Here is a 72,089-nt window from a genome sequence, read left to right as displayed (position 1 = left end):
GGCAAAGAGCTAAATGGTTTAGTGTCTGATTGGCATGTGGTTAAGTTTAAGCCATTATCTTCTATTGAATTTCCTCAATTGCCAAAAGAAGTTATGGAAAGTTTGAGTTCCAATTAATTTTATGCATACCAAATTTGTTTGGTTGTCATATCTGGAAAACTTGAGAATGACTTAGCACAGTTTGAAGTAGATGGCTTGTCACATGCAAGATGGTTGACACTTGCATGCAGTGTCGGATTAACTATAGTAGCAGATGTAGCAGCTGCTACGGGCCCCGCGCTTGGTGAGCAAAATATTTTTTTTGCAACAAAAAAAAACTGTCGAACATTGTTGATAAGTAATTTTTGGCTTGCAAACTGGAATGGTATGGAAGAATATTATAGTTGTAGGATTAAATTACTTAGTCCCAACGTCTTATCCCTTCCTGATTATTGTAAACTTAAAAACCGGTACCGGTAATTTCCGCTGGAGGCAACTGCTTGATCGAGTGCCACGAGCCCACGATACTAGTTGTTTGAAAGATTATTCGACTGTACTGTACACCAGTGAGAAGAGTATCAATCTTGCTATTACAACGCGTCCAACATGAGTGGGAAATATAACGGATAGGCCTACAGGCACTTCTCAAAAAAAATATGGTGCTGTTGCAGAATATGTTCCATGCTATGCTCATTCGTTGAATTTAGTTGGTGTATGCGCTGTACAATCGTGTCCAGAAACAGTTCAGTTCTTTGACTTTGTTGAAAATATCTATGTAGGCTATTCTTTGCTGCTTCAACACACCGGTGGTCCGTTCAGGAGTGTTCAGGTGGTGGAGTGCTAAAGAAGCTCTCTGAAACACGATGGTCCGCAAGAGCTGATGCCATTAAGGTTATTAAAGAACGTTTTCCTTTCATAAAGGAGGCACTGGAGAAACTTGCGAATGACCAAAAGCAAAAGGCAGAATGTCGACAGCAGGCAAATGGACTCCTCGAGAAAATGGAGTTGCTCAAAATTGAAATCTTAGTGGTTTTTTGAAATAGCTTACCCGATCGCTTCCAGGCAAGTCAAGCCTCTCTTCAAACAAAGCGGCAAAATCTCGACATTTCTTCAGCGTTGTGTGCCTCTTTGGCAGGATCCCTACAGACTTTTAGACCGGCTTTTAGAGAACAATTCGCTAAGTTTGAGTCAGAGGAGCAGAAGTTGACTCCAGTGCCGGATTACCGACCAACAAACACAAGAAGAATTGTCCAAAATCGAACGCACGATGAGAATGTAGGCAGTGGCCGTTCAGTTTCAGATGCAATGGATATCAACTAAAGACAAATTCCCGGTGGAAGTTTTCCTTGCAGTATTGGACAGCCTACAATCTGTGCTGGAGCAACGTCGCAAGGCATAGGCCTACACCAATCCGTAAAGCACATTGCTATTGATTGCTCCTCCCCAGAACTCAACTATTTCACTTTGATTAAAGAAAACAATATTGACACCATGTTTCCTAACATTGACAATTTGTTACACATTTATCTATGTAGGCTATGATGGTAACTGATTGTAGCCTACTGGAGGGAGAGAGATCATTTTCAAAATTGAAGTTGATTAAAAGCTAGCCTATCTGCGAAACACGATGGGGCAAGAGCGGCTACACTATAATAAAAAAATATCAAATCTATAAAATATTCAATTACTTTTCAGTCATTATCTGTACATCAAATCAATCTGCTACAGGCCCCGCACTTGGTTAATCCGACACTGCTTGCATGTCACATTTTGAGATACAACACTTCCCAAACAAAGCCGAGCAAAATTTTGAGAATTCTTGTAGAATTTTGTTTAAAAGTCTACTTCCTAAGTTGGTTTGATATCAAGCTTAACTCTAAAATAAATAAAGTAGCTGTCAACTATTTTCGCATGCTCAAACGAATCAACCAATTTCCTTAGAAGCGAGCAAGAGACATTGCATCAAAAACTTTGATACGTAATGGCTTTTCAGCTCACCCGGAAAACATTCTTCTTTCGATGATGGCTGACGATGATGATACAATTCGATCGCAAGCTGTCAATATTGTGCTGTCGCTACGCAGAAGCAAAAATGTTGAAATGATCCCAGGTGATGAAAGTGCAAAGGCGAAATCTATTGCAGAGAGGACAGTAACTGTTCGAAAATTTATCATACTGGAAATCAATATCAACGCCGAGTTCTACCACAACATAGTAAATTTTGATGAAATTCATGTCACAGGAACCTCCCGCAACCAAAGTCATGAATGATGATTGATGATGCAATACAAAATTTCAAAACAAACAAGCTTGAACATGATCACCCATGCCACAATCAAGCTGTAGCCTAAGTGTAAAGCGTCATGTGAAGCTCGTAACAGAAGCTTCGATACATGTGGCTGGGTTTGAAAGACGGGATGGTGTGATCTGGAAAAGATCAAGTCACGGAAGTTGATGCCCTCTTTCAACACCAAAAAGCAATTTTACTGCTGAATACGATTGCATAAAAACCACTTGTTTTTTCGTTATAATTACCAGAGGCATAACGGGAACCTAAATATGAGAAAGGCAAAATATTTTGTGACATTTTTTGAAATCTTTAAAAGTGCAATTGGATTTTCATTTACAAGCAATGGGATTTTCATTAGGTGCTGCTTCATTTGAAGACCTGTCGGTGGTCTCTTCGCAGCCTTCCCGTTGTTGCTGGTTAGTTCATGCTCAATTTAAATTTTGATTGTTTGTGTAATAATTATCATTGTACGTAGTGTGACTTGTTGGCAAAAACTGTATCTCTCTCTCAATAATTTCATGCCTTTCAACCTCTCTCTCAATAATTTCATGCCTTTCATTGAAATGTCATCTTAAATGCATCAAAACATTAATTTCATACGGTACTTAGTTCAAACTTCAGTTCCTCATCAATGCTACAGATAAGAATATTTCGATGTTCAATACAATTATTCTCAAACAACAATCCAACCAATTGCTGAAATTTAGTATTTTGGCTGTTGAAGTTCGTTAACTATAATGCAAAAATACCACAAAAACTGTATTTTTGCTGTTTTGTCAAATTCTACTAGCAATAGAAGAAAAAGTTCTCTTAGAATAAATAGAAATATGGGTCTTCTGAATCTTTTAAGCCATTAAACAGGATTGTAGCACCAGTAGAAGTGGAGATAGAGCAATTTTGACCTCAGGTAGGAGGGTCAATTTAGGGGTTGTTCCAGACAATTGTTCACCTAATCAAACGTCATATAAAAACCGTTCAGGTCTACTGAATCTTAGCGTATTACGTCATGGAATTTTTCCTAAAAAATGAGCCAAAATTGCACCATCGTTCGTAAGACTTGTGTCAAACCTGTTTAAACATGAAATATTGCATCATCACCTTTGAACACCTGTTTGAATTGCGTGACAATGTCTTTCACTATTACGTCACAGTACTGCGTACGTGAGTTTGAGATATTGATATCTATTCTGGTCATTCATTTTAAAATTGTTGCTTGAAGAGGTTGGTCGCATGTTTAACTGTTTTGCTTAGTGCTTGTCAGCTGGACGAAAATTTCCGTCTTTTATCCAAGTAATCTGTTCTGTAGTGACAAGTTTTAGTGGTGTACGGCGTTGCATCCAATTTCGACAGCCAGGTGGCTAATTTTACAGAAATACAATTTTGAATAGACGTTTCAAAGGAGTGTTTCTCTTTCGGTCACTACATGCAGACGAACGAATTCGGAAATCTTATGTTACAATTTTCCCACGAAGAGATTATGGTTTACCGCTGAGACCATAAAAAATAAAAGACGTGACTTGTTAGCTGGTTGGCCAAGAAGCACTAGAAGCACATAAAGAATAAAAGACGTTACTCTGTCTAGTGTTTGGTGCAGAAGCAAAAAAAAATTAAAGACATTTCTTCTCAGTTGGTACTGAAGAACTTCAAGTTAAAAATTAAAGGCGTTTCTTTGTTGGTTCTGAAGAAAAAACTACATTGACACTCATTGGCAAGATAAAAGATTAAAGACAATCGATCTGTGCTTGAAGATTCAAGTGAACGAATCCAAGCAAGTTTTGTGAAACTTTAGGACTTCATATACCCGTACAACTACGGTATTGTGCATTTAAATTCTTTTTGTATTTTTTACGGTCATTGCAGTTAAGTTTTTTATAACTACTGTAATAATTTTGTGTGTTTGTGTAACTTAATTTTTTAATTGTTAAATTTAGCTCCAACATTTAATATGTCTACCCTCGGTGGCGACAAGGACTCGACCGCCGTCGACTCGACTGAGTTTAAGTCTGATGATGTTCTTTGCGGTCGGGCAGGCCATTCTGCTGGGGAGGGACCCAGTAACGATGAGGCTAAGTCAGTTCGAGAGGCCCGGCATCTTAGACGGGATATTTTGACTCAAATTGGGGAACTTTCTGTAGCCCTAGGTTCTTTGAGTGATAAGCAGGAACTGTTAATTTTTCGATCTAACTTATCTACTTTGGAAGAGAATTTACGGCATTTCCATGCTCTTTTGACTAAAATTTTTAAATCTGCAATCTTGGCAGAACTTCGTGATAGGGTAGATCTCGAATTTAACTCGTTGAAAAGTAACTTTGAACAAAAAGTAAGTGAGTTCTCAGATATGTTGGATGCTGACATACATCCTGAGGATAGCGCCTCAAATGTAAGCACTAGGATGTCTAGGAGTTCGTCTCGGATAGTTGCACAAATTAACCTACAGCTAAGACGATAGGAGCTCCAGATCCAAGCTGAGGCCGAAGCAAGAGCTGCTGAGGCCATCGCGAGAGCTGAGGCCATAAGAGTTGAGGCCGCACGAGCAGAAGCTGCCGCAAGAGCTGAGGCCATACGAGTTGAGGCTGCCGCGAGAGCTGCTGAGGCCGCCGCGAAAGCCGAAGCGAGAGCTGCTGAGTTCGCACTCAAAGACGCTCAGTTGAGGGCTGAACAACGTAAGGAGGTAGCTTTAGCTGAATATCGATCAGAGGCGGGCTCCCGGCGTAGCTCTAAGAAGGGATCTTCTAGGCATTCCAGAAGTGAACATCAATCGCAGTTCAATTTACATAACCTTTTCCAGACACCTGTTCAATCCGTAAGTGGTCCAGTCCAATCCACACGGTTTCCAGCTGTTTCAGGAGGTCTCGGGGCCGCGGCTAAGGGTCTTCCGAAGGCTGTAGAGCCAAGGCCTGCGAATTACAACAGAACTCCTCCCCCAGAGCGTACAGGTCACGGGGCCGCCATTAGCAGTAATGCTTTGCCCTCTTCACAGTTTTCTGCGCCGCTAGGTTTTGATCGCCCAGCTACACGTAATTTGGGTGGTTGTGAGAGGCGTGTCGCGTCTACTGATTTTAACATGTGTGAGGATCGTGATCGGGCTGGGCATGTGACTGAGCCCCATCAGCCCCTTAAGGGATATAGCTTGTCTTCTCCCGCTAAATCGAGTTCTCAACAACAGGATTGCTTTTTTGAATACCAAAATAGTAGGACGTTTTTCGATAAGGCGGCCTTGATTGGTTACGATGGTAATAATATGCCATTGTCTTCTTTAAAAATCGTATTACGGCCTTGATGGCAGCTTCGCCCTTTAAAGGGAATCGTTTGACTTTGTTACAGGCAGCTTGTGTTAGAACAGCTGCGCAAACGATTGCTAATTTGGTTTCCGACACTCCTGGCTTGTCAGAGGAAGACAGGATAGAAATGTCGTTAGATCGCTTGTCTCAACGTTTTGGAGTTCGTGGAGGTCTTTTCGCCGAACCGGAAATTAGAAAGTATCGCTATGGTAGCAAATTGAATTCAATCTCTTCCAGTGATCTGAAAGAGTTTAAAGATGAATTGTCGCAGTGTCTGCTTTACGCGCAAGCTTATGGTCAGCGTGACAAATTGGAAGGACGTTTTGTTTTGGATTTAGCTAAGCGACTCCCGTTTGACGCTAAGCAGCGTTATCTTGACTTTTTAGGTGATCAGTATGGTGGCACTAATGAGCCTACTTTTCAGAGTTTGTTTGATTTTGTAGTACGGGAGGAAACGCGCAAGTCGACTGATTTTGCTATTATGCTAATGGGCGATTCTGGTGAGTCGCAGCAATTTAAAAAGTTTAGCAAAGGAAAATTGCCTTCTTGTCCGGTTAGGCAGACGTCGGTAAAACCCCATCATAATGTGATTTCAGGGAGTTCGCAGTACTCGACTGCTGTTGGCGCACCGCGCGGTGGTGTGGCCAGACGTAGTGACATACCGGCATGTTTTTATTGTTCGTCACGTGGTCAAGTTGAATATCATTTTTTTGTCTAATTGTAAAGAATTTTTGCGCTTGACACCTAAAGATCGGAGAGATGTCATTGTGAAAGCTGGCAAATGCTTGAATTGTTTGCGCCAGCATATGGTTAGGGATTGCGTTCATGCAAACAACTGTGGTAAGTGTGGGCCTAACAACGATAGGAAACACTATTTTCTTCTGCATGATTTTTATGTGACGTCACGTGATTCTCTGGATTCGGTCAGCAAAGAGAATGCTGGTGCCAGAGTTCCTATGCGTAATGTTAAGATTGGAAATGTTAAAGCAGCCTTTAACCGCGTTACTGCTGCTCGTGTTTTGAATCCAATAACTGGCAAATCGAAGTTGGTGTATTGTCAGCATGATTCTGGTTCGCAGTTGACGTTTGTTTTGAGTGATTTGGTGTGCGAACTTGGTCTTAAACCGTACGATAAAGCGTCGTTTAAAATGGATACCCTGGCTGGTCAGAAACCTGCTTGTGCTGACCTTGTCAAACTCAACATCCAGTCGTTAGAGACAGATGAACTGTTTTGTGATATAACTTCGGTGGTTAACCCAGCTTGGGCTGACGATGTTAAAACTTTATCGCATAAACAGGATTTAAGTGGTTTCCGTCATTTTCATGACGTGAATATGTTTCATTTGAATGATTGTACTACTGCAGATGTAGGCTACTGATTGGCAACGACAACGCTTATTTGATGTGGGCAAAAGAAGAACGTGTTGGTGAAAATCGTAGTGAACCGCATGCTTTACTCACTCCTCTCGGTTGGTTGGCTTGTGGTGGTAAGTCACCCTTAGATGAAAGCGTTGCAAATGTGTGCAGAGTGCAGACGTCTTCAGAGTCGGATGTCATCTCTGGCTTTCAGCCTAAAATTGAGTGTCGTGATATGGAAATAGCAGACCTGAACAAAGTCATTCAGGATTTGACCTTGCAAAATGAAACCTGTGAATTGTCTCGCAATGATATTTTGGCTAGAGAACTTGTCGAACCGAATATTGAGTTGAAAGATGGTCGATTTGAGATACCTGTACCGTTGAAGGAAGATATTGATTTACCTAACAATTTTGTGTTGGCGTCAGACAGAGTTGCTGCTTTAAGGAAGAAGGCTTTAAAACAACCTAAACTTTGTGATTTCCTTACTGACACCATGAAGGATCTTAAATCTAATGGCTATATTGAGCGTGCTGGTGAAGCAGAAAATGTCAAGGGATTTGAATGGTATTTACCATACTTTGTGACGTCACAATTAAAAAGGCGTATTGTTTACGATGGCAAGTCTGAATTTCGAGGAACTTGTGTTAATGATGTAATGTTTTCGGGTCCTGACTTGTTAAACTCTCTGGCAGATCTCTTGGCTAGATTTCGGCTTGAAAGGTTTGGTTTCATGGCCGATGTGATTAAATACTTTTTTCACATTTTGGACTCTTCAATTCGTAAGCCCAATTTTATTGAACTGCTTACGTACACAGGCAGTGCCGTTCGGATCGTGAACGAACGCCCTTTGGTACCTTTGAGTGACGACCCTAGGGATTTTACTGTCATCACTCCTGCCTCACTTTTGATCCCATACTTAGATCCATACTGTGCTGTTGGGCAACCACATGATCGTGACCAACTAAGAAGGGATTATCGGTTCAATTTGTCACTTTCTCAGCAGTTTTGGAGTAAATGGATCGATTTTTTACTTGCCAGGGCTTCAGGGCGGGAAAAAATGGTTAAAAATGGCCGACAATTTGGAGCCTGGTCAACTTGTAGTGGTCGGTTCTCTTCAAGACATTGGTAAACGTGGGAAGTATCAACTTGGGAGGGTGCATGAGGTGGTCCCACAAATTAGGAAAGGGAAGCCTGTGGTTCGTAGAGCTAAAGTTGCCGTCTGCAACTATGATGAGAGTACAGGGAAAGTGAAAGTAGACTACGTGTTGAGGGATATTTCGTGCCTCGCCCCCGTAAAGAACACCTAAGTGTTAGGGTTTGAGCCTGGTTTTGTCTGCGGTGGTCGACACTTGTCTGAGCCCAGAACAGTCGGTTATTATCGCAACTATTGTATATAGCGTCATTTTAGCGTGTATCTATGGTACCAATTTCATGTATCGTCGTGTTTATTCGTATTGCTGTTCATTCGTTGCATGCCTTTGTATTTGCGTATTAACTTAAACGTGAGTGATTCAAACAATTTGTGTATCATGTGTTTTTATTCATTGGCTCACAATTGTCGTCAATTCTTTTTTAGTTATGCCATGTCAGACTGTCATAACTAGGGGCCGCTATGTTCCAGACAATTGTTCACCTAATCAAACGTCATATAAAAACCGTTCAGGTCTACTGAATCTTAACGTATTACGTCATGGAATTTTTCCTAAAACTGAGCCAAAATTGCACCATCGTTCGTAAGACTTGTGTCAAACCTGTTTAAACATGAAACATTGCATCATCACCTTTGAACACCTGTTTGAATTGCGTGACAATGTCTTTCACTATTACGTCACAGTACTGCGTACGTGAGTTTGAGATATTGATCAGTGCTTCCACCTTAAAGGATTTTATCCCGAAATAGGGATTTTTCAACGCTTCGAAGGATAAAAAAAGGAAATGAAGATCAGAAGGATTTTTAACAATTTTGCAAGGAAATTTTGTCTTAAAAAGGGAATTGTTGTTTTTAGCAGTTTCAAAGAAAATTTTGTTAATAGTCGTTTTCAAAAGTTCTAAAAACGACTGGAATAACGATGATCAGCTGGTTTCCGTCGCCATCCGCAACCCCCTCTCACTCTCTTTTCCGTTCTCGCCTTTAGGTAGCTTGATTTCTATTCTCGCCATCTTGTGAATTGGACGTGAGTGCAGTGAGTGAATTAGTTAGTTCTCAATTCTTAGTTAAAATTAGGTAATCCGTTGATTTGCGATTGAACTTGAGTAGCAATGGCAAAGTTTACTGAGCTTCGACGTACAGTTAGGTATGATAAGCTTAGGCTAGTGGTATTCTTCCGGTTTAGAAAAGTTAGTTATAGCCAATGCTAACTGTAGCGGTCAATGGGAATCTCGATGGGAATGTCGAACTGATAACCTATTACCGGTATGGTGTCATAATAATAGAGCTAGCTATGCTGTGTATACAACATGTATAAGTGTACACAGTCAGACTGAGTCAGTATCATGAATTATCCTGAAGTTTTTCATCACTCTCAGATGATTGTGAAGACGTTACTGACAAGGAGAAAAAAGAGATAGGCTAGCCTAGCTTATTGAGTTGAACAAGTTAGCGCATCAAGAAAAATCAAACTAAACACAAAAATAAATTTGTTAATGGATGGATAATTCGTTACTGGACATTTCCCACCTGTACATTTTCGATGTTAGGGATAGGTTAGGAGTCCGGGTGGGAAAGATGAGACTGAGAGTTGTAATTGGTAAATGATGTCCAGGACTCCAGGCTGGTTTTTTTTTTTCGCTGAGACTTTTCGGTCATTTGTCCGAAATGACTTCAAAAAATTCGGTCATTTTTTATTTATTTCGGTCATTTTTTCTGATGAAAATATTTTCTTTCAAGTAGCTGATACAACCAAAATTTGCACTTCCTGACTAGCTACAACATGAAGTTTCGCTGAGAAACGTTGTCGTGTTATATCTGAGAAAAGTTAGAACAGACAAACGTTTCTTCAACGTTCATCAGCGAAATTCAACCTTGCAACACCCGACCGCAGACATCTTTTATTGCACAACGGAAAGGAATAAAAACAAGTAAGAATGACCAAATAAAAAAACACGTTACGCTCTAATGGTTCGTATTTACAAAGTGATTTAACATGTCAACAATTTCACCGCTCACGTTGTAGCGTGCTCGCTTCGATGTCTTGTTAGAGTTCGCAACCGAGAATGCAAACTGAATGCACGTTCTACGGTTGCGTTCACTTCTCTTCATTAAAAGTCAGCAAAGCATTAGCAATTAGCTGCCAAACTTGGCCAATCTGTGCCACGCTTCGCAGCTATTGTTAAAGCTTTCCGCCAATTGTCACCTGGTTCGCAATTACACATTACTTCAAATTTAAAATTTTTAATGGAGTGGAGTACGACGTTGCAAAAACCATCACACAAAATCACTATCTATCGATGTGGAGTCAAACATTTCACAGAGGTTATCACCAGCTCAAAAGTTAACAACATTATGCAACATGCTGGGATAACTTCCCGACTGACAGATCAATCTTTTCCACAACTCGAAGGAAAGATTTGAAAACGCAGTGGCATTTCTAGGAAGTTGAAGTCTTTGAGTGTGTTACTTTCATGTTTGCAATGAGACATTGGATCAACGTTCAAAGGGATACTTCGTTGTTTATCCAGGTCTGGTCAATAACATTTCGAAAGGGTTGACCACTAGCTCAAACATTGATAATGCAACATGCTGAGAAAATGTCCCGATTGACAGAACGGACCTATCAATCTCTACCAAGCGGTTTGACCTTTCCAAGGCAACGCAACATTGCGTCACACTTGAAAGTCACGTTTGGGAAATGTTACTTCTGTATTTGCGTTATCACATATAATAAGACATTGGATCAACGTTCAAACACTAAGTCTACGCCATTTGAAATTTGACTAAGTCTATGTCTTGTATTTCCGATTGACAAAAAATTGTAGAGTGGCGCAAGAAGCTTCTTTGCAATCACTGAAATCGATTTGCACGCGTTGACTACATATTTTTTCGGACATTTTGACCGAATTGACTATATTTTTTTCGGACATTTTGCTAAAAAATCGGTCAATGACCGACAAATGACCGAAAAAAAAAAACAGACTCCAGGTGATAAATGTCCCAGAACCGACTAACTGACAAGCAGTTTTTTGGCTAGACAGCGAACAAAGGAAGGAAACCATGTTATTGTAAAATATGTGCTGCTTTTGTGTAGCCTGCTGTTCTAATAAAACAACGTTGCTTCGACATAACGGTGCTACTGAAAAAAAATCAAGATTAAAATAACTTTAACTGAGATTACAAGAGGCCTAACTTTAAAGTTGTATTGACACCTTTTTTAACTTAAATAACGTCAAAAATAACCTCGCCTATGAAGGAAATTTTGAAGGATTTCCGATTGAGAAAAAAAGGGATTTTTCAGGACAAAAAAGGAAATTGAAAAGGATTTATCAATTGTCAGAAGTGGAAGCACTGATATTGATATCTATTCTGGTCATTCGTGAAATGGTTGCTTGAGAGTTAGTCGCACATTTAACTGTTTTGCTTAGTGCTTGTCAGCTGGACGAAAATTTCCGTCTTTTATCCAAGTAATCTGTTCTGTAGTGACAAGTTTTTAGTGGTGTATCGCGTTGCACCCCATTTTCGACAGCTTTGAGGCTATTTTTACAGAAATACAATTCTCGAATTAACGTTTCCTGAAGAGTGTTTCTTTTCGGTCATTACATACAGACGAACGGATCTGGGAATCTTATCTTACAATTTTCCCACGAAGAGATTATGGTTTACCGCTGTGACCACTATTATTATGACTGCTCATCCACATCAATATTGGAACAGGCAAATTCAATCCAGAACACTTTTCATTAGGCTGTCATTTATTAGGCTAAGGTACTAGGCTACATGTGTGTCTGTCTGTTTTTGTTTTATTTTTTGCTGTTTGTTTTTTTGGGTTTTGTGGCCATGATAACTAGTGATATAGCCTAGGCCAGGGGTGTGCAACCTTTATTACAGGAGAGCCATATATAAATAGCTGGGTGAAACCGCGGGCCACACGTTTATTTAACATTATTATGTTTTCTAGTAGTTGCAGGCACAAAAAAGTAGTTTTTTTGTTATTCATGTTAATCTTATGGCATTATTAGAGGTTATCTCCTTGCAGAAATAATAAGTTAAGACACATAAATTTCTAAAGAAAACTGCTATTCAAATTTATTGTCACACCGACTACGAGTTCAGTGAGAAGTTTGCAGCTGGTTTCTTTTCCGGACGATTTTTTCCAAATTTACTTTAATGGAAGTGCTCGCAATTCGAAGTCCATTTTCCAGGTGTTCGCCTGTCAGAACGGATCGATGGGATATTTTATGACGCTCATTTTAGAAAAAATTTGTTCGCACAAATACGTTTAGCCAAAAAGAGCCATTTTTGAAGTCATGTTTTTTTCAAATGTGGAAAGTCATCTTGGTTGAGATGTTTTCGGTAAAATCAAAAAATTTACGACTTCTTTCCGCAGTTCGTAAAATCGTTGCAACATGCAGCCCTTGCTTAACCAACGCACCTCGGAAAAGTAAAGTAGATCTTTATATGTCGTGTTGAGATTATCCAGAAACTTTTGAAACTGACGATGGTTGAGCCCTCGTGCTCGAATGAAATTACTGCCTTAAGAACCGGACTTAAGACGTGTTTGAACTTCAAGGATTTTGCGCACAGGTTTTGCTGGTGAATGATACAATGAAAAATTGCTATGTCATCATCGATTTTTCTCTTCCTCAAGGTAAACTTCAAGAGGCCTATGAATCCAATGCCAGTTCCGGACATGGATCGAGCACCATCAGTTGCGATTCCGCATAAGCTGGACAAGTCCAGATCGAAGTTGTCAAAAGCATCAATTCAGTAAAAATGTCAGCACCAGTAAGTTGTCGTACCCTTCATTGACTGTAATGACAGAAGCTCTTCCGTTTCGTTCAAGTCTTTGTCCATGTTCCAGACGGTTGTTCGCCTGGTCAAACGTCATGTAGAAACCGTTCGGGTCTACTGAATATTACGTCATGGAAATTCCTAAAACATGAGCCAAAATTGCACCATCGTCCGTAAGACTCGTGTCAAACCTGTTTAAACCTGTTTCAGTTGAAACCTGTTTGGACATGAAATTGCGTCACACGAACTGCTCTCGTGCCTTTGAGTTATCACAAATTTTTCTGATTTATTCTCGAAGTTGTTTGTTGGAAGTCGGTCGCACAGTCCACTCCTTTTCAAATATGGCCAACTGTGCTGTGTCCTTCTGGTCCGTAGCCTACTTTCATCGATCGCAAAGCTCCATGAAACAAAGTTCTTCACCTTATCCTTATTGAGAGTGAGAGTGTCACTAATATCACAAGCAAGATCATCGATAGCCTACGCCTCGCTATCGTCCACCATTTTCTCGAACGCACTCGTCATTTTAGAGCACATTTCTTCTGCGACATCGATAAGACACTGCTTCACAAAATTACCGTCAGAATACAGTTTTATAGTTTGAGCTATTCTCTGTGCAATTCTGTGCCTCTGATCTACTGACGTTCCAAATAATTAAATACAATCGGATGAGCGGTGGCCAGTGGGAGATTTCTAAAATAGTTAACAGAAGGTGCGAAATGTACAATAATCCACTCTATAATGAATTGTTCGCACGTACCAGACTAAACTAAATTATAAACACGTTTCGCGGGCCGCACACAATTCAAAATTGCCACATCTTCGTGGGCCGCACAATTTTTCTTCGCGGGCCACATTTGGCCCGCGGGCCGTACGTTGCACACCCCTGGCCTAGGCTATAGCCTACTAGGCCTACATGACTTTCCATTCATGCACGTTTTAAACCTTTCAAGGTTTTGTCACCTTTTCTCGTTCATTAACGTGCTGGTAGGTCTATAGGCCTAGCGGTTTTTGTACGGTAGTTAGTATCTTTTTCGTCCAGGACGTTAATGACGAAATAGGCTACGTATACGTTAAATGCGTTAATGCGTTAATGACGAAAAATAAAATGATTGATTGATATAAACATTGTTCGCAAATTTTGTGTTTTAAACTTATCATTTCACATTGTGCGTTCTCCAATATGAAATGATACTAGATGACTGTCTAGATGACTGCTTGTGGTCTTTCGCTACCATCCTGATTGCGCCACAATCTAACCAACAGTTGTGCAATGCATTGTTTTGACATTTACATTTAGCCTACTCTGATTGTTTGTTAATATGCGGCCCTGTTAAAACAAAATAAATTGACTTGACTTCTCCTGATGAAATCTTTGTGGATAAGAAGAAGTATTAAGAATAAAAATTCATTTAACACCGGCAGAGCATTTTTTGCAGTTGAACTATGCCCGGTACGATCTCAAATTGTAACTGCTGCAAAACGCTAGTTTTTTAGACCCAGATGCAACATTGATAATGGGCGAAACACGTGTCTATCGCTGTCAATTCTTGCTACAAATCGGCTGCCGAGAAACATATTGATAACTTAGTTAGACCTATACCGCATAATTCGTGGCGAAGGCAATTGCTACAGCAATGTTGTGACTTGTGATTCTAATTAAACTCGCACTTTCGTTGCCCGTCACTTCATGCTCAGCTGAAAGATCGCTTTCAAAACCGAAAAATGTTAAATCGCGACTTAGAACCACCATGATTCAAGATCGCTTAGACAATCGGATAATAATGTCATCAGAAATATGTGAAAAGCTAGATTTGAATGTGTTGATGGAAAAATTTGCCTCGGCTAGTGCAAGGCGAATGATGCTATATTAGAGCAACGTTTACGTTCTATTTATTGTTATTCTTGGAAAGAAGTTCTTTCCCATCGCTAGTATATGCACAATGCAGTGCACTATTAAAAATGCTTCTAAAATTTACCATTAATTTGATTTTCAGTTATTCCACTTTTCTCACGTAACTTTTACCAAAAATGTGAGTAAATATTACAAAAAATTGAGTTATTTACTCAAATTTCAGGTAAAATGTTCCACGAGAAAAGTGAAATATCTGAAAACCAATAGTAGAAAAATTTTACTACAAATTTTAACGATGCAACGTGTTCTCTTTTGTTATTGTGAATCGACTTAAGAAGAAAGTTGTGTAGGCTACAAATATTCTTCCTCAAACGGTGAAGAATGAAGATGTATGTCGAGTTATGACAGATTATCCAGCACAATCCAGTATCCACTGCGTTAGATAGACACAGTAGCGTAGCCAGAAATTTTGAAATGGGGTTTGACGACCCAGCGGCGGGGGGTCTGGGGGGCCTCTCGCAGAAACTTTTGAAAAATTACTTTGAATTTGGTGCATTCTGAGAGCATTTTCAACAAAAATGTGGGTATGAATATTTCTGTAAAATGATGCTGTCCGGTGGCATAGCAAAAGGATAAGATCATGTTTTCTTCGGCATTTTTAGGAAATAAAGCTAAGTCTCTATGTTTTCTTGTTGCTAATTCCTGGCTGAGATGTTTGGTATTGGCAAAACTCGCTCTTTTAATGCAATTTTTTTTTAAATTAGGCTTTTTTTTTTGACTGAAAGCATCATTCTCAATATCGTGACGTGCCAAAGGGAGGGTTGTAACCCCCAAAAACCCCCTTTGGCTACGCCACTGGATAGACACTTAGCAATGTTGAACGGAATGCGATTTTAAAATTATTTTACATTTCTACTTTTGACGGTCAATGTAAATTACGATACTGCCAACCAGTGACGATCGGTGAGGGAAAGCAAGGAAAGCAGTGTTTACCTTAGCAAAAACTATGCAAAATATAATGACTGAATTCTAGGTTTAACTTATTATTTTTACCACGTCTATTTTAACTTGAAAATTACTGTATTCGTGACTAGAATTTCTCGTAACGCTTGTAAGTAGTCTAAGTCCTCACCAAACCGCATGTCTTGCCTATAAATGCCAATTGACGCAAACGCTTCTGTCAGAAACAATCACTGAGGCTCCAGGTAAGCAACTATCAAACTTGCTTTCCCAGATTCAAAAATGTCAAAAAACGCCTTCGTTTTAACCAATCTTCACCCGTTTTGCAAAACGTCACCAGCTGCTTAGCCAATCAGATGTGTTATGGTCATGGTAGGTTAGTTGTGCTTTCCCAGTGGCGTCAATGCGTACATTCGCTAGAGCGACTAGACTAACTCGTCAGAATGGTATCTCGTCACGGTACACGCACAGCATCATAATGCCAAAAAGCTTGTTGCTGTTTTTTGATGTCTCCTCGCCATGTACTTTAGCTACTGTACTAGCTTTCATAGTCATGCCTTTGCCCTTTTTACAGCGTTGATATAACGTTACTTCGCCAATGAACGTTCAGGTGCGGATGCAATATTTAGTTTGTTAAGCTTCTATACGCAGGAGGCAAACTTATCCAGCTTTTTGTACAAATTGCTTGCGGTTGTAATGTTCAGGTCTAAGTGTTAGTTTTTGTAGTGTAGGCTTAACTGAATATCTGAGAATGAACATTTATGACGAATTAAACATTTAGACAACTATTATTCCATGTCTAACACAGCATTTTGGTCCTGCAACGTTAAAATTAAGATTGTTCATGACTTCTAAACATTAAATGGATGTATGATCACGACATAGGCGAAGTACAATTTGACAGATTTTTATTTTTGATTTGTTTTGAAAATGCTCTCAGAGCGCACCAAATTGGAAGTGTTTTTCTAAAATTTCTGGGGAGGTCCCCCAGACCCCCCGCTGGAAGTGTTGCCTTCGGCAACACGCCTTCGGGCTTTGCCCGACGGTTACGCCCTTCGTGTCTACTACCTTGCTGCAGCATATTTCCAAGTTGCTTTCCCAACGGTTTGAGCCACCGAACGTCACTGCTGCCAACTTAGTTTAGTACAAGCGTGGTGATTGAAACTAGGTAGGCCATAATCCATATATGAGAACTTAATTATTACAAGCACCTAGCAACAAGTCAAGTTATTTTGTTTCAACAAATTACACATGCCAAAAATGTGGGCCTTTAGGTAGGGGAAGGTCTTGACCTACGAGCCACTTTTTAGATTTTTTGCGTTAACTTTTTTTTTGCTGAAGATAGAACGCTCAAAATTTTAAAGCATTTAGCATAACTATTGGGGCAGATCATGGGGAAGTTTCAGATCAATACCTTTAATAGCGTATCAGTTATGAACATTTCCTTGAAAGTCTCCAAAGTGGCTCAAGGGTGCTGCTGGTAATGACCCATAAACCACCCCGAATTACCCATGAGCCATGAGGTTATTATTACACTATATAGTGTAAATATAGCCACAGCTTAAAATGTAGGTATAGTAATATTAAGATTACATGACAAAGCTAAGAAACCCAGCTTGTGATGAATTTGTAAGCGCGCAATCCAATCTTTTCATTACCTATTAAGTATTTATACTCTCAACTGTTAAGTGAGAGATATGAAATCACAAAGGTTTAGTGTGTGAAAACATATTAATTTTAAATATGATTTGAACATGCCCTTAACCCTTAACCAAGCTAAATTACACTTAAACCTTACAGCATAATACAGCCTATACAGTCCTACATACTATGACATAATGGCATCACCCATAAACCATGGCTCAAGAGTCATGCTCCTTGGTGGTTCATGGGTCAAGACCAGCCTGATTGGTATGCTTTGCATCAGAACTAAAAAATTAAAGCAAGTTATTAGCCACAGTCTAACTAAGATTCAGCACTAATGCCTACCATTGCATATATGAAATAGAGCTTCCTGCACTGAGCTAAATCTTAGGTACCAGAACAAAAAATCAATGGCACCAAAATTTTACTCTGGAAGGCTCAAAACAGAACTTCCTTAACAACTGGAAAACGCCTTTCAGCTCTAACCCAAAAATTTCCAAGAAACCTTCTGAGGCATTAGCACGTTCAGAAATGGTACAAGTTGACGCTAGAGTGCAACAGAATTTTTTTTGAAGGGGGTGGATTATGGGTAAACCCGGTTCATAGGTCAAGACCTTCCCCTACGGTAGGCTATATTACAGTAGAAAACAAGAAAAATTAAATGATATATCACTGTCTTGCAGTAATATGTTGCCTCCCCCAATGTTGAAGGTCTGGCGGCGCCACTGCCTTTTTAGGTTCACAATGCTTTAACATCGGAATAGACCAGGGCTGATGTGCGTCATTTTATCAAAGCGACTGGTGTCATTAATTTCTGTGAAGTGAACCCAAGTGTTGACAGAACTAAGCAACGCTGGTTGCTTTGCGTAAAAACGACATCAGTTGACTCGGCCGGAGTTCAATAACTAGTTGTCAAGATTGAAAACGCCATAACTAAGCCATTATCATATTAGGCTACGACGTTCTTGGCGTAAACTAAAAAGGTTGAGTAAAGTTCGATTTCATCGTTTTTTATTCTAAATACCGTAGGGTATAGTTATTCTGAGCAGCATACGGTATAACCAGTGGTGGATTTCCAGAAGATTAGCTTCCGAGACGCTAGTTTTTTACTTTCCAAATGCACTAGGTGCCGTAGAAGAAATTCAGAAATATGTCTTTATAAGACTTTGAAACAACACACTTGATGTACCTAAAACGTTGCTAAAGTAAGTATCATGGTCTATAGATGGTATAGCGTTGTTCAATGCAAATATTCATATTTTAGTGAAACAATAATACAAAAGAATACAAATTATACAGCCTAAAAAAAAAAGAAAAAAATTTGTTTTTAGTTTTTTCCACTTTTGATTTTTCAAGTTAGCCTACAGCCTACAATTTTTAAGGCACTTATCGTATTCAAAATCATAAAACCTCTGGCGACTTCGGGTCTCAATTGCCGGGTTACGTCCATGGCGTAATCAGGACCCAACATACTTCGCTGGTTAAAATTTTCTCGGTGGAAGACAGATCATTCGTATAAAGAGTAAACTTGAAACAGTTACAGTGTGTAGAGAAGCACGGTCAGATGTCAGTATGAGGTTCGTTTGTGAAAATCTGCGCTTACACTCGCTCGATGAAATTGGAAGGGATTATAGTGACGTTATCAAATTTTGAAGACTCTGGGATCTTCATTTCGTAGTTATATATTCACGAAGTCCTCTCACAGCAGCTTCGCGTTCATCTAAGCGCAATCTCTTTGCCACTTCAATGATTTCGTTTTCTCCCCGTGTAATTAGGCTACTGTGTCCTCTGGCCAAATAGTTGAATCAAGTATTTTTCAACATGACAAGTCTGTTGAATTCAACAAGCGATCTTGGATGGAATTTTCTAAGTGATTATAGGCTACACCCTTCTCTGTTGGGTGGAAAATATCACCCTTTGGTAGGGTGAAAATGACCATATTTCCCAATAGGCTATGGGGTGGGAATGAAAATTTAGAAGTGGAATTTTTAGACCACCCCTAGAAGTGGTTAAAACTACACTTTTTGATTTACAGTGAGAAGATGCGGGGATTGATTAGCGGGCTATTTCTGCAATTGCTTACATGTAATTCTACACCTTTGAACTTTAAGTTTTCTTCAGCATCCTTAGCAATGCCATAATGTCGTCCGGGTTCGTTCCTTCATGTTTCAAATAATTTTGCAAGATTATTAATTTTGTTATCTGCATCTCAAATAGTAGCCTACATGCTCTGTTTTACAATTCAAGGCTTAGGCTATTTCGAATAATTCTTGCGAGTATTCGTAGGCTACATCAAAGCCAAGTCCAACAAGAAATCCGTCGATGTTCTCTTCGACAAGAAGCCTTGATATTTCGCACGTTTCCGAGAATCTCTTGTGTCGCTAATAGCCCCCTTTTTGAAAAATTCGACAAGTGCTGGGAAATCATTCCAGACGGCACTAACTGTGCGGAAACTCGAGGCTACCCAACGTGTGTCCAGTAGCCTAGTACCTTTCCGATTTTCAACAACTGCACTTCAACAGCCGCTGCACATTCACCCAATTCCCTGCTATTGCTAGTAGGCCTAGAAGCGTGGTAAAGGCTATAGCGTTTGTCCATAAAAAATCGAAATCGATTCAAACTACTGACTGATTTTACAGCATGACAAACGAATAGTTCCAATCTATGGTTGCACAATACCACACCACAATGTCTGGAAATTCATCACGAAGCAATTTTGCTACACCATTTTTGCGACCTATCATCACAGCCGCGCCATCACATAGGGGAAAGGTGTGTATTTTGAACCCCTTAAAGGCATAGGGGAGAACCTCCTACAGTGCCCAGTTTTTTTACATTTTCATAAATTTTGAAAAAAGTTGCAGAGAAACACTGAACTTTTGATTTTTATTCTATAGTTTGAGGTTTTCTCTATTTCTTGGCCTATTTGTCTAAGTTCTGGGATTACTAATTTTTGTTCGGCAGCCATTTAAAAACTTGTTTTCAAAAGTGGGCACTGTAGGGTATCGGTCCCATACAATGCCCATGGGGAGTACCTACAGTGCCCACTTTACAAAGCATCACATTATTGTAATGCTTAAAAGGTCATATCCTACTTATCTTGTGTTGTAATATTCTGGCTGCAGCAATCACCACACAGAAATGTTGAATTCAAGCCATATAACATAAAATGAACGACACTAATCAACAATAAAAGAAGCAGATGAAGAAATAAAAAAACTTTCCAACCATTTTTTTCCAGCCATGTTATTTGCCTTCCACGCTTCCGGTATTTTTTTGTCATATTTTGTACGTAGCAAGTTCGTATGCCAATTTTCTAACATTCTTATTGGAAAACCAAAATGGTGCTTTGCAGACCCTATTAGATAGTCACAAAGTTTCTGTTTTTCTGGTCATTGAAAATTCTGTTTACGGAGTAGTTTTGCTTGAAATTGGTCATGGTAATATTCTCTAGATCTCCTTCACACTTAGCTAAATAACGCCGAATTGTTCTACGAGAAATGCCGCACTCCTTAGATACAAATTGTTTTGATCTCCCTTTTACAATCACCTCCATGTATGCTTTCTTCATTACATTTTCTGGATGTCTAACAAGCTTCTTTGTAGGCTGCTGGACATTTTGAAAATATGATATAGAAGATTTGTAACTTATTGTCTGGACAAGAACAATAAAAGTAAACCTATCTGAAGATTGTTGCTCATTATCAATAAAAAAAACATAGATCCAACAGTGCCCACCCCTGGGCACTGTAGGCTCTGTCACTGATGGGCACTGTTGGGGCCGTCGCCATTTTCGACAAAATGTGCTGCAATATTTATAAACTACATTATTACAAGCATTAAGCAGTATCGAAGCTTGCCTACATTAACTAACTATCCACAGTGTAACTGACAATACTGTAACATGAGCAATGAAGTCACATGCACACTTTCCTTTCTTCCAAAAAAAAGTTTCTATTTTCCTAAAAAAATGATTTCTGTTCTCACTTGCCAAGTACTTCACATTGCATCTTCACGTTACATGCTAGAAATCATTGGGCACGTGGACATCTCAAAATGAATTCGGGCGCGCAATTGATGATGCATTGTGGGTAAAATTTGAATATGGGCACTGTAGGAGCCTGGGCACTGTAGGAGGTTTTCCCCTACTAAATGAAAATTTCAAACGGGAATTAAGCATTAAAATGAGTAAACTGAACATTCAAGAATACATTTCAAAAAAAATTACCGAAAAAAATTTGTTTTCAATGGCGCTGGTAAGGCCCAAAGTCCAATGTTTCATTTATTTTCATTTTTTTTCAAAATGACCAAAAAGTGCAAACACTGCTCGAGAATACGTCACTAAAGACAGCGATAACAAAAGCCACGTTACCACATCTGATGTTTTGAGCAAACTGTCTGATGTTTTGATGTTGAAATGTGTTGTTTTGATGTACATACATACATAGCCTACAGTCAAATCCCCCGCAGTAACAATTGTTGCGCGATTAGCTGATTGCTATAGTCTTTAGTGACGTAACTGTACGGTCGCACGCTTCGCTGCTCAGGCCAAATCTCGTTTTGAAAGCTCTGGCAAAATCACGCGCGCAATGGTGGTCAGACCGCAATGGGGCAACATTTTATTGAAAATCGTTTTATGGTAGCATGTTAAACACAAAGAACGTGGAAAATCGCCAAGTCAGGTTTTTCCTTTAGTAGCCTATCCCTTTAAAGAAAAATAAGCACAACTCAGCCAACTTCCGGTCAATGTGTATTATTTTTCACCCAGATACAGTCTAGGTACTTGCAAACCAGTGTAGAAAATATAAATCACATACAATAAAAAATACAGAATAATTAAGCAATAAAAAATGTTCAAAAATGGTCCAAATTACACATATGGTGTGTATTTTGGACCATTAGAGTATGTAATTTCAACTGAAGTTGCTTGAGGTCTTCGAAATGAAATTTCTGGATGACGGTTCAAGAATCCCTTAAGCCAATCTTTTTCAACCAGACCCTTTTCACTGTTGAAGCGGGTATTGATATTATTGGCAGACGCAATGTCATATGCAAGCTTTCTTAAATCTATGGTCCCTAAACCATAAAATCTTTACTCCATTTCCAAAACATGTTTGACCAGTTGATCTTCAACATTTTCGGGAAGATCTAGTTGTCGACCAATGGTTTTTGACACTTGTGTAGCATATTTATTGGTAGCCTGTTATGGACATGTTTTAACACTACAGCTTTGGGAATTTTGAACTGACGCGGTGCTGCATAGGTGAGATGACTGGTCCAAATTACACACGGTCATGCACTGTTAAAAATTACCAACTATGACTTCCACACTTGGTTACAAGTCTTGTAATTGAGCACAACATCTCCTTATAGGTTAAAGATAATACCAACATCATATCAGACTCAAACGTCATGCCAATAACGTCTCAGCGCTTAGCAATCAACTCCCCAAAATAACATCAGCATACCCAAAACCACAAATTCCAATCTCCCGTCCACGTTTCTAAACCTAACGAGCTAAGTTTTTCACATCAGGGCTATTATTATTTTTTCTTTCAAGCTGTTTAAAAATACTGACAAAACGATTTTTATTTTTTGAGTTAGGGGACTGGTCCACGTTACACCACTTTCCCCTACAACACCAATCAAACAAGAAGATAAAAATGTTGTAGACATGCCATATGATTTTAGGCAGCTCTTCAGGGAATCATAGATGCCATTCGCTGTAAGAATAGCGAGCTCAACAAAACCTACAAAATTAATGCATTCACGGGTTCGCTTCCGTCAAGACTGGTACGAAGATATATTATCAGAGTGAATACTGAATACCCGATTTAACGTGTTCGGCTCATCAAGAATTTTAGCGGGTTTAGCATACTTTATTTCACACAAAATATAACATAATTAAATAAAATAAACTCAAACGTTTTCGACACGTACGTGTGTCCTCATCAGGAATTAAATCTGCAATACATAAAATGAAAAATCGTAAGATAAATTTGTCTATGCACTGTAACTGTAACGACACTCTGGACTGAAAGCACAAACTGAACAAATGATACGAGAAAGATTGCGAGTAAATTATGCGGTGGGAAACAGATCACGTGAGGTGTAGACTACAGGCATTGGACAAAACAATTAGAACACACACAAAAGGAACGATGAGCCACAGGCGAATAACTGCCGGTTGAGAGATGGATTGTTACGTTTGATTCTTGAGGCTTCCATGATCTTAAGTCTGAAAATCAGATCTGCCTCGATAGATGATTTTAAATTGGTCGATCGAGACATTGTCAGTGCACATTTCACAAGAGGCGATGTGCTCTTTAATTGCACTTTTAGTTGTTAGGTTTGGGTTTAAGTGCTCCCCGGCCCTTGTCAACAAATGTCTGGTTGACATACCAATGTATGTCTGGTTTGCGTCACGCAAACAACTAAATTTATACACAACATTTGAAGAAAGAGCAAAGGGGGTAGGCGACTTCAATTGAAAATATTGGTGCACTTTAAATGTTTTATACACAGGATGAATGTCACATGAAAATTTCTTTTTTATAAGTTTAGCTAGGTTTTTCGCAAAAATTGTTGAATCTTTTCCTAGGTAGGGTATATTAATGAAATAACACTACAGCTTTGGGAATTGCAGATTTAATTCCTGATGAGGACACACGTACGTGTCGAAAACGTTTGAGTTTATTTTATTTAATTATGTTATATTTTGTGTGAAATAAAGTATGCTAAACCCGCTAAAGTTACTATGTTTTATTTCTCTATGGTTCAACAAAGTAAACTCTCTACCAAAGCTTTATCATCAAGAATTATGGATATACTGTTACTGAACAGGGCAAAGCATAATAAGAGTATAAAATATTTGAGCTTTCGGAACGCCGTTCCGGAGAAGCCAATTTTTTGATCGAGCTTCCGGAGCGGCGCTCCGGCTGAAATCCAGCCCTGGGTATAACAAGAAACATTGACTGAAAATCGAAAATTACCTGCTAACAATGCCTTTATCCAGTTACAGTACTTGTACATGTGAATTTAAATTCCAAAGTGATCTTAAAGATCAAGCCCTTCTCTGGTAGTAAGCTACGTGCACTGTCAAAGATAATTGCAAATATGAAGGCAAAATACAGGTTCAGACTTACTGTGGACTCTTGACTTTGTCCGTCACGACTTGGTCCAAAAATTGGGCGATGACCCAACCTCATCCGTGATCCGTCCCATTGATGTTAGTTTTGTTGATAAATGCTACTCAACAATGTTTTTTTATTATTTGTAAACCGAAGCTGCAACCCATGTGCGAATGCTTCACTTCAGTATTACTTGTTTTGGATTATTCCTTCCTTCCAGGCTAGTTGGACGAAAAATAGACGCAAAAATATGATTGCGGTCAGCTAAAAAACAAATTCACAATAAGGTCTGTGGCCCAAAAAGTTTGGAAAACCCTGGACTATGTCATAGCTTCGATTAATTGGAAACGATTACAAGAGATTTGTTTGTCTTTGAATGGTTATACCGAAGACACCGGAAAGGCTTAATTAAACGAGGTGTTGCCTACAGAAGCAATTTAAACAGGCAAATGTGTTGCAACAAGAAGTTATATTTATAGCAATGTCAACGCTCCACAAACCACCGTACATCTTCGAAGTAAACTTAGCCTATGTACAGAATGGTGAAATCAATGTATTCATTGTTCTTGTCCAATTAGTTGATTGTCAATGGACCGGCGTTCCAGAAATTACACATTTAAAAACTAAGTACCGGTGGAAGCAGTAGTTTGAACAAAAAAGCAACATACAACTTAGGGTTAACCAATAATCATTAATATTAAGATATATTTTATTTCAGATGCGACCATGCAAGTGAATAACGAAAAAATCATATATACAATTACATACTCTGCATTACAAAACAGCCACGAATATACGACTCTGGTGCAGTAACTAGAGATGTTAAAAAACGTTTTTAATCTACCTTTTTTTACGATTTTTTTGTATTGTTTACATTTTAGATTAGTTCTAATTTAGTTACCGTATGTGAATCATATACCGTAGTGTTAAGTAAATCTAAGTTAATAGGCCTAATTAGATATTATTTTCTGTTGTCGCCGGATACAGGTCAACGTGTAGATAGTTTATTTCAAAACAGAAGATATATTTCAGATTCAGAATTGCAACAGAACAAAAGTATTAGACTAAATTTTTGCAAATTGTTTGTGAAACAAAATCTTTATATTTTCTCATTTTTCAATAAAAAATTGTTTTTTTTTATAAAGTCATGTTTTCTTTTATCAATTTATCAACAAATCAAAAACTCACCACCGTAGAAAAACAACTCGTATCTCCAGCAGTAAAACAGTGCAAGTTCAAAATTCCGGTGTTAGCCCAGCATGGACTAAGATTGAACAAAACACTACTTGAACAGACGGATTGATATCAATCACAAAGTTAAAAAGGTAATCATAAACTCCACAATGCGGCAAACAGCAGTCTCCTAGCCAGCAAAACTGGTCGTTTTTACGTTGATTCATCGTCTGCAAACGTTGAATCAATGTAAAAAGGACCAGCTTTGCTGACTGGTCTACGGTTATCAAAGTCGTTTGGAACCTTGGCAGAAGAGCCACGTGATATGTGGTAGAACTGAGTAAAAACCAAATCATCAGAGCCGAGTAGACTAACAGCATCAGGATTGCAATGGAATCACAAATGTTACAACTGTACCGTGTTAACCAAACGTTTCAGTGTTGAAAAAACTAACACACGATATAGTTCACAACAGATACATTCTGACATAACTTACAATAGAATGAATGCATTTCATTATCGACTCAATTGTTCAGACTCAGTCTGTATTGTTGTGTCTTGCCTGCATTTGGTATAAAAAAGCAAACTCTCTCCCGAAACTACAGTCTCAGGATGAACCGTTCCAAATCAGGCTTATTTCAACCACCGCTTGTCACACTCAAAGACGCTTGGTAAAGAGTTAAATTTGTTAACTGAATGCCATTGTAGTGACATTTTCTTCGCAAAACCCACTCTTAAAAAAGAATTCAAAATAATAAACTGAATAATAAGAGAACAGACAGATACAACTTATGGCGAAACGAAACATGCAAGGTCAAAGTTGAGAGACTTAAAAAAGAAATTGTAAAAAGCAGTAAAATTTATGGTCAAATCCAAGCTAATTCGATTTGAGGGCACGTGTATTCTTGTTTTTCCATAATCCCATACAAACAACTGCAATACTCCGTGTGATAACTTTACAGCACCTTAATGCAGTACTGACACTGTCTGCTTTGTAAAGCGCTGAGGAGCAACGCATATCTGCGATGGATATAACGCTACATAAAAACAAGCATTATTATTATTATTACTTCAACCAATACGGTGTCACCAGTGATCAGTGCTCGGGCATAATTATTGATGTGGTGAGAATAAAACAGGTAGCGTTGTAGAAAAATGTTTATGGCTTTCTTTCCTAGCAATATCCAAAAAATAGAAGAGTATGTGAATAACCCACCAGCATATAACACAGTACATAATATGACATGTTAGGATTACAATGGATCAGAGTATGGGATCAAAATATCTTACGATAGAAAATTGCGACAAAAATATCTTTATCGTTACTTGACGATCAATTTCGTCAGATTGTCACATTTCATAGTTTATTTTCCACAATAGTGAAGTCAAATATGTAACAAAAACAACTACATAAAACTGAAAAAATAAACGGTGAAAAATGTTATGTACAGTATAATGTTAATTCTCATTGAAATGTTACAAAACCTAACTAAGTGCCTCATTGTTTTACCAGTAACCCAACATCTTTCCGAAATTGATAGTACCACAAATGTTGATCAGCAATTATCTAATGAAAATATTGCAGCACCAACAATATCTTTGATGTAAAAGAAAATTTGAAGGGGCGCGTGGAAAAGCTGAGTTGAATGTAAAGGTGCGAAAGATAACACATAGGCCTACCAGGTTGCAATAACAAGTGTGAACATGAGTCAATAAAAAGTGGCTGACAAATATATGGTGAAATTTTGATCACAAACATCTCAATAAAACACCTTCAATGTGTAATTGTAATCAAGAAACAACAAAGGAAAGAGCTTGTTTCAGGGCAAAGGCTTATTTAATATGAACAAGTTTAGCGTCAAAATAACCCTTTGAGAACTTTATCAGTAACACCAGCATAAAGAAACAGTTGAAACCACCAAGAATACGTATTTGACAACAACACATCTAACTACAGTATTTACAATCTATTTACTGCATGAGTTTAATAAATTGTCATACAAATCAGCGGCACTCCGTAACTACAAAAATAACGAAGGTGACTGTTTGTTCAACGTCACGAAAAATCATGACGACGACGTATTGTACGACTCTATAACGGCAAGAAATAACTCATGGGCAGTGTTCCCTCTAAGGTGCGCAACTGAGCAAATGCGCAGTACCACCAGACTATTTGCGCAGTAAAATCTCATTCTTGCGCACTTGCAATTTTCAAATTTAAAAGTAAAATGATCTTCAACATTATTTTTGGAAGAACGCTTCTGCGCTTATCGCATTTATACCGTGTGCTGATGCACATGAGCATACAGTACCCTTTTGTTACATCACAATCCTTTGTCTTTGCTTCCTAAACACTCCACACTCGTACCACGAAAACAAGAAGAAACTATTTGAAGTAAATGTGTAATTTGTTCGCTTTTTATTAAACTTCTAGACTAGTGGTTCCCAAACTCGGTTCCCAAAGTTGGTAATTCATTTTAACTCAGCATTAAAATGCTCATGCTCACTAAATCAAATATTTGCTCAGCGTAAAATTTTCTTAGAAGGAACACTGCTCATGGGTTTAGAGGTTAAGTGAAGAAACGCAGTTAACTTTGAGAGATGTTGTGTGTTAAACAACAGAAACAGCGGGTCCCATGGAAATTCCGGATGGCCCTTTTCGGTTGCTCATCTGCGGTCCACAACGGTTCGTCATCTGCTCAACAAACAATTGAAGTGGTTTGTTAAGCAAAAAAAGTTCAATATACTGTAAACCTACCACCGCTATTTAAGATATTTCAAGACACTTTCCAGATGAATATCGTCACATTTGATTGCAGGGCATGACACAATACGAGGGTGATGTCAATTTCATTGCTTTTGCATGCCCCAAGTCAGAAACAGCAACCCTGACTGCAAAATCGGTCATTTTACATTGAATCAAAGGAAAAATGACCGATTTTGCAGTCTGGGAAGTTTGTGTGAGTTGCGCAGCCAGTAAATTAACCTTTCTATATTGGTCCAACGTCAACAAAGGTTGAAATGAAGTAAACAAAATTATGTGGCGGCTTCATTCCATTGAGTCAAAACAAAACTCAACGTAATGAGCGACTTATCCTTTCCAGAACAAAGCTTCACAATTGATCAATAAAAATATGTCTCCTGACGTACAAGCATCATCTCAAAGCGATTGAATTACCAGCAAAAGACATTAGTATAGCACACTTCGGTTTAAGAGTTCTACTATGCAATACTCAAGTAAAGCTATAGGCGGTACACAAGAAATACGTCAAACTAACCTGTGGACCTTTTCTGTTCATTGCATTCGGACCATGTCTCTCCGCATAACTTTTAAGGAGCAGGCTAGAGTCAGGCCCTCTACACAGGGCGGGGTTTGGCCCCGCTGGTTCAATCCGAATGTTTGACTTATAATCACCAGTACGTTGCCTAAAAAAACATTTGCAAAACTGAAGACATTAAAACATAAGATACCCAATTACTAGTGTAAAATTAAATAAGACTGCTCATCAGACATTTAAGTTATTAACAAGATACGCTCTTCTGGTGTAAAATAAATTGAACTATATTATGGTGTTTCAAGTGACAACCCGCATTCATTCCGACGCTTCGTCATACAGGCACGACTGAATTTAGAGTGTAAAATCAGGTCTTTAGAAGATAGCGAAATTTCGGGTTTACTTTGCAAAGCTTTTTTTGTGATGATTGGAATTTAAATTACACATTTTACAAAAAAAAAAAACGAGATCTTAAATTTTGCATCAACAAACATTTTAAATTTTAGCGCCTTGAAAAATCTGCTCATTGCAAGCACGCCATAACCTCAGGTCGCAGAACAACATGGAGCATAGCTACGACTAGTTTGATTTGAGTTGTGTGACCTCTGAGGAATTGATCATTTTTGTTATTCTTCATCTCAATTGATTCGTCTGCGTCCTTTTAAACTGTTTTTACACAGAATGTTGTGTTGCATGTTGTACGCACGCATGCAGATATCGTTACCCATACGCAACGTAATGAATCAGTTTTGACGTCCAACTGGAACAAATGTTGTCGAATCAGTTTGGAAAAAGTTGCTCTGTCTGACGAGTACGACGTGACGTAGACGATTTCAATGTTCAAATTAAAACGATTGTTTGAACTTCATGATAAAATAAAAAAGGATAAGGTTTCAAAAAGTTTGGAGACAGTTTGTTTTGTTTGTCGTATCCAGGCTTACACCCGGTAGTTGAAGATTTAGATTAAGTGGACGGCAAGGCCAGGAAGCCAATCTTCATGTCCACCTTCAGGCATGCCTTTAAGTGTCCTGCCAAAGACACAGTCGCATGCTCTTGAGCGGTGTCGTACCAGTGCCCTTTCGATTGCCGTTCCAGTGTTCTCACCACTCGGCTATGCAGCCGACGAAGACTTTTGGAGACAGTGAAGAGCACTAAGCCGCAAATAAAGTGAACTGCTTTGTGATGCAAAATTTACCACAAACTATTTGAAAACTACAAAACCAAACGCGATCCATGTGAAAAAAGTACTAATGACAGAACATGGCTTCGTACTTTGACATGAAAGATTTGAACCTGCAAGACATACCACATGCGCAGCGATAGGTGACTGATGCCATGAAGACCTACCAAGCACTTGATCAACCAACAGAGAGGTTATACAACATGTTACAACAATGCTAATGTGATGACTTACACAACAGGTCGAGCGATACGTTTAGTGAATTGTGGCATTTTTTTCTCCACTGGTTGAAGTTTAGTTCTGGATGCTGGTTTACTGGCGATGTCTTCCTCTGTGCTGAAGGAACTTTGCAAACTCTGCTCAGAAGATTGCGGAGCAGAGAGAACTGATGTGGAGGGAGATGATGAAGGTTCATCACTTCCGAATACTTTCGGTCTAAACATTTAGTTTATAAAATGAGTTTAGCTGCAAAAAAAATCTTTTTTTTCCATTTTACAAAAAAACACGCAGAGACACAGGAGGCTGTGTTTCTTTCCGACCGTTTTCTGACCTTCTGTGCAAGATTTCTGTTTAAGCTGAACTTGATAAAAAGAAATTCAACAAAAAGAAGCAAAAAAATATAAAGCTGTTCCAATAAAAAAATGAGCTGCAAATGCAAAAACCATGAATTGAATTTCGATGAACTGCTCAATTTAAATCAATCTAATTCTAAGCAATAGCCTGGTAAAAGATGACTCACGTGAAATCCCGGGGCGGCTCTTCTTCCTGAGGAGGACTGGATCGCCTAAACTCTCTGGTGACTTCCTTCTTTCTATCCTTCTCTTTCTTAGCCTCCAGGATTTCTAAACAGACATTAGTGAAGAGATTTAAAAAAACATCAGTTGAAGAAATAATATGAACAAAATACAGAGATGGAAGCGCTGGTGACATCCGAAGAATCAAACAGATATGGTCATGGTCAATCAACTCACATACGCAAGCAAACTAAGCATCAGGATGACTCTGCGATAAATTGGCAAAAAAGCGAAATTTAGAAGATTCCACACTGCCAGTGTTAATGTTCAATCAACATAAAAAAAAAAAATTTATGAGTGAATTAAATAAGAAAATCCCACTGGTTCGTAAAAAAACTATTCTTCACGTGATAACTGTTGAAGGGATACACCTACTTCCTTTTTTTTGACTTAAGATTACATTTCTGAGCTTTTTATTTAATTACGTAACAAACTTCGACATCACTTAAACTACACATTGTATTATCTTCACACTATGGCACCAAGAGGAGCAAACGCTCCTTGGGCAAAGTGGAAAACATTAAATCGACTCCGAACCGGTGTTGGACGTACTAAGTCTGCAATGGTGGAGTGGGGCTACAACACGGGCCCAGTTGCATGTATGTGTGGCACCGAGCCCCAAACAGCGGACCACCTTCTTGTTTGCCCTCGGCTTACCACCCGGTGCAGTAGGTGGGACCTGTCAGTGTATTGTATAACTCCGTTGCGGAAGAATGTGTCAATCTGTGGTGTATCAACAAACTTTAGAAGACTCGATAGAAGAAGCACCAAGAGATTCTATACCTCTTCGAGCAATGAAAAGGCCAGTTCATAAGAAAAGCGACAAGCACACTGGACTTACTGATAGCCATCTCCACGTCGTTGTTAGTCACTTGGAGACAAACTTCAATCGTTCTGTCATCAAGGTCAGGAAACTTTCTCTTCAGGTCCCCTAAACAATGCAAATTAGCATAAGTGATCACAGACGCAGTTATGCTCTATCAGAAAACCGTCTCCCGTGATCATGTGTAGTAATCAGTGTGAGGTCAACCTTTGCTAGAGCAACCACTACCACTACCTTTGTTGATGTGAAATCGAAAAATTTTGTTACTAAATTAGGAAGCGATTTTGAAATCATTTTATACATGGTCAACTATGTGACCAGGGCAAACATCAAGTCACTTCGGCATAACCCAAAATGTACTTTCAGGCCTAAGTCGTACACCAACAATGCTAGCAACAAACGTTACAAAAAAACGCGATAAAATGGCCATGAAAGTAGTGAGCCCGTGGACGTACTTTTTGCTTTCGCTGGATCAACAGCAGGTTTGCTTGCGGCGGGAGGTATTGCTGCTTTTATCACAACTTTAGATTTGTTGGGCGGATCTCGATCTTTCTTCCTGTAACCCATGGCGTCCAGGCCCATGCGGGCCCCTTGGACCGAGTTGTTGGTTTTAACAAGCTGATGTCTAAAAAATTCATTCAAAATTCGATGACATGATCATATTGATCAATTACTAGCATCGCATTGGTATCTGCGCTGGGTAGAGACTGCGCTATGAAAAGCACACATTGTTGTTACTCTTTGACTTACCCTTGTAAGCCTACAAGCACTCATAGTATCACCTGCAACATTTAGCTAAAGCTAGTTTCTACCAAGTAGAGTTATTGGTCACTGAGCACGGAATAGTCATTTAGTTTTCCGTAGCTTGCTGGAAGTGAACAGACAGAAACGATCATCCACCAACTCACCTATAACGTTTATTACAAACAATCACTGTCAGAAAAGTTTTATTTTTTCAAGATAAAAAGTATCGCCTAACAATTAATATACAGTAGTGTTGTAATCACCTTATTGCAGTTTCCATGGCGCTGGGATACTGTGTCTTCAACAGGTCAATTAAATGTTGCTTTGGTTGAACAGCTTGATGGGAATAACTGGTCTAAACACGACCAAAATATATTGAAGGAATCATGAGCAGAGTCACTTTCACAATATCCCGCATTAGCTTGCGTTTATCAAAAATTTTTTGACATAGTACAGAGTGCACACTTTTAACTCAATGTAAAAATCATTGTACCCCAGTCTAAACTCATGTACCGTATTCAAGTTTAACGTTGTACATTGAAGGTTACAAATATAATGTAGGCCACGTACAATATTATATGAAATAGAAGTATACACAGTCAGTACAGGAGTTGATTACGCGAGGGCAGGGGGCGGTAGCCCCTCAGGTCTGAAACAGAGGGGCGAGATATGTCTGGCCCTTTGGTTTTTTGTTAATACTAACGACTTTGTCAGTAAGGAAAAAACTGCCGATTCTGATCTGTTTACGCGAATGCACAAGCTACCTTTGTTAAATACCAAAAAGTCGGTTTCGCCAAATGTCTTGTGACAAAGGTTGCAGTCGGATTGTGCTGTGGCAATTTTAGCTCGCCTATTTAAAGTTGAGTAACGACGGAATTGAACGTAACGGTAACCGTTCAGTGATGGCGTAAAATTGCGGATGTGAAATGGCGTCGGTAATTGCCGAAGTAAAAACTTTCAACACGTTTATTTGCTGCGATTCCGATTGTATTTTCAAATTTAACGATTTCTTGTCAATTCTAAACTTTATACAGTTGTTCAATATGCAACGCTCAAGTTACAAAATAACTGCTTTTTGAAAATAATATTGTTCGCTCAGTAAGCAAAAAAAAGCAGTTTTAAGCGATCATTTTTTTTATTTTGGCGTACATCGTTCTCATTACTTACATTTCATAACGCAGTCAATCTTAAGCCTTGGTGGCGGCATAAAACGACGATGTTGGTTGGCTGCCTAGGTTAGTGATTTGCAACCGGTGTTTCGTGAAAGATCGCCAGGGGTTGAAAAACACTGGGCAAGGTAATAATAGCGGTAGTAGACGTCCTTATTGCAGGCACCTGATCACACAAAAACAACTTTACAGAATAAAAACACGAGAAAATAAAGTAAAAGTGCTCGAAAAGGTGAAAGCGATAGCGATACCACACCTACCACCAACGACAACATTCAATCTTCATCGTTTCCAGTACCTTGCATAAATATTTCTAAATTGTGTGACGTTTTCGGTACGGAAATCGAAGGAAATGTTGAGAACGTCAAAGCCGTAATATTTATATTTGCCACCCAAGACCATTCATCTTTTCTTTTACTATTTTTCGATTGATTTCTCACACATTACGAATATCTCTGGGGCAAGAACGTCATAGCGACTAGAGAGTCTTCATCGGAAAACTACTATCTAGCTGTTTTTAATGATGACGCTCACATCGCCAGTTACAATTTCCCTTTCCGCTACCGGACACGCTTTTTCGAGTCAGTTAAGCAATTGCTGACGGACATTAGCCCTTTGTTTACATTGATTCAACGTTTACAGGCGTTGAATGAATGCAAAAAAGAGTTGATTTGCCGATTGGGTTTCTGTAATTAACAAACTCTTCGAAATTTGCGTCGGCACTTTTTTTGGCAGTTGAGAAGGAGCGACCTTCCTGGCGTCAGCACTACCTGACTACTCACTATAGAACAGCGAGCATTGTGTTTCGCTAACCATACCGGTGTAGTCTCCACACTAGCCATCAAGACTTTTCCCAAAAACATGTGTTTCTCGGCAGTCGAGTGTAGCAAGAAATTTTTTTCGATTAGGTTGTTTTACTTTGGCATTTACCTCGGCAATTGCCGACACCAAATTCAAAGGCTGTGTCCTCCAGGGTGTTCGGTCAACGTTACGCAGTTACAGCCAAACTAAACAGTGTGCAGAATTTTGCACGACAATCGCGACAGACTAATATGTTGGTCCACAAACAGCGCATTATAATCATTTAGGATAGAAATCGGTAACTTTTAAGAATAGCTTTCAGAATTAGCGGGGACTTTTCGCTTGAGCAAAGCCTTTCAAGGACAGCTCTCCATTCAACGGAAACTAATGGATGGAATATATAATATATTTCAAAAACAAGAAACGGAGAAACTTCTCTACCAATCTCGGCGATCAGGCCTGTGTCAGTTGTTCAAAGCCTTTACAAGCATGAACCAGGATTAAGCTCTCAAAGAAGCTTTCGCAGTCCGAGTATAAAGATTTTTACAATTAATCAATCTTGTCCACGTCTTGGTGCTGTAGCAAAATCAACGCTCAAAGTACTTTTGAAAAAAATGAGTATTTCTCAGTAAATGTTGGTATCAAACTTGAAAAAAATCTTATTTCATTTTTGTCACACCTCATGCACTAAAAATGAAAGCATCAGATGCAACTTTTATTGTTGCAATAAGGTCACATGGCTAGCGAGCGACAGGTAATGACCAACTTATATTTGTCCTCGATGCTATAAAGAACATATATCATAGATTTGCTAGTGCACAACAGAGAAACTTGGCGTCTCATTGCCTCCAACCCTCGACGAGAGGAAGGAACTTAATGATGATGATGATTGATGATCATAGATTTAAAGACCATGATAAAACAAAGGACAGATCCTCGGCCCAGAGGCTCACACGACGAAAAAGAAATACTTTATTAACCGTGAAAAGCACAATTTGAATAACTAGAATTAGCAAGGCAAACCTCTTTTGGCTTTTGATACTGAATACCTCCTCGTTTATATCCCAAAATTTCTAAGTTCATTCTTGCTTCCTGCATGGAGTTGTTAGACTTCACCAATTGATCTCTATAAGAAATGAACAAAAGAACAATTGTAAAAAAGACCAACTAAAGCCGTTTGCGGCAAAATTTGATAAGTCACATTTTGGCGAAATTGAGTTAAGTGCATATTTGTAGTCAGAAAGTCATAAAGAATGATCTATCAGAGTTTCAAGTTGAAATTTATTCGATTTCGACAAGAACATAGCAGCCCATTTTTGCCAAAGTCGAATCGTTTTTGAGAAAAAGTTGATATGCGCGTAGGGTTGCCGCCAGGAAAACTAATATGCCCAAGTTTAACAAAACATAATATTTGATTTTTGAATATCTGTAGGGAGCAGGGAATCTCAAGAGATTTTTTACAGTAAAAGTAAGCTAATCAAAGTTGTTGCGCTTTTGATCTTAACACTTGCAATTACCAAAGCAAAAATTAGGAATATTAAAAAAATGATCACAATGTTGTCTCTTAAATCCATAATGGTATAGAACTATAGATGTACGGTATATAATTTGTATGGACGTGACCAATACTCTGAACTCCACTCAGTTGTGATTCATTGAATTACTTTATGACGTATATAACTATAATATTGTTTTTTCTGTCCTTTAAAGTTTAAATCGGTCATAAACAGTAAAACAGGCCGCTTAGACCAGTCGGCCTGCCCGAAAACAATCTACATTTCGAACGTAGTGCGCACGGTGTATTTAGATGTAGAAGAATAAATTGAAAGCAGGCAAAGCATGCGTTTAAAACTATTACAGTTGCTTCGTGTCAGACCTGGCCACAGCATTGAACTCATTATGCTGCATGATCTGTGACAAAAACGTACAGCTTGACGTCATCAGCGAATATTATAATTTTAAACCGTCACTTTGGTTTCTTGGAAAAATAATGGTTAAAAATCATTCCGAAACTAGTTTTTGTACATTTTAAATGGTTCAAAGGAAAATCTTTAAAATAAATTTATATCAAATGTTTGCACAAAAAGTATGAGATAGAAAGTTAGAGAAAAAAGTTGATAAAGTCCACACATGGCTACCTAAAGATACGGCCTGATTTGTCACATTTTGCAGAAATTTCCAGGTTTTGCTCACTTTTTGCGAATGTTTAAATAAATTTTTCTAAAAATTATACTTTTACGCTTTCTGTACTGTTTTCTCCAGATGACACAATAAGTTTTAACATCCTCAGATGTTGAAAGACAAAGAAATCTTGATTTCGAAGATTTTAGTCAGACTGTTAATTTTTCAATAACAGTCTGATTCAGCGTTTTTCAACTTACTTTTTTTCATTTTCTACTGCTTCCCCAAGGCAACAAAAAGCTTTTATATCATCAGGAGACAGCAAAAAGTAAAAAAATCTCAGTCAAACACTAGCAGTAGCTGTAATCAAAATCTGCAAAATTCGACAAGGTGGCCATGGTCCACATTTTATTCGAAAATATAGAAAAACTACAGAACCTAGAAAGTTAAAACTCGCAAACCTAAACTGTATCAAAAATCTCCGTCATGCCCACATGCCCCCCAGTAAAATCTTTTAATGTGTAAATTTTTTAATCTATAATTGAAAACTTCAAACGTCGTTTTCTCAAAATGTTAAAATGTGACTTATCAACTTTTGCCGCAAACGGCTTCAACTACATCATGTATGGTGAAGATCTATGTAAATTACCAAATGTCACTTGAACTTGAAAGCATGAAACCTCATAAGTAGATTGACAATATTTATACAATGGTTCCACAACCTCATAAGAGTCACCAATATGAAAATTACTTTGTTATAAGTTAAATATACAGGGTCCCGCAGCTTAATTGGGACTTTTTCATTTCCGCATAAGGTTCTTTCTGATTTCTATAATCAAGATGAAACTTTCTGCAGATAATCTTATAAAGGTATTCTAAAAGATAGTATTGCAATATTTAGACAAACTTCTTTAAACAAGGCAGAATTAATGAAACGTATAACCATATCGCTCACCTAGAACCGAACTATGTTATGTCCACTTTTTGCAAAAATCACTTTTTCAACTTTTCTTGGGTTTTGGACATAGCTCTATCTGATGGCATGCTCAGATTTCTCTTATGTCCATTATTTTAGCTTTTAGCCTATGTTAAGTCCTGCAGAAATTTCAAAATGTTCAAACTAAACTGTGCTATGTCCTTACCTGGACTTAACGTAATGTCAACCTATTAACTGTGTCTGGACATAACATAGTTTGTTGGACTTAAACTAGTTGCTACTTTTGACTGATTGAAAATGCTGGACATAATACATGTTGTGAAAAGGTGATCTTCGGGTTTATTTATTGATGGTAAATTTTCAGCACCCTTTTACCATTGTATCACTCAGAGATGACACAGGCTGTGTAAGGCTGGTTGCTATGGGTCAGAGAACATCCCACAGCTTGTTTTCTGTGTGACAGGTAGGGATGCCCAAAGTAGAATAATTGCCTATTCTAGAATTATTCTAGAATTTATTTTCGGATCTAGAATTTCGAATCCTATTCTAGAATCCTCGGCGTCAATTTTAACCTTTTCTTTTTATTGAGAAAATACACATAACGGCATGAAAAAGAAGCTTTGCAAAGCTATCATTTTAACAAGTTCTCAATCGTTCACAACAGTGATGAATTGCAATGTAGAACGTTTATCTCCTCCAGATGCTGCCCTGTCAGCCTTGTTTTGAGTTTTCCAACAGTCAGCCCAGCGCTTGAAAACGATCGCTCCAAAGAAGCTGATGTTGCTGGAATGGCCACGTATTTTGCAGCTAAATTGTGCAAAAGTGGGAATTCTGCTTTGTTGCAAGACTTGCAGGCGTATTTTTTCAAAATTTTTTTTATTTTTTTTATAATTTTTTTTCTCCGTATTATTTCCGAATCCAATTACCCGATAAAAAAGCGGTTTTTAGATTCGAATCTGGATGGATTCGAATTTCAAGGATTCGAAATTCTACTTTGGGCATCCCTAGTAACAGGCTGCTATTTTGACTTAAGGCATTAATGATAATGACCAACCTTTCAGTTTTTCTCCAGTCCAGTCCAGTTTTTTCTCCAGTCATTCTAAACCAATCCTACCATAGTGACAATCACTGATTTTAGCCAAGTTGTTGACTTCAAAAAAATTGTGAATGATTCACCACAATACTCACATATCATGCGAGGCTCAACTTTTGATTCTGACGGTGAAAAAATACTGTGGACCAAGATTATGCAATTAAAGTTTTGCAAGGTAAATCCAGTCAAGCTATACTTCAAGTACAAATGTTCAAAGCCGTCTTTCAGTGAAATAGACTTCATAAAATCAAGTCGACAGAGCAGCAGACGACTTGCAACTGAATTTTCATTGCCGTTAGTTGTGGAACTACCAAAACGTTACAAATCACAGCTTGCAGTAAAAAAGGACAAAAAAGCCGATTTGATGAAGTTATTGTAAAAAAACCTCATTCCTCCACACCATCACCACTTTTATGCAGACATTCCAGAGTAGCTGAACAGTGAACACCAATGCTAGTTTTGCTTTTGTTTCAGCTGGACTCATCTTGACTTCCAAAAGAACTGTTGAAAATTCTGAGATCCTAAGTATCAATTTTGCTGATATTTAGGTCGCAGAATTATTATCTTTCCTTGTAATTTCATTATGTGGTTTGTTCGTTCTGTAGATACTCTTGAAAATTAGCATAGAGATTTTATTTACCCATTCCTTGAGTTCTAGTTTTATGAATGCATCACTGGTTTGCAGTGATGTACGCGCATACAAAAACTATTGACGCCGTCAGCGTAAACGCAAACGTTCGAAAAACCATACACCGTATGCGTCAACGTAACTTGTAAAACAAGTTGACAGCGTCAGCGCATACACTAGCGTAAACTCATTTTGTTTGCTAGGTGCCAAACATTCACACGGTATAAACCACTCGAAACAAACAAGTTTTATTTTGAATTTCCACGAAGAAACACAAGCATCTGAAGTGTTCATCTGACATTTTGCTGCGTTTTGGTTTTAATATGTCTTTGCCCATTGAAAACATTCTTTCAACTGCAGCGCTGGAAGGTATTGGTGTGTTGTAGCGAAAAAAAATACATTAAAAAGTATTCGTTGACGTTGTGCACTAAAAAACCGCGAAAACTTTACGGCGTAGCTAGCCTCAAGCGACAACTATCAAAAAAAGTGTGGTTGTAACCGTTAGCGCAAACAAAAAGTCTACACCACAAGTCTACGGCGTATACGTACATCTCTGCTGGTTTGTGACAATGATTAAGGTTGTCAGATCAACTAATTTAGTAAATACAATATTGTTTAATAACTTACAGTGTTTTAATTGGGATGTTTTTTTTAATGTCCAGACTCCAGATGTTAATTTAGTTGAGCTGTTGGCGTTTATTTCAAAGTCTGATGAAAGTTGGTGGTTAGGCAGCTAAATTAGAAATTCAGAAATCTTAGTTATGGTTCTATCTAACAAATGGGATTGCAGCATAGAACAATAAAGCTTTCAGCTATTTACTAACTAGGTCTTTTGAGGAAGCCATGTACCAAAAGTCCAAAGAAGACCTGTCAGATTTTATAGCACTATTGCAGAAGATGTGTAAGATGGCAAAGAAACAATTGAACATAATATCACACACGACTAAGTGAAAAGATTGTGTGGTATCAAAACAGGAAATCATGGTTCTACACTGTCAAAAAAGTTTACAAATGCTACCTGGAGGCTACTATCTCAATTTATAGCTCCATCTCAAATTGTTTCAATGTAAAAACAGTGGTTGCAATACTTTAATCGATTTTATAAGTATGCTATGTCCGTTATTTCATGAAATTACCAGTTAGAATTTTCAAAATTAAACAATGTTAAGTCCGTCCAATACTTGAAAAAACACTATATTGCTCACTCTAGTGGTTAAAAAGTATCATAAATGATGCCTAACAAACAGCAAGATATTACTAGTCACACTGGTACAAAATATTGCATATATATCGGGAGATAATTTACAAAAACCTAATTCAAAATCTATTTTCCTGTTTTTCTCAAAACTTGAAAAATGGACATAACATAGTTCGGTTCTAGGTGAGCGATATGTAAATTGACATGTGTTGGAAACACTCTTTCGGATATTATGAAGAGTACTGGCTACTCAAAGACGACAGTTTATCGAGTTGTGGCCAAGTTTGGTTCCGAGGAGATAGTTGAAAGAAACCTCCACACTCCACAGCCATCAAAAGGATTGAGAGTAAACAAAAATTTTTCTGGCGGGGCTAAAAAGGTCGATAAAAATGGGTCTGCTACTATTCGGTGAGTCCGATTCGGTGAGTCCTATTCGGTGAGTTCCTAACCCTTAACCTTAACTCCTAACCCTAAAACGGCAATGATAATTAGGCTACGGTACCCGATAATTTAAAAAAAAAATTGAAAAAATCCCCCGTTAAGAGATCGGACTCACCGAATCGGACTCACCGAAACAAGCCATTCCGGATAAAAATAGATGAAACACAGACGATAACAAAACTTGCCAAAAGACACCATCATTGTCAGTCACAGAACCATCAGTAGAGCAGTCAATGAAGATCTTGGGATGAAGTTGTATGTGAAAAAAAAACGTTGCAACCTCCTCATTGCCCGCTCACAAACAATCAGGGTTGAAAGATGCATTTCTCAATAATTTCAAAACTGGGTTTTTTTTCGCTGAGACTTTTCGGTCATTTGTACGAAATGACTTGAAAAAATTCAGTCATTTTTTTTTGATGAAAATATTTCCTTTTAAGTAGCTGATACAAACCAAAATTTGCACTTGCTGACTAACTAACAACATTAAGTTTCGCTGAGAAACGTTGTTTTTTTCGGACATTTTGACCGAATTAACTATACATTTTTTCGGACATTTTGACCGAATTGACTAAATTTTTTTTTAGAGATTTTGCTAAAAAATCGGTCAATGGCTGATAAATGACCGAAAAAAAAACAGTTTCAAAAACAAGGGAGAACTATGAACATGTTAGCATTTTTGTTAATGGTAAAATTTTTATTTTGGACAAGGGACCAAATCGTCAGAACACACTAGTTAATGCCCGTGACCCTTCAGAAGTTTCTTGTCTGATGCAAAGCAAAAATCCTGCTTCTGTGATGGTTTTTGCAGCCGTTGCAAGCGATGGCAAAGTGATGCCTCCTCGTTTCATCAAAGCTGGTCTTGGAATCAACACAATGGAGTATCTGAAGATATTGAAGGATGCTTTGCTGCCCTCGATTGGTAAAAACTATGATACTACCAACATAGGCGCCGATTTTTCAAAAAGCCTTGGGGGGCGAGAAAGGTGATGACGTCATTACCATAACGCTATCTTACTCAATTAAAATAGTATTTGGTTAAGCTTAGTGTCTTGTTTATATTGACACACTAACCTCAACTCAAACCTAACCTCAACTCTCTTAAAACAGCTATTCATTCAAAGAGCATTCCGGAATCTCGATACCGATGACGTGAAGAGAAGTTGTTCACGATTTCGCCAGAGAATATCCAAAAATATCTAAGCAAGGGGCCATCATATTCAACAATTATGTTAAGTAGACTGTAAGGATTACATTAATAAAGTTAAAATGATAATTTTACCTTTTTCATCAGTTTGAAATTGGCAAATTACGAAAAAAATTCAAAAGTCAAAATTTAGTTGCGGGACTCTGTGTAGGCTACTCGACAGTCACCACATTTACTGACTATTCCAGTATCAACTTTTAGTCTCATGCAATCAATAGACATATGCGATTATTTGCCTTTGTACATGATCATAAATTGTTCAAGATAAGACTCACTCTATTGTAAAGTTCTTTGCTTCAGGATATTCCCTTTTCAAGGTAGCAAGAAACTGTTCATTCGGTGTAATTTTCTAAACAGTAAATAAATTAAAAAAAAAAACTATGTCAAATATAAATTTGACCAGATTATTTCTTTACAAAACACAAATATACAATTATATGTACATGCTCTTTCAATGGTTAAATCATATTTCAGCAGAAAATACATTGGTAGTTGGTACAACATAATTTCATTGTTTATTTACCTTGACATAACCCATGTCCTTTAAAGCACTTTGGACGGATTCCATGTTATTGTTGTGAGTTCGTAGCAATGATCTAGTACCGGTATGGTATGCAATTTGTTACATGTTTAGTTGTTTACTAAATCCTTAGAAAACAAGCCAATTCACAATGTGTATGTTTAATAAACATTGTTTATCTTCAAAACAACTTTAGTAAAACAGTATGACATTGGTACAATAAAGACATGCCATTAATCGAGTAATCTGGTCAATGCCATAAAAGCTTGCATAGGTCGATACACAACTAAATGCCATGGTCCAAATGATGCCATCCCTAAGCCGCAAGACACTAATGACACAAGGCCGGAATGCCGTAATACATAAATGATGAGAGACTTGGTTATTATAGACAAACATGTGGCACCTTCATCTCTATTTTGTTAAGTGCCAGAAAACAATTTTAATTTTTTTGGTTGTGTAAAAATAGAAAATGGAAATTGCTACCATGACAAATGAAATTCGTAGCAAACTAAAAAAAACAATTACTTTTACGTTTTAGTAAGAAATAACCAAGTCTTGCAACATTCATGTATTATATTGCGGTATTTGGGCCTTGCTTCATTCATGTCTTGTGTTGTGTCATTCAGGTTTTGCATCATTCGGGCCTTGCGGCCTAGGGATGGACCACAGCAACCATACATCTTACATATGTATAATACACTAGGGTGGATCAAAAAAAACGAATTTTTAGGTTCAGCTTAGTGCATCTGCCAAAAGATGCAGTTTGGGCTATCTTTTACATTGGTACATGAAAAAACATTTTTTGACCCCGTTTGACCCCTATCCAAGAGCTCTCTAGTGACCGCCGAGGCAAAATTCTTTAAATTGACTATAATTTTTTTTCTAGTGGGTGCACTGTGCAGGCTAGTGGTTTTGATGTCTATCCCCACTAAATCAAGTCTTGGGAAGTCATTTCTGCAGTTTAAAATCATCTATGGGCTAGCAAAATGACATCAGAGCCTTTATTCAGCAAAAATGCTTGAAAAAGTTGGAAATTTATTGTTTTTTAAAAAAAAAGGGTAAAGAAAAACAAATTCATAATCCTTCTAAAGGTACTGCTGTTAATACACTGAAGCAAACATATAAAAGCAAACAATTACCATATGAAGTTAATTGCAAAAATGCTGCCTTTAATTTGTGCATCCAATTATCCATAGCATTACAGTAATGGACAAAATGCATGACAACGGGTTCAGGCGAAATCAGTATGTTAGTGTTTTGTTGAGGAGCTTATATCAAATCCTGCAGACATATCTTTCTTAAAAGGAATGATGACAGACAGGACAGCCACAGTAGCCGGATTTGACTCTATTTTATTCGCACGAGTCAGAAAGAAAGAAAGTAGGATTCTTAGTGCAGAAAAACGACAAAAACACTCTAAAAAGGAAACGCAAAAACTGCTTCTACTGTAGCTCTTAAGATAAGGAACTTCTCTGGTCAGGTTGTTTACATCACATCGGTGAAATCGTTGTGTCATGTATTTTTGAAGATTTGAAGCTAGAGGCTTCAAAATAACCAGAAATGAGCATCTTCGTGAGACTCCACAATAACTGGGATTCTATTCCACAGTGGACAACTGCTAAGTACACTGGATATCAACAGCTTTCCAGTAACAACACACGATCTCATTCAGAACCTCAAAGATGACGTTGTTCAACTTGCACAAAGCAAATACAAGTTCATTTGAGGCGACTATAAATAACTTATGAACTTGTGCATTGCGTATATCAGTCCTGGTCTACAAAATGTGAAATTCTACCGTTTTGGGGCCACACACAAGGCCAGATGGATGGCCAAATTGATTCATTCCTATTAATTGGTGCTACTGGAAAATCAAATAGCTAAGTTACCTAAGGGAACTATCACATCAGTTTCACAAGTGGCTAAACTGAAAGATCTCATGAACTTTATTTCACTCGTCTACTGTACATATTGGTTTCGGTGTAGTGTAGCTGTAGATGCTCCTTGGAACTGTTTGACTATGTACAAGAACATTCTCAGATATGGAGCAGTGCATAAGTTGATATCAGATGCTGCTGAACGTAGCTTCCAACGTCAATTTTGGTATCTCTCTGCTGAGATGGTACCACTGGACTGGCACTGTTCAGCTCTGAAGTTTAAGAAGAGGAAAACATCAGATGGCTGATGAACTTATACATGTAAAACCTACAGATCCTGTTTTTACACCAGCAGATCGGTTTGGCACTGCCTAGCTACGGACCACGTTTTCCATCAGAAATCAATCTGGAATCAAAACTGACAGATTTTATCACAAAGGACTCTCGGTTCTTTTTCTCTGTTTTAGAGATAAATGATGATTTTCTTCCTTTATCAGTATAAAAATAGTCTCAAAAAATGGAATCAGAGTCGTACCAGAAAACTGTTTACAATGTGGCTGAACATGGAGTTAAACTGAGCACCAATTACCTAATACCTACATTGTGCCAGAAACGAGGAACACTATCAAAACACTTTACAAATAGTGGAAGCTAACAGAAAAGACGCACCTAATTTAAGAAAGAGAAAAAACTAATATCCTCTTGCACAGATTAGACTAGTCGATTACATTGCCTTCTGTGACAAAATGTGTTAGTAAAAGTTTACAGTTACTGTATACATACAGATTCAATACGAGGCTTTCATGTAGCAAACTTATTAGCCTATTGGTAACTTTCTATGTGTATTTGATCTATTTCCAGTGCGAAATTAGAATCTTAGACCACTTCCGCTCACTGGAGTTGTATTTTTAGCTATTCCAACGCGTAAAAAATGTGAATTCACAGACAACTCGTATAGACAAGCATATTCTTTTAATTCCCTGTACGATAGATAGTCGAACAGGCAAAAGTTTTATGCATATTATTTTGTTGAAACATACAAATTCTGTTGAGAAGCGTGAAAATACCGGTAATTCAATATTTACTTAATGGCAAACCTGAAAATTTGAATGGGATGGTGGCCCACATAAACGTGCCCCAATTCTACTGATTTTTGAGCCAGCAAAGATTCTTGGCTAGTGGAACAATTTCACAAATCTACAAATCAATAAGTGCAAAAAAAAGTAAAAAACAACCTTGGGGGTTGTGTGCACACTACCCAGGATGTGTTCAATGGGATGCTTATTCAGAAGCCAAATGCAAGTTTTGCCTCTATTAAACATCATTCAAACTCAATTAAGTTAAGTGTGATCAGATATTTACAAACATTGAAATAAACAATATCTAAAGCTGTAATAAATGCAATAGTTAAGTTTACACTATCAAATAAATATATATGCGGCATGCAGCTGCACTATCGTATGCTTCTGTAGTCTATTGGACCACATATCACCTCACCACCTCATTGGACTAGAGGCCAGTTTGCACACAAATGGTCACACCCTAGTGTGTTTTACCTAGGTTACACTTTTTTTAGTATTTCATCCATAAAACTGCCCAAAATATCTAAAAATGCCATTTCTTTCCCATAAAATGCCTTTTTAGAGCAAAAATGTCATTATGCAATTTTGGCTGCCCATGCATCATTTTAGACTGCAGAAGTGACTTCCTAAGACTTAATTTAGTGGGGTTAGACACCAAAATCATTAGCCTACACCCACTAGAAAAGGTATTATGGCTAATTTAAGGAATTTTGGCTCAGCGGCCACTAGAGCGCTCTTGGATAGGGGTCAAACGGGGTCAAAAAATGTTTTTTCAAGTACCAATGTAAAAGATAGCCCAAACTGCATCTTTTGGCAAATGCACTAAGCTGAACTCAAAAATTCGATTTTTTTGATCCACCCTAATGTACACGCTAGTGCAATCCAATGTTAAGAGAAACTGAAAGCTGAAACAATGGTGCATTTTATGAACACAGAAGAGCAGCAACACCAGGATAATTGGCACAAAACACAAACATTATACTGATTACTGAATCTTTAAACTTCAAAGCAAAAACAACACCTTTTTGAATGTCGAGTTTGGTATATCTCCTGCCATTTAAGTAAACAATTGGATGCTAGACTTGAACTCTTTCCAACTTTAACAACTTACACAAACAAGAAAAGTAATTATGATATGATATAGCCTATTACTAGTCAAATATAGGTATGGAAACAATTTTTTTTTGTATTCAAGCTTACACTCAGTCACTCAAGTTGAAAATTTAAATTAAGTGGTCAGGAAGGCAATTTTTGTGTCCACCTTCACTTCAGTCTGTATGCCTTTAAGTGCACTGCCAAAAATGCAGCCTTAAATAATGTCTAACCAATAAGTTTTCGAACCAGGGCTTCCATCATTTGGCTATGCAACTGACAAATTAATTTGATATTTCAAAATCAACCTCTAAATTGTGAGTTCTTTGCGGTAACGACAAAATGATATAAACTTAACTCTAATATTTCACTAACTTGACAAGATCTTCATCGATGTTGTAATCAGACATTACAACTTCCACTTTAACAGGATCAGCTTCCATAAAACTGGTGGTAGCAGCTTGTGGTTTTTGGTAGTTTGGCATTACAGGCCGAGCCGAGGCTTGCCTTGGAGTGGTGGGAGTTTGCTGTAAAAAATACATTGATTGTGGATTATAGAAGTATCCATACCAATATTGAAAATAAATGTTTTATACATATTTTCATAATTCTAGTCATAACAATGGTTAAACAAAGTCTGGTCATGACTTTTATTGCACTTTTAATGCAATTTAACTGGTAAAGAACAGCCCTTCCATTCAGTGGATTATGGATGAAACAGTTCACAGACAACATCACTGCAACAATTGGAAGCTTCACTCTGTCAAACTCGGGGACCAGGTGTGCGTCAGTGGTTCAAAGCATATATAATACATACAAGTATGTGAAACTGCCAGGACTAAGATCTCTAAAGCTTTCTCAGTCTGAGGATAAAGATTCAATCAGTCAATGTTGCTGCACTGGTACATAAATTTGGTTATTTTAAAATTACACAAATCTTTTAACCTATAATCAGATTATATGATTTTACGTTTAGCTGAAATATGGACTAACTGGAACACTATTAGTTAAGTGAAAATTAAAATCAGTTCCAGGTCTCAACAAAAGTGGCTATAACACAGACTATGTGCATCATTTATGCAATTTGCATTGTTTGGTATTATGTTCACAATTTGGCTATCCTCAATGAACATTTATTTCATTGATTGTTAAAGTTACCTGCAGTGTTAATCGTGGATCATCCCATTGTGTTGTTTTAGTTAAGTGGTTGAGGTAAAACCACTTTCTGTTTGTTGGATCATATTTTGCTTCCCACCCAGCAGGAAGTGGAACTTGAGCAGGACGTTGATAATACATAACTAAGTTGGTAAGCGTTCTAACCTAGCTAAGGTAAACCTTGAGTAAACAGAAAACATTATTATTAGCCTACCGTACTCTTTTCCTAACTAAGCTGAGCGATGCTCTAGCTTTTACAATTACTGTAGGCCTACACGTTTACAAATGTGTTAAAATTACTGCTTGGCAATAAAAAATTAAGCGGCACTGATTCGACTCTCTTGAGCAACGCATTATAAGGACTGCAGACTGCTCTCCGTTTAGCGGCACCTAATGAACGGAATAATGCCCGCATACTATACAACACTTCAACAATCAGAAACTTTACTGTGAATCTCCGTGGCCAGGCTCGCATCAGTGGATCAAGGCCTCTACAACTACAAGTACTGTATGTGAAACTGCAAGGATTAATTTTTTGAAAATACTTTCCCAGTCCAAAAATAATAGTTCAATCAAAGATGCAGAACACTGCACTAGCCTGAAAGAATTAGCTGCAAATATGTTTCTAAGTATCATATATTTTAAAAAGCCATCTTTAAAGTTTGATCTGATGAAATATTAACTTAGCAACAAAACGGCACTACAGTTTAGGACAGCTCTTTATGAACCAAGCAAAACAAAATCTAAAGTTACCGGTACCTCCTTACTTAATACCAGGGATTCCTAAACATACCGGGATGCGAAACTTACGGATTATCCGCTTAGGATCGTAACAACAGTAGTGCTATCATCATGTCGCGCAGTGCGCGCGTGGCGGTGACATGTGGTTTTGTCAATAGTAAGCAGATGCTAGACAGCAGTTCACGTTTCGTTGTTCTTATTCACTGCTGTACTGGAAAATTACAAGAATAAATTAAAAGCCACAGCAGATTAGGTAGAACAAGCCAGTTAGTACCTGACCAGCACAAAATCAATACCCTAGCAGGTAAGAGGCTGTAGGCTACTGGCAAGACTACTCATTGCAATTTTAGGAACTGTGAATGAACCGACGGAAATGTGAATGCTGCAAAGATCTCATCAAAAGCGAGAATGTCCCTTCATTTCCTGATTGTGAGTCAGAAGACCACTCCAAATTATTCAAAATGGCAGACCGAGGGGGTTGTCAGTGCCTTCTGAATTCTGTTTTGCAGTAACCACGCTAGCTGTACAATGTCATACAGCTATCATATCGGATGAAGGTGCCAAATCTAAAATGATATCAGTTTCTAATCAGCGCTCTGCATATATAGCAGCCGTGAAAAATGTTGCGCACGAGTCTGTCCATTATTGTGCTATGCTGCGCCAGAACTGCGTAGGAGGACATTGTAATTTTGAACTTATTTTGGAGATAGTTTTTAACTGTTTTTCCAAAAACGAACTCAAACGGCTCAACGCACCAAAACATGAAACACCAGTAATGATGTCTAGAAAGCTTCGAAAAATTACGAGTGCCAGCTCCAACAAAACTGCAGCTTAAACCTCTACGTTTTCGTATTCGATTTGTTATTATGTGTTTCACGGCGAACTAGAGAATACGGCCAGATATGCCACATTAAACAGGCCAGTTCTAACAGGCCGACTGCATTCAAATTGCATTTTAAGTTACAGTGGCCAAATGCACTGTTGGAACGTAACTATCGCTCAACAAATCACTGGGATGGTCAAAATGTTTGTTTTGGAACCATAACACTTCATATATAATACAATAGATTAGATATAATAACTTGAATATAGTTTAAATCAAGATAAAAGTTCAGCAATACTGGATGACAAATGTTCTAGTTCGCCGTGTGTTGATGCAGATACAATCTGAAAATAAAACACCTTGCAAAATACACTACTATGTGAAAACTTTTTAACACTAAAAATTGTTGCAATTGTTGCAAGATTTATTTCCCCGACTAATGCGGCAGTTAGTCACTTTGTCCTACAAATCGCAATCACGTGATTGTCTGAGCAAACAATGCAGGAGCGCGCAGGCGCAGTTCTTTTGTTTTTGCAATTCAGTAGCATGTGCCATTGTCAGGGATGCCAGGTTGGAATTTTGAATTCCAAATTTCACAAATTTGGCATTTTTTTATGTTGTTTAGCATGAAAAAATCTTGTTTGGCATTTTTTCAAAATTCTTTTTTCTGAAGAATACGATACTCTCAAGAATGAAAATAGCTAGGTTGTGCAATAACAGCAAGTGCAGGCTGAGCTTTGTTGCAGTTTTATCCATTTTTTACCGAATCCATTACTTATTAATGAAGAAACCTTCGATTTTGCAGTGTTTTGCTAATTTGGCATTTTTTTAGGTCATTTGCCATTTTTTGACCAGTTGTTTGGCATTTTTTTTCATAGTGGACCTGGCAACTCTGGTCATTGTGACAAGAGGTGCACTCGTACAGTAGTGAGTAGAAGCTAGTTAGCAGTTAAAAACTGAAGTTTTGCAAGTTTTGCTACAAGTTTTAAAATTATGAATATGTACTGAAACTGGACTCGTTGAAAGCTAAGGCCTAATTGCTTTGATAGTTCAAAGTGCCTAGTTACTGGTGTGCATAAGTACAATACAATTTAGTGCAATTATCTTGCACTTAAAAAAACTGAAAATGTGCAGATTCAAAAATAGTGTCCATTCTCAGGAATGGATTGGGTAACATTGCAAAATCAAAACATAAAAAGGGTAGGCTAGTGTTAACAGTATGCAGTGGTGTCACTGAATTAATTTACAAAATACTTGTTTAGGATTAAGCCAATGAAAATGTGCAGTGTGATACAGTCCGATCAGAACTCTGGGCTGACAGTACGCTATGGTATAATACCTAGACAAATCAAGTAGTGAAATGATAGGGTGCTATGATAAGCTTGAGTTTGAGGAGTTTTCACTGGCAGTTGTACGGTTAGGCCTATCTAGTCTGACTGGGTCATAAAATTAAAAGCTTCTACTCTAGGTTTTCATAAAATCACCTTATGTTGTTAAGAAAATCCACAAAAAGTTTGGCTGTACTGTTTGTCATCTGCTGTTACAAGAATGCTCAACTGACTCCACATACTTCAATAATCTTTCCAGAGGAAATTTAACGATACCTTCCCCACAGTTATCAGATTTTGTCTGCAAAGCTTTTGGATTACTGGACCATTTTGAAGATTTCATACAAAGCCAACACTGTAAGTCAGTAGGCCTACGCCTGATTAGTTCTGCTATTTTGCACCACATATTAAGTGTTAATTTTGCATGTGATTTGCATAATAAGAAAGTGTGCTTCTTCTTCTCTCGTATTGTCGCTATATGTCAGGGCATCCGTTGGTTAGCCACTGCCTGGTGTCGTCATCGATTTGGGGACGAAAGCAAGTACCTCCACGTGGTCGTCCCCGCAAGTACCTACTTTGGGAAACTAAACTTGCTACAACTGTCGCTATAAAAGTCATCATGCGAAAGAACAGAAAGTGTGCGATGTGATAATAAGCATCATTGTGAACGTATTTTTTAATAACAAGCGCCGCCTTGTGGATGACAGTATTGTCAAAGATTCAATTGTAGGATTTAAGAAAAAGCAATGAACCAAAATGTAAAGGAGACCACTTCCAATGTAATAATTTATTTGCTATTTGCTTTTTCATTAATGATTAAAAGTGTTTTTACCTTAGTGCAATTAGTGAAATATTAGTTGTTTTTTTATCTCACAAGTTGACTACATAATTTCAGGATAACAGTTTTTAGAATTTTACTCAAGTCCATGATTTGCGAGTTCTGTCAACGTAATTTTAAATCATACCAGCTTTTTACCAATCTTACTGATAGCTTTACTTTCTTGCATAACTCATTGCAAATAGTATACTTATTACCTTTCCAACACTGTTGGAAAAGCACGTTGTTTTGTTTATTTCCATGATAACACTGTGTAGGAGCACTGTTGTTGAAACATTTTTGTAATTGCTAGGCCTTGCCACTGTACAGGTCAATATAGCTGTGATAGTTGAAACCACGTCGATTTGAAACCAGTATTAATATTTGAATAATTTCTTAACCAGAACCAAAATGTCACTCAACATTGCATTGCTCGAAAGTTATTGTTTTTTAATATGTATTCCTTGCCACTGTACAGGTCAATGTAGCTGTGATAGTCGAAACCACACCGACTTGACTAATTTCTTGACCAGAATGCAAGTTATTCTGGTAAAACTCATGGTACAAATTCATACCAACCTCATAAAAGCATATGAGTTTTTTGCTATTAACCATTATATTTGTTGCCAGGAAAACACAGCGTCGGCCATGATTCATCTTTGTGTTTGTGTGATGATATGTCCAAATGGATTTTTTATTGTCATATTAAGTCACTTCGAAATTTCAGTTTAGCAATTAGAATGAACAATGAACATTGCTTTCAATCTTGTACTTAATACCAATTTTTCTTGTTAACTTCCTAAATAAATTTGATCTTGATGGTTATCAACGTACTAGCAATGTAGCTTTTGAGCATTGCATATAATTTGCATGTACTTTCATCGTAGGTACCTGGTACCAAATTTGGAATTGTATTGTAATGATATGTGAACCAGTATTAGATTAATCAGTATCTAACCAGATTTGAACACTACTGCCATGAGATTGCAACAATTTTTAGTGTTAAAAAGTTTTCACATAGTAGTGTATTTTGCAAGGTGTTTTATTTTCAAATTGTATCTGCATCAACATTAATGTAAATTTAAGATTTGGACGATGCTCCCGGCAGCTGCTGCCATACTCTAATTAGTGCATTAAGTATTATTATTGTGTTACAACGCCGTGGTTAAAATATGTGTTTATGTAATGCTATCTAAGTTTTGTTGCAAGTGATATAAAAAAAACAACCTGATAATACTACCATTAAGCAGTTAGCTTACCAAATTACCCAATTTGCAAACTCTAGTAGTTAGGAGTGCAGCATTAATACAATTCTTTGCTAATAAGTGTTTTTGTTTTTCAGAAACATAGGATTGAGTACTGATTCGGCCTTTACCTGTTCAATGTTACTGTAAGTGTAAATGGATAAATATAATCAAGACTGGTTCAACAATCCCCAGTGAAGAGAAATTTGTCTGCGCAAGCTGAGAAACTTTAAAGAAATCGCAAATTTATGTTTGTTACTGCTTAGTGCTGTATTCTGCTATCATGACTGGACCTGAGTTTTCAAACTGTATGATGTCTTAAAAAAACTGATCTATGGAAGCAAACTATCACAGTGACAGAGGATGCCAATGCAGAAGTATTCAATGTCTATCTCAGACTCTGCATTCAGCACCCAATTTGGTATCTTGAACTCAAGATAATGCATCGTCAATATCATAATAAAATTAATACGGAAAACTGGCTTTCCCAGCAAGGGCTTTCGATAAACTGGAACAAATACTGTATATTACTTTAAAAGCGGTGTAATTTTGACTCTGTTATGACAAAGTAAAGGGAATAAAAGACTGGTCTCAACTTACGATATTTGAACATTTGTCATCCAGTATTGCTGAACTTTTATCTTGTTTTAAACTATATTCAAGTTATTATATCTAATATATTGTATTATATATGAAGTGTAAAGGTTTCAAAACAAACATTTTGACCATCCCAGTGATTTGTTGAGCGATAGTTACGTTCCAACAGTGCATTTGGCCACTGTAACTTAAAATGCAATTTGAATGCAGTCGGCCTGTTAGAACTGGCCTGTTTAATGTGGCATATCTGGCCGTATTCTCTAGTTCGCCGTGTGTGTTTTTAATATTCTAAGAAGTAGTTTTTCACCTTTATTTGACTTTTGAATTATTGTTTTTATAATAGTTTTTTGATGTAAAAAATTGTAATCAACCAATAGTGCTTCCAGTCTATGTAATACCAATACTAGTGTTTCTAGAATGTTTGAAACAGAAACTGCAGTAAGTTCTGCATCAAATATATGCTTAAAAACAGCTGCAGCGCTGTTTAGCGTTAGCCCTACTGTTGTTAAGCGGACAAACGGAGTTTCGCATCCCGGTTTGTTTAGGAATCCCTGCTTAATACGGTACTCATCTGTGGTACAGTTATACACAATACAAACATAGATTACCGTACTTTCATATCTATTAGGGTGTGCGACGTTTTTTTCGTAAACAATTGTTTGTAAAACAATTGTTCGTAAACAATTGTTCGTAAAGTTAATTCGTCGTAAAACAATTCTTCGTAAAGCATTTCTTCGTGCGTGCAATTGACCGTAGTACTAATTGTTCGTAAAACAGTTACAATTCTTTACAAACAATTAATTAGGGTAGCCTATATGCTAGAGATGTGCTAGATGTGACCAGTGTTGTACGTTGACGCCGTCAATTTGACGGCGTCATTTGACGGCGTCAACTTTTTGTTGACGCTGAGGCTAGCGCCGTCAATTTATTTTTCAGTTGACGGAAGTGATAGCGCCGTCAACTATTTTGCCGATTTTAAGCGTCAAGCGCTATGCGTCATTTTTTATTTTCATGGAAAAAAATGAAAAATCTCGTTTCACAATTAGAGTTTCACCTATGGTTTCACAATGTATTCTGGCCAGCGCGACTCATCCGAATTACCGGCTTTTGCGTTGGTTGGAATGGCTCCCTGGAATACACGCGGAAGAAGTTCGCCAAATGGTGATCAGTCTAGGGCCATTTTTATTTTGACCGAAACAAAAATTTTTTTGACTTTATTTTTATCAAATTTTGACTTTATTTTGACCTAACGAAATTGCTTATTTGTAAAGGTCACATTTCTTCCTTGAATTGATACCAGTTACTCAAACATAATATTTTGTCGATTTCAGACCCAAACGTAATATTTTGTCGAAAAGTCAAGGTTTTTATGGATTATAAAAAGTGCGTCGTGTTTTTCGGCGATAGAAATATCTCCACAAATCTGTCTAACTTTTGCTGAAGACGATTTAGCTTGGCTATTCCTAAAATCCAAACTGTTGATTTTCGAAAAGACTACGTTTGTGAAGATGGAGCTTTTTATAAAAAATATTTAAATACGTAACAATGAATAAACAATGGGCAATTTGCGATAAAAGGTACTGCTGATCCGTCAGCATTGTGACATATTTCCTGCTTTCATGGGTTAATATGGTTTAATTGTGTCGCAGTTCCTGATTTGCAATGCTTCCACGAGGATTTTGACAACAATTACTATCAAGAAACACAAAAAGTTTGTCAAAAGCCATAATTTGACAAATTTTGACTTTATTGAAAATTTTGACTTTATTGTCAATTTTAACTTTATTTTGACCTATAAACTTCTTAGAAACAGTCCCCTAGGTGCTAAAAATAACTTTATTCTTGGATTCGTGGATAGACGAGTGGTCACAGCGGTAAACCATAATCTCTTCGTGGGAAAATTGTAACATAAGATTCCCGAATCCGTTCGTCTGTATGTATCGACCGAGAAAGAAACACTTCTTGAAACGTCTATTCAATAAGTGTATTCCTGTAAAATTAGCCCGCGGCTATCGAAATCGAGATGCAATGCCTTACACCTCTAAAAAACTGTCACTACGATACAGATTACTTGGATAAAAGACGGAGAATTTGTCCAGCTAGCAAGCACCAAATAAACCAGTTAAATGTGCGACCGACTTCCAACACACAACTTCAAGAATGAATCAGAAAAATTTGTGATAACTCAAAGGCACATCAGCAGTTCGTGTGACGCAATATTTCATGTTTAAACAGGTTTCAACAGGTTTGACACAGGTCTTACGAACGATGGCGCAATTTTGGCTCATGTTTTAGGAATTTCCATGACGTAATATTCAGTAGACTTGAACGGTTTTTATATGACGCTTGACCAGGCGAACAACCGTCTGGAACAACGAGGCCCCTAGTTATGACAGTCTGACATGGCATAACTAAAAAATAATTGACGACAATTGTGAGCCAATGAATAAAAACATATGATACACAAATTGTTTGAATCACTCACGTTTAAGTTAATACGCAAATACAAAGGGCATGCAAAGAATGAACAGCAATAAGAATAAACACGACGATACATGAAATTGGTACCATAGGTAGTAGGTACACGCAAAAAAATGATGCTATATACAATGGTTGCGATAATAACCGACTGTTCCGGGCTCAGACAAGGGTCGGCCACCGCAGACAAAACCAGGCTCAAACCCTAACACTTAGGTGTTCTTTACGGGGGCGAGGCACGAAATATCCCTCAGCACATAGTCTACTTTCACTTTCCCCGTACTCTCATCATAGTTGCAGACGGCAACTTTAGCTCTACGAACCACAGGCTTCCCTTTCCTAATTTGTGGAACTACCTCATGCACCCTCCCAAGTTGATACTTCCCACGTTTACCAATGTCCTGGAGAGAACCTACCACTACAAGTTGACCAGGCTCCAAATTCTCGGCCATTTTTAGCCATTTTTTCTGGCCTTGAAGACCTGGCAAGTAAAAATCGATCCATTTACTCCAAAACTGCTGAGAAAGTGACAAATTGAACCGATAATCCCTTCTTAGTTGGTCACGAATCACGATCATGTGGTTGCCCAACAGCACAGTATGGGTCTAAGTATGGGGTCAAAAGTGAGGCAGGGGTGATGACAGTAAAATCCCTAGGGTCGTCACTCAAAGGTACCAAAGGGCGTTCGTTCACGATCCGAACGGCACTGCCTGTGTACGTAAGCAGTTCAATAAAATTGGGCTTACGACTTGAAGAGTCCAAAATGTGAAAAAATTCAATTTTAAATTGTTTAACCATTGCCTCCCAGGCGCCACCTTGTGCCGGAGCATACGGAGGTATAAATTCCCAGTTTATCTCTCTCTGTCTCAGGGCGTTGTGAAGTTCAGCTGATTCTATCAACTCGGGTAACTTCTTAGATGCTGCCTGAAAGGTACTTCCATTATCGGAATAGATAGCATTAACCTGCCCACGTAAATCTGTAAACTTTGTAAAGGCAAGTAAAAAATCACTCAGCGACAATGACGTAACCAGCTCAACATGAATAGCGCGAGATGCCATACATGTGAACAAGAGTCCCCAAGCTTTTTTGTGACTTCTACCTTCAACAAAGGTTAAAGGTCCAAGATAGTCTAAGCCGCAATCAAAAAAGGGTTTCCTATGCGCAGTTGTGCGAGACAAAGGTAAATCAGACATGAGCTGCCTTATAGGTCGAGCTTTCTCAATCGCGCATACACCACAGTCATTAAGATACCTCTTCACGGAGGCATTACCATTAGCGATCCAAAACTTCTGTCGCGTAGACAACAAAGTGTGCTGTACTCCACAGTGCGCATTTCCATTATGATGCGACAGTACAACAAGCCTTGTGAAGGGGTGCTTCGAAGGCAAAACAATCGGATGCTTTGCTTCAAGAGAGATCTCGGGAGAATTACTTAAGCGCCCTTCAATGCGGATTACACCAGCGTCATCTACACAAGGTCTGTACTTTTTAAATGAACGTAATTCTTTCAAGCGTTCCTTCTCACGTTGCGAAGCGCCAACACTACCTCGCTTTATCACTTCCTCAAGGGCATCCGGCGATCGTTTGGTCATTAAATGTACCACATCGCCATACACGCTCTTCTGAACAAACTTCACAGCCAACTCTGAAGCACTGTTAAGATAAGATGCATCCAGTTTTGGCTTCACAAAGCTACGCTTTCTCGTTTTACAGCACAAAAATTCAACAAAAGCAACCAAATAAGCGATTCTCTTTTTCATAACATACAAAGAAGGTGCGGCCTCGATCAATCTGTGAAGACCACCCTGTTCAACGTCAAGCGACTCCTCTTCGTCACGAAGATATAGGCTATGGACAGGTACTGGAGTGGCATTTTCTACAGATGGAATTTCCTCACACTGGTAGAGAAGACTAGAACCATTTAACCACAACTCTCGAAATTCTTTCTTTGTAATAAGATTTGGCCTTGTGCCAACATCAGCTGGGTTCATATCGGTAGGGCAAAAACGCCAATCCTGGGCTCCAGACAACAATAAAATATGCTCAACTCGACGCGTAATAAACTTATTCAAACGTAAATCAGGGTTTTTAACCCACTGCAACACAGTACGAGAATCACACCAAAAATACTTAAGGCAGTCGGGCATCTTCAATGCCTCGTAGGCCTGCTTCACGAGTCTTGCTGTATTCAAAGCGGCAACAAGCTCTTTCCTAGCTATCGGCCGAGAAAACTGATTTTTTACAACAATGGTAGATTTACCCAGAACGAAAGACACACTCGGAACTCCGTTAACCAGTCTACGTAAGTAAACAACAGAAGAGAAAGCTTGATTCGAAGCATCACTAAACCCATGCAATTGATATGAAACAATATCATCCGGACTGCACACACCAGAGTTTGCAAAATACCATCTCGGTAACGAAAAATCCTTAAGCAGGTCCAAAGAGCGAAGCCACGACTCCCACTCTTTAACAAAGCTATCAGGGACCTCGGTGTCCTAATCAAACTTGTCTATCGCCAATTGCTGAAGTATAAGGCGTGCTTTTAGAAAAAATGGCGCTCCAAAGCCTAGCGGATCAAAATTTTGTCCAAGCTGACTGAGCATACTTCGGCGCAAGTGTTTAGCTAAGGGCTTTAAGGAACATGCGATACGCATCTCGTCAGACTCGGTTTGCCACACACAACCCAATGTCTTCGCTGATGGCAAAGTCATATTTTCAGTCTGAAAGTCAATGTCACGAATCAAAGGTGAAAACATCTCATTATCCAAATTTGACAAGACAATCATAGCCTCCTTGTTAGCACTCCACTTACCAAGTTTAAACCCACGGCTATCAAACAAAGCAATTGATTCATGAGTGATTTGCTGAGCTTCCTCTAAGCTATCAGCCGAAAATATAAAATCATCCATGTACATATTATTTGCAATATTGCAGAGAGTCAATTCACCAGCACTGCTGGGATTCTGCTCGATCATTTTCTTTATAGCCAAGCAAGCGATATACGGACTACTCTTTATTCCCCAAGGGTGTACACAAAAACGAAATGGTACCATCCTACCATTTTCAAGGTCATCATCTTCAAACCACAATATACGAAACAAATCCCTTTGCGACTCAGGTAACTTTATTTGAAAGAAGCATTTAGTCACATCAGCCATGAGACCAAATCTACCAAGCCGAAATCTAGCCAAGACATCTACCAGAGGGTTTAACAAGTCAGGACCCGAAAACATTACATCATTAACACAAGTTCCTCGAAATTCAGACTTGCCATCGTAAACAATGCGCTTTTTTAATTGTGACGTAACAAAGTATGGTAAATACCATTCAAATCCCTTGACATTTCCTGCTTCACCAGTACGCTCAATATAGCCATTTGATTTAAGATCTTTTATGGTGTCAGTAAGGAAATCACGAAGTTCAGGTTGTTTTAAAGCCTTCTTCCTTAAAGCAGCAACTCTATCTGACGCCAACACAAAATTGTTAGGTAGATCAATATCTTCCTTCAACGGAACAGGTATCTCAAATCGACCATCTTTCAACTCAATATTCGGTTCAACAAGTTCTCTAGCCAACTTATCATTGCGAGACAATTCACAGGTTTCATTTTGCAACGTCAAATCCTGAATGACTTTATTCAGGTCTGCTATTTCCATATCACGAGACTCAATTTTACGCTGAAAGCCAGAGATGACATCCGACTCTGAAGACGTCTGCACTCTGCACACTTTAGCAACGCTTTCATCTAAGGGTGACTTACCACCACAAGCCAACCAACCGAGAGGAGTGAGCAAAGCATGTGGTTCACTACGATTTTCACCAACACGTTCTTTTTTTGCACACATCAAATAAGCGTTGTCGTTGCCAATCAGTACATCTACAGTACTACAATCATTCAATTGAAACATATTCACGTCATGAAAATGACGGAAACCATTTAAATCTTGTTTATGCGGTAAAGTTTTAACATCGTCAGCCCAAGCTGGGTTAACCACCGAAGTTATATCACAAAACAGTTCATCTGTCTCTAACGACTGGATGTTGAGTTTGACAAGGTCAGCACAAGTAGCTTTCTGACCAACCAGGGTATCCATTTTAAACGACGCTTTATCGTACGGTTAAAGATCAAGTTCACACACCAAATCACTCGAAACAAACGTCAACTGCGAACCAGGATCATGCTGACAATACACCAACTTCGATTTGCCAGTCATTGGATTCAAAACACGAGCAGCAGTAACGCGGTTAAAGGCTGCTTTAACATTTCCAATCTTAACATTACGCACAGGAACTCTGGCACGAGCATCATCTTTCCCAACAGAATCCAGAGAATCATGTGACGTCACATAAAAATCATGCAGAAGAAAATAGTGTTTCCTATCGTTGTTAGGCCCACACTTACCACAGTTGTTTGCATGAACGCAATCCCTAACCATATGCTGGCGCAAACAATTCAAGCATTTGCCAGCTTTCACAATGACATCTCTCCGATCTTTAGGTGTCAAGCGCAAAAATTCTTTACAATTAGACAAAAAATGATATTCAACTTGACCACGTGACGAACAACAAATGCATGCCGGTAGGTTTTTACGTCTGGCTTCACCACCGCGCGGTGCGCCAACAACAGTCGAGTACTGCGAACTTTCTGACATCACATCATCATGGGGTTTTACCGACGTCTGCCTAACCGGACATGAAGGCAATTTTCCTTTTCCAAACTTTTTAAATTGCTGCGACTCACCAGAATCGCCCATTAGCATAATGCTAAAATCAGTCGACTTACGCGTTTCCTCTCGTACTACAAATTCAAACAAACTCTGAAAAGTAGGCTCATCAGTGCCACCATACTGATCACCTAAAAAGTCAAGATAACGCTGCTTAGCGTCACACGGGAGTCGCTTAGCCAAATCCAAAACAAAACATCCTTCCAATTTGTCACGCTGACCATAAGCTTGCGCGTAAAGCAAACACTGCGATAATTCATCTTTAAACTCTTTCAGATCACTGGAAGAGGTCGAAGTCAATTTGCTACCATAGCGATACTTTCTAATTTCCGGTTCGGCAAAAAGACCTCCACGAACCCCAAAACGCTGGGACAAGCGAGCTAACGACATTTCTATCCTGTCTTCCTCTGACAAGCTAGGGGTGCCAGAAACCAAATTAGCAATCGTTTGCGCAGCTGTTCTAACACAAGCTGCTTGTAACAAAGTCAAACGAGTCCCCTTAAAGGGCGAAGCTGCCATTAAGGCCGTAACACGATTTTTAAAGAAGATAAATGGCATATTATTACCATCGTAACCAATCAAGGCCGCCTTATCGAAAAACGTCCTACTATTTTGGTATTCAAAAAAGCAATCCTGCTGTTGAAAACTCGATTTAGCGGGAGAAGACAAGCTATATCCCTTAAGGGGCTGAGTGGGCTCAGTCACGTGCACAGCCCGATCACGATCCTCACACACGTTAAAATCAGTAGACGCGATACGCCTCTCACAACCACCCAAATTATGTGTAGCTGGGCGATCAAAACCTAGCGGCGCAGAAAACTGTGAAGAGGACAAAGCATTACTACTAATGGCGGCCCCGTGACCTGTACGCTCTGGGGGAGGAGTTCGGTTGTAATTCGCAGACCTTGGCTCTACAGCATTCGGAAGACCCTTAGCCGCGGCCCCGAGACCTCCTGAAACAGCTGGAAAACGTGTGGATTGCCCTGGTCCACTCACAGGTTGAACGGGCGTTTGGAAAAGGTTATGTAAATTAAACTGCGATTGATGTTCACTTCTGGAATGCCTAGAAGATTCCTTCTTAGAGCTACGCCGAGAGCCCACCTCTGATCGATATTCAGCTAAAACTACCTCTTTACGTTGTTCAGCCCTCAACTGAGCGTCTTTGAATGCGAACTCAGCAGTTCTCGCGGCTGCCTCAGCTCGAATGGCCTCAGCTCTCGCGGCAGCTTCAGTTCGTATGGCCTCAGCTCTCGCGGCAGGCTCAGCTCGAATGGCCTCAGCTTGTATCTGGAGCTCCTCTCGTCTTAGCTGCAGGTTAATTTGTGCCACTATCCGAGACGAAGTCCTAGACATCCCAGTGCTTACATTTGAGGCGCTATCCTCAGGATGTATGTCAGCATCCAACATATCTGAGAACTCACTTTCTTTTTGTTCAAAGTTATTTTTTAACGAGTTAAATTCGGGATCTACCCTATCACGAAGTTCTGCCAAGATTGCAGAGTTAAAGATTTTAGTCGAAAGAGCATGGAAATGCTGTAATTCCTCTTCTAAAGTAGATAACTTAGATCTAAAAATTAACAGTTCCTGCTTATCACTCAAAGAACCTAGGGCTACAGAAAGTTCCCCAATTTCAGTCAAAATATCCCGTCTAAGATGCCGGGCCTCTCGAACTGACTTAGCTTCATCGGTACTGGGTCCCTCCCCAGAATGGCCTGCCCGACCGCAAAGAACATCATCAGGCTTAAACTTAGTCGAGTCTACGGCGGTCGAGTCCTTGTCGCCACCGAGTGTAGACATATTAAATGTTGGGGCTAAATTTAACAAAAAACAAAAATTAAGTTACACAAACACACAAATTTATTAGGCTACAGTAGTTATAAAAAACTTAACTGCAAAGACCGTAAAAATACAAAAAAGAATTTAAATGCACGATACCGTAGCTGTACGAGTATGAAGTCCTAAAGTCCACAAAACTTGCTTGGATTCTTCCACTTGAGTCTACAAGCACAGATGGATTGTCTTTTAATCTTCTTTCTTGCCAATGAATGTCAAAGTTATTTTTCTTCAGTACCAAACTGAGAAGAAATGTCTTTACTTTTCTTTGCTTCTGTAAGAGTGTAGACTACCAACCAACAAATCTTCTTTTATTATTTCTTGTACTTCTAAGTAGTTCTTCTGCACTAGCTGACAACAAACACGTCGTTTATTTTTATGCCTCAAGTGCTTCTTGGCCTACCCGCTAACAAAAATCGGCTTTTATTTTTTTTTTGCTTTAATTTCTTCTTGACCTACCAACTGACAAAAATCGTCTTTTATTTTTATGCCTTCAAGTGCTTCTTGGCCTACCAGCTAACAAGAACTCGTCTTTTATTTTTTATGGTCACAGCGGTAAACCATAATCTCTTCGTGGGAAAATTGTAACATAAGATTCCCGAATCCGTTCGTCTGTATGTATCGACCGAGAAAGAAACACTTCTTGAAACGTCTATTCAATAAGTGTATTCCTGTAAAATTAGCCCGCGGCTATCGAAATCGAGATGCAATGCCTTACACCTCTAAAAAACTGTCACTACGATACAGATTACTTGGATAAAAGACGGAGAATTTGTCCAGCTAGCAAGCACCAAATAAACCAGTTAAATGTGCGACCGACTTCCAACACACAACTTCAAGAATGAATCAGAAAAATTTGTGATAACTCAAAGGCACATCAGCAGTTCGTGTGACGCAATATTTCATGTTTAAACAGGTTTCAACAGGTTTGACACAGGTCTTACGAACGATGGCGCAATTTTGGCTCATGTTTTAGGAATTTCCATGACATAATATTCAGTAGACTTGAACGGTTTTTATATGACGTTTGACCAGGCGAACAACCGTCTGGAACAACGAGGTCCTTAAAATTTTTTGACTTTATTGACTTTTGCGGGCCCTAGTGATCATCCATGTATTGAGAACGAGAGATCAGAGACAGAAAGCGAAAAATCCATGATCGGCTTCGCGGAACGTTGAAGATACTTTATTTCAAGAGCTTTATGCCTCTGAAAAGAGCGATGTTGGTGCAGTGAACCTGGTTAAAAGATTTATACATGCTAAACTATCACAGCACGTTAGGAACAGTGATACCTTTCCGAGGAAACGTTTTCAATTTATTTTTGAAATACAACACACCAATACCAACCAGCGCTGCTGTGGAACGCATGTTTTCACTTGGAAAGGACAATAGCCTAGGCTATGCGTCCCAAACGCAGCAAATTGTCAGACAAACGTTTTGAAATGCTTGCTTTTTCTGTAAGGAAATAACTAATAGGCTAAGCAGCTAATTACAATACAGTCTCAAAACATAATATCTGCTCTTTATTTTTAGCTATTGTTAGCCTAAACTTGGTTGAAATATTTCCGTTTTATGAGACGCTGGCAAAAAATAGCGCTAGAAATTAGCGCTGACGCCGTCAATTTCTTTAAGAGCTTACGCAGTACTTTACGCCGTAAAGTTTTTAGGCAATTCGCGCTGACGCTGACGCCGTCAATTTATTTCAATGACGCGTACAACACTGGATGTGACGTTGTGTAGACGAGCAGACAGAGTGTAGAGTCCCTGATTCAAAATAGCAGCGAAAAAGGAAAGCCAAAACTTTTGTATGGTGGCCAGCTTTACAAAGATTATAGTGCACTTCACGCACAAGGGCAAGAAACTACTTATTGGAAATTTGAGCATTTTCAAAGAAAATGTCTCGCCCGAGTAACAACAGGGGCGCCGAAACAATTTTTGACTGGGGGGAGGGCAGGATTATGAAAAAGGGTTTGTTGCTGAAAGGCCAATTTTTTTAAAACTTTTAAGATAAGATATAGCGATAATGCTCATCTATCAGCTCACTATCGAGTAATGATATAAGTGTCCAGTATACAAAGAAGGACATCATGCTATGTTATAATGATGTAACTTACTGTGTTGCAGAATTTGTGCTGTGAAAACTATTTTGAGCATTTGATTGAAAGCTTTTGATTAACAATTTCAAAAATATTTTCATTGTCGAATATCTCAAAAACTAGAACCAATTCGAAAAAAACTAAGTGCATTTTCGGAATCAGGGGCCTTGAAATACTTTAAAATGACTCTTAGTCTCACCTTTATTTGTGCCAAAATTTTTTTGTTGGCCTGTGTTATAATTAGACTAAAAGCGAATGGCAGAAATTGTTATATTGCAAAATGTGCAGTAGCTTACATGACTTTAAAAGGGCATCATTGCCCCCTGTCGCTCCATGATGCTACCCCTGCCCTCCCGCTTCCGGCGCCCCTGAGTAACAACTGAAAAATTGTTCACAAACAATTGACATATCACCTGTTTACGAACAATTGATGTATACGAGGAAATGATTTACGAAGAATTGTTTTACGAAGACTTAATTTTACGAACAACTGTTTACGAACAATTGTTTTACGAATAACTGTTTACGAACAATTCACCTATAACTTAAGTGATCTATGATATGCTAATACAGTAATAGTCTGAGCGTAAAACGTATTGACCTGGAATAAATTGCGACCTTAACAAATTAGGTATCGTTGCAAAGCTTAACTCTTCTAGATTAAGATGTTTACTCTCCTCCAACCAGAGACCCTTAGCAAAAAATTTATGGCCGTTTTTTAAGCAGCACCTTGCGCTGCTAGTGGCAAAAGTGCATTTTTCTTTTTCCGCAAGTTTCCAGTCTCATTTTCAACTTTTTTCCCTATGTGTATAAGAAGAAGACAACTCACATTTGACAAAATATTTTTTATATTTAAATGATGTCATTCTGACGTTATCAAATTAAGATTGCTTACCTATTACTCCCAGCCCATTGATAATTGCAGAGCCAATACATTTGTTCTAAAAGATCGTTTTTAGACAGAACGGAGCTTCATATAATGAGTCAAGGGGGCATTTTCACCCCAGGTCCGGTTTAATGACGAAACTAAGCGCTACAAGTGGCGAGAGTATATTATGGGCATTATACAAAAAGTGCAAAATTTTTAAAACTTTACTTCAATAATTATGCCTTCGAGGAAATGGTTGTCAGTCGAGTGCCCAAGGCGTGGCACTATTGTTCTTGTCGACGGTGAAAATTCGACTCACGCTGCTAGTGGATATGCCATGTCTGAGGAGTACAGCTCAACTATATCCAGTGGAATCTTTCTGGTAGCCCAAATTTGGGCAATACACAAGTATCTATCAAACAAGAAAAATTGGCAAATCGTGTGTGGGTCTGGGCAACCACCCTATGTATTAACGCAGCAGCCGCCTTCCTGCCATAAGAGAATAAAGATCGCCATGAACTATGTGGTACCGTACCGCACAATTGTTTTCCTTTGATAATGTTTTATATTTTATTATCATAAGCAAACTTAAGAAAAAAATTTCATACGTTTTCTAGGCTCATTTTCAGGCTCAGTCCAGCCTTTGCAGTAACCTGTATCACTTAACTCAGGGTTTCCCAAACTTTTTGGGCCACGGACAGCTATTTGTGAAATTTTTTGGGCCACCGACGACTAATTTTTTGTAAGCAACTTTTTAACTGCAACGAAGGTGCAACAAGTAAGATTTACGATACGGTACTGGATAGCAAAAGTTTTCGAAATCATCTAAGTTGTAAAGAACTGCGGCAATTATCTTTGACAGGGTACGTACTGTAGGCTACAACGTATATGTGTCTTTTTAATTCCTTGTCATATCGCCACGGACCACCTGAGCAGTCGTCGCGGACCACCAATGGTCTGCGGACCACAGTTTGGGAAACCCTGACTTAACTGGTGTGAACTTCTATGCTCGGTCGCTCATAAAATCAAAAGGGCAATACGTTCTATTTTTTTATGAAATCATTTATTGAAACATGATCAGAATATCGCAATCCTCAGGGCAGTCTTCTTGTAGCCTACAAAACTGAGATTGCAACAAGTTTGCCCACGACACTCTCCACATGCTGTTACGCACTTTAAGTCATTTTTTCTGCAGCTGCAAGACATTGTACCACATTGATTTTTCGTTCCTTCTTTGCATTTGCATCGTACAACGTTCAATAGCCATTCTTGTCGGCAGCCGTGGCCGAGTGGTTAGCGCGTTGTGCTCGCAGTCGAGAGCCTGCATGTTCGACTCCAGCCACCCGCACTTGCTGTTGTTTCTCTGGGCAAGAAACTTTACGATAATTGCCTCTACCCAGTGATCGATTTCGAGTAATGGGTAGTACCAAATTTAAGTCATAAGTAAAGTAGACAACCAGAAACAGACATTGCCGTCGGCTGCAGCGTGGGTCAGGTGTATGTCGGAAGGCGTACACCGATGCATAGCGCTCAAGTCCGCTTTCCCGCAATGCAGGATAAAGATAAACAAACAAACAAACAAACAAACTGGTGCCGGATCTAAATTGGTCTTTATTGGCATAACTGCACCTGCTGTGTCAGCTTTCCATCCCCACTGTGCGAGATCCAAGATTTCAGTGTCAAGACGCTTCCACTGACATACCGTACCTGAAACAACAGTTTTATATCAACTTACACAAATCAAGTCTTGCTGCCATAAATTTTTTGATTTGTAGTCCTACACCCCTTGTTAATGCTAACCATGTTATAACGCAACATGTTTTGCTATAACTTGCATTTTCCCTTACAGCAGTTTAATAGCGCAATTTGCTGTAATATTTTGAAGTTACCGACAATAAACAATTCTTAAAAAATATCTTCAAGTGCTATAATATTCTATACAGCAAAGAGGCTTTTATACTAAATGATAACCGGTATTGTGTTTTGTTTGTTTGTTTATCTTTATCCTGCATTGCGAGAAAGCGGACTTGAGCGCTATGCATCGGTGTACGGCTTCCGACGTACACCTGACCCACGCTGCAGCTGACGGCAATGTCTGTTTCCGGTTGTCTACTTTACTTATGACTTAAATTTGGTACTACCCATTACTCGAAATCGACCACTGGGTAGAGGCAATTATCGTAAAGTTTCTTGCCCAGAGAAACAACAGCAAGTGCGGGTGGCTGGAGTCGAACATGCAGGCTCTCGACTGCGAGCCCAACGCGCTAACCACTCGGCCATTGCTTACAATACCACTAGACTACACACTATTATTTCACCTGCAAATGTACTCTGAAGGAATGAAAACCAATTGCAGCTTCGGTGGGTGGCAATCTTTCAGGATGAACAGTGGAAGCTGTTGCAACCATCTGCATGTACTTGACGTACCGTAGTTGGCCAAGTGAATCTGCAGGTTTTGCACTAAAGCTTGATAGATCAACAAAATATTGCATTATTATTGGTGATTGGTGAATCCATGGCTACCTAAAGATACGGCCTGATTTGTCACATTTTGCAGAAATTTCCAGATTTTTCCAACTTTTAGGCGACAGTTTAAATAATTTTTTCTAAAAATTATATTTTTACGCTTTCTTTACTCTTTTCCCCAGATGACACAATAGGTTTTAACATCCTCAGATGTTAAAAAACAAAGACAATTTGATTTCGAAGATTTTAGTCAGACTGTTAATTTTTCAATAACAGTCTGATTCAGCGTTTTTCAATTTACTTTTTCTCATTTGCTACTGCTTCCCCAAGCCAACAAAATGTTTTAATATCATTAAGAGCCAGCAAAAAGGAAAAATATCTCAGAAAATGTCAGTCAAACACTAGCAGTAGCTGTAATCAAAATCTGCAAAATGTGACAAATCAGGCCGCATCTCCAGGTGGCGATGGTGAATCTCATTCAGACTGGTACTCAGCAACATTTTTATTTCTTCTTATTCAATTAACTGTGCACCAATAAAGTCCCGGTAACCAACCTTTTCAATAACAAATCTCTTCCAGCATCAGCTATTTGCTCACGTGTAGAATATAATCTACCAAATAAGTTACATGGGCAGATTGTTGAAATTCTTTCTTCTTCAGGTAATTGAACATCTTTAGCTTTCCTAAGCAACAAGACAGATGAAATAATTAATCATTGTCACCAAATAATGTGTGCATACACTCCATACATTGGCATTACAAATAAAAGTATTACAATATAAGAATAATATTTAGTGGATTTGGTAATTACTATTGACTGCCATCTGATGTCTTGCATATCTTTTAAAAGCTGATCAGAAAATGGTAAAAATGTACTTTCAGACAAGCATGGTAAGCAGTTCAGAAATGAAGAGTGGGGAAAATGCAGAAAATACTGAAAGCAAGATTAAAATGTACTGCTACCACAGCTGATTAATTATACTGGTACCGGTACCTTGTTAATATATTGAAGAAGTTGTATCACATCCACTTCAAGCGTGAGCAAACAACAAGTAATTTGGCACCTCTAGTGAGTGGACATTGTTTGAAATCTTCCGGAGTTCCAGTACTTCAGCTCTCTTTGTCTAGAATCACTATTCCGATCAGTACTGCAGTAAATTGTGTTTTGTTTGTCACTCCAATGATGACATAAAAGAACTAAGATGTCTGTATCATCAGCAGCCACAACCACGGTGTTGATTGTAGATAATTGTAGCACCCTATTCACAATCAGAGTATCAGCATCATTTTGAGCTTGATATACAAAACAACCATGAGCTTTCAAATGCTCAAATAACAGTTTAATTAATTGCTCTTTGTTGTTAACATTGTGAACAAACATTTCACGACTCATTGTTACCAAAGCATTTTGTGAAATTGCTACATTTGCTGATAAATTGCTTCCACGCCTGTCTTGTTCGTAAGTCTTTGTTGACTTGTGGGATGAGTAGGCTTATCCATCAAACACAATGCTGATGATTGGATATTTTCCATACCGTCTTTGTACAAATGCACAGTATTCTTTTAAAAACAACTTAGAAATCATTATTTCATAAAAATCTTTGTAAAGCTGTAAAGAGAGAAAACTAACCTCGGACCTGCGGAAAAAAATGGCCACACAGCACATTTGCTCCTTCAAACTTAATCTATATCTGAATATGTCATAGCCTTTACAGGTGGTCTCAGAAGTAACAAGAACCATAGCTCATACTAGTAGGCTGGCCTCCTTATTTAACTAATAGAGTCTGCAATTACCAAAATATGCATTGTTGCATGGATATCACTAGAAGCTACCAGATCTCAATAAACACCCTTCATTGTCAGTTTGTGTACCAGAGCACTGGTAGCCTATAACAGTGGCCTACTACTACTACTACCATACTGCATTCATTGGTACAAATACTTCACACCTGCATGCAATGCCATCTAAAATCCAAGATGTTAAATGAAAGAGAACTCAACTAAAAGAACAACAGAAAACTCAAAAATTTAATATAAGCTAGACGATTAGACAGGATGCATGTAAAGAACATTGAGACCTGTTTCCTTTAACTTTCATCATAGCCTAGCAATCCTAGCATACACTGTTATAGGCCAAGTGCACCTGTGCAATGTGCATCGCCTGCTGCCCGGTACCGTACCTAACATTTTGACTTCTGCTGCAAACCAAATTAAACGAATAACCTGACATAACTTACCGATAATGATGTTCTTGCAAACAGTTCCTAAAAAAAATTTAACAAGGCTAGGCTTGCCTGTACTCAGTTCTGTGACATTTAGGCTAGCTAGTGCGGAGTGGTAGATCAAGAATCTTTGCTGTCCCATATCTACTCAGTACTGCCTAGTTACTTACAAACCTCATGGCTAATAAACTGGTTAGTGGTCACCGGAGAAACTTTGAAGTTTGACTGCCAAAATTTTACGCTGCTTGCTGACTGTTAGCCTAATCATTCTGCTACAATTTCAACCATGTTTCTGCTGAAAGCATAGCTAGATTAGCTCCGCCACTAGCGGCGCAAGATGCTGCTTAAAAAACAACCACAACTTTTTTTGCCAGGAATCCCTGGTTAGAGGAGATTAATAATCCTAATCTAGAGGAATTAAGCTTTCCAACGATACCAAATTTGTTAAGGTCGCAATTTATTCCAGGCGGCCCTATATTTTCGCATTTTACGCTTAGACTATAATATTTCGCTTTTTTACATTAAAAACAGAGTTGCCAGATTCTCAGTCATTGCTTACATTTTTTGTAAAAGAGGAATGAGCAATGTATTTTGGGGATTGCAGTCTGTTTGCTGAAATTTCAACGTTGAAAACTTTAAATCAATTAAATTTGTTACTAAGAAAAGGTGGAGGTATTTTTTGATTTCACGAAGGTAGTTGACTAGGCCTACCATATTTTCATCGCCTAAAAAGAGGACACGTTTCGCCAGTGGGTAAAATACAAGTAGAATGTTAAATAGACGTATGCAGCAAAAGTTACAGCAAAAAAAACAGACACAAAAAACCCAGACAAATTTGTTTTTCGCAAGCCGATTTGTTGCAACAAAATAAAAATGTGACAAATCAGTATCTGCAGGTAGCCTTATGCCTCAACTTTTTTCAGAAAAAAAAAGGATCAGCTTTAACGAAATCATAAAATTACCGTACTTGCTTGAAATATAATTGAAGGTGTATAGGCCTACAGCTCTTAATGAGATGCTAAGGACAGACTCAACTAAAAGGCTGTTACCTTCCTTGTACTATTGTGACTGCATCATAGATTAAATTTATTTTACATTTGCACCCACATAAGTTGTAAGCATCCACGCCACGATTTATTTTAAAAATAAATATTTTTGAAATATTTATGTTGTGCACAGTGCACATTGGATATTTTTTCGATTTGCTTTACTTGACAAATTAGCCAAACTATTAGCCTATGTCGGTAATCAGCAACGTCTACAGGCGCTGAATCAATACAAAATAAATCTGGGTAAAACAATAATTTATTGTAAAAGTGTGAGAAGCTTAAAATGTAAATATGCCAAACTCTTTTGCAAGTTTTTGCATTTTTTAATGATTTATTTCTTTGTGATTTAGCCAGTGATGTACGCGCATACAAAAAATATTGATGACGTCAGCGTAAACGCAAACGTTCGAAAAACCATACGCCGTATGCGTCAACGTAACTTGTAAAAAAAGTTGGCGGCGTCAGCGTTAGCACATACACTAGCGTAAACTAATTTTGTTTTCTAGGTGCCAAACATTCACACAGTATAAACCACTAGAAACAAACAAGTTTTATTTTGAAGTTCCACGAAGAAACACAAGCATCTGAAAGTGTTCATCTGACATTTTGCTGCGTTTTGGTTTCAATATGTCTTTGCCCATTGAAAACATTCTTTCAACTGCAGCGCTGGAAGGTATTGGCGTGTTGTAGCGAAAAAAAGACATTAAAAAGTATGCGTTGACGCTATCAATGAACGTCTAAGGTTGTTTAGGACAGCAGATCAAATGGTACGTCAATGTTTTTTTGAAAATCAGCATGTTGCATTGGCACAGAAATGGTTGGAAATTGCGTAAAAGTCAAATAACAATGAAATCCTATTGAAAATATGAGCAAAAAAACTGAAAATGTAAAAAAAGGATATTTGAGCATTTTTGGGTGTCCTCGGAGAACAATTTATTTTTCTTCAAAAAAGAGGACATATTTTTGCTATTATTTGCATATTTTTCTATTAAAAGAGGACATATTTTTGCTAAGCGGGAACTATTTTTGCTTGACAACTGAACCTTAAC

General features: G+C 38.3%; 1 protein-coding gene across 1 annotated transcript; it reads right to left on the bottom strand.

The window, feature by feature from the left end:
* Positions 1–24,891: 24,891 nt before the first annotated feature.
* LOC145769425 (uncharacterized) lies at positions 24,892–47,901 on the bottom strand. Its single transcript, XM_082581069.1, has 12 exons — positions 47,753–47,901; positions 46,970–47,121; positions 42,544–42,616; positions 42,296–42,369; positions 35,422–35,524; positions 32,692–32,783; positions 32,140–32,309; positions 31,703–31,792; positions 30,807–30,909; positions 30,302–30,502; positions 28,891–29,038; positions 24,892–28,307 (listed from the first exon to the last, which is right to left on the bottom strand). The coding sequence occupies exons 1-12, from the start codon at positions 47,888–47,890 to the stop codon at positions 28,224–28,226; spliced, it is 1,428 nt and encodes a 475-aa protein (XP_082437195.1). The 5' UTR covers positions 47,891–47,901; the 3' UTR covers positions 24,892–28,223.
* Positions 47,902–72,089: the final 24,188 nt, after the last annotated feature.

This window comes from Aplidium turbinatum, chromosome 4, assembly GCF_918807975.1.
Source record: "Aplidium turbinatum chromosome 4, kaAplTurb1.1, whole genome shotgun sequence".
Taxonomy (NCBI): Eukaryota; Metazoa; Chordata; class Ascidiacea; order Aplousobranchia; family Polyclinidae; genus Aplidium; species Aplidium turbinatum.
Note: the sequence above shows the minus strand (reverse complement) of the source record. Positions and strands in the feature narration are given on the sequence as shown.

Coding starts and splice junctions, on each gene's coding strand:
- LOC145769425 (XM_082581069.1), bottom strand. CDS start 47,890: ATGTATTATCAACGTCCTGCTCAAGTTCCACTTCCTGCTGGGTGGGAA. Junction 42,370..42,543: donor AGGACATGGGTTATGTCAAG/GTAAATAAACAA, acceptor TTTACTGTTTAG/AAAATTACACCGAATGAACA. Junction 32,784..35,421: donor AGTATCAAAAGCCAAAAGAG/GTTTGCCTTGCT, acceptor GGTCGTGTTTAG/ACCAGTTATTCCCATCAAGC.